Source organism: Diospyros lotus, chromosome 4 (assembly GCF_014633365.1).
Source record: "Diospyros lotus cultivar Yz01 chromosome 4, ASM1463336v1, whole genome shotgun sequence".
In the NCBI taxonomy this organism is placed as follows: domain Eukaryota; kingdom Viridiplantae; phylum Streptophyta; class Magnoliopsida; order Ericales; family Ebenaceae; genus Diospyros; species Diospyros lotus.
Window position 1 is genome coordinate 1,394,668 of NC_068341.1, and position 56,781 is coordinate 1,451,448.

The window sequence follows — 56,781 nt, forward strand, 5'->3', positions numbered from 1 at the left end:
CATCACACATCATATTTGATGTGCCAATCAAGCTAGCTAAAACTTTCAAGTGGATAAAATAATGCAAACTTGCAAAAGCAAACAAATGAAAAAAAGATGAAATAGAGATCATTGCAAAAAAAAAATGCCTTTTCCTACTTAATCAAACTGTTAAGGTCATAATACTTGGGCTACTACAAACATAAGACCGAAAAGCTTCCCCTGTAGGAACATAAACAAACTATTTTCGCAGGAATGTACAAAGCAGACAAACTGCAGAATTTTCTGAAACATAATTGTGGTGCATATTCTTCCAATTTAAGAGACATCTCTGTCAATTACTATCAATACGAATTCTCCAACTGAATAAAACATATTTGGACAACTAGAAGAATACTGAATTTAGCTTAGCTTAGCTCAAATAACTATCCAATCATCATGATACCTAAAGCCCAATAACAAAGTCTATCAGGGGAATTCGTTGGAGACATAAAATGGCTATTGCTGCACAATATAAGTCATAATAGATAGTTCATTCAAAACATTCAGTCAAAAAACTCTTAAGAGGCATGATATGACTCCTTCACGAAAAGGAATGGAAGAAAGGATTACAGATCAATAGTAATTCATGTAGGGCTTTTGATCTTCAAAATACAGAGGACCAAATTTCACTACATTCTTTCTATTCCTAATGTACCCCTTCTAGTGGGATTAAGGCTTGTGATTGTTGTCTATTCTTAATGTAGTTAAAGAACCCAGTCAACAAATACAATATATGCTTTTTGAAATGTTCTTATATAGAATAGATATATTTATTGATTTAAAAACAACTAAAAAGTTGAATTCCTTTTCGTTGCTTGATAGCAAGCAAGTATTCAAAAGGAACAATGAAGCAGAAGAAACAAACTGTCATAAGAGGGCCTCAAAAGGGAGCTTACCAGGGGCAATATAGCCATATGATCCCGCAACTGCAGACATTGACTTGGATTGAGGCATGTCAACAACCTTGGCCAGACCAAAATCACCAACATGGGCTTCAAAGTTCTCATCAAGCAGAATATTATTAGACTTTATATCACGGTGAATGATCTTTGGTTTGCAGTCGTGATGCAAGTAAGCAAGCCCCTCGGCAGCCCCAAGAGCAACCATAAAGCGAATGGGCCACTCCAATTTACAAGAAGCTCCATGGAGCAACTCACCCAAGCTACCCCTTGCCATGTATTCATAAAGAAGCAAATTTGAACCCTGGTGGTAGCAAAAACCATACAGCTTTACAATGTTACGATGTCTTATCTTCCCCAGAGTTAAAATCTCAGCTCGAAAACTGTTCTCAATATTGTTGTTCCCCTCTCTGTTAGAGGCTAGCTTCTTAACAGCAATTGTTTGCCCAGAACGCATGACTGCCTTGTATACTGTTCCGACAGCTCCTCTCCCAACGACATAACTATCATGAAAGTTGTTTGTGGCCTCCACAAGGTCTTGGAATGTGAAATCCTCCTTGGGAGGAAAATAGATATCCGAGACCGAAGAGGATGATAACTCATTATCTTGGTAGGAAGCAACCATGTCAACTGGACGCTTCATGAAATATAAAATAACTGCAATTAGAATAAGTGATACTCCACCAACAGCACCTGCAACAATTGTGATGATTTTACCCCGAGGAGCACTTAAACTTTTTAAAGGAGGAATTGAATTGAAAGATGAATTCCCATTGCAACCACCAAAAGGGCCACCACAAAGCCCTTTGTTTCCAATGAAGCTACTCATTGTCATGTTCTGAAACAATGCTACAGTAGGCAAAGGTCCAGAAAGATCGTTGTAAGATAAGTTACAACTTAATAGGCTTGACAGATTGTCAAATGTAGTTGGTATTTCACCACTCAAATGATTGTTATTTAGCAGGAGATCCTCTAGTAAAATAAGCTTCCCAAGCTGAGGTGGTATTCTTCCAGAAAGATTGTTATGACTCAGGTTCAGTGCAATCTGCAAGCCAGTAAGTGCACCCAGTTCCGATGGTATTTCACCAGAAAGCAAGTTGCCACCCATCTGCAACTCAGTCAAATGAGAGAGATTGCCAATTGCAGCGGGTATATTTCCAGAAAACCTGTTATCAGAAAGCATGAGGCGCTCCAACTGTGAAAGGTTTCCAAGCTCATTCGGTATGGTTTTGGTAAAGCTGTTCCGGCTAAGATCGAGACGTTGAAGCATCTTGCAGTTAAGAATTTCAGGTGGTATCCGTCCAGTGAGCAAATTAGATGAAATATTAAAAGTCACTAATTGGGTCAGGTTTCCTATCTCCCTTGGCAACTCAGCAGTAAAGTAATTGTCTGAGAGATCAAGCCTTTGCAACTTTCTGCAATTTGCAATATCTGGAGGAATCGCACCGCCAAACCTATTCTGGCCCACTTCAACAGCAGAAAGGTTAACCAAGTTGCATAACTCATAAGGAAAGCTCCCTGTCAGACTGTTTCCGTTCAGACGAAGTTGCACCAAGGATTTGCAGGTCATGACACCATCTGGAATATTTCCATAGAGCTTATTAGATTCAAAATTCAGCAAAATCAAGTTAGAGTGGCGGCAAAGGTAAGGAGGTATTCTTCCGGTTAGGTCGTTGTTTGAAAAATCAACCACCCAAAGCTGGCTATGAAGTCCAAGTCCTTGAGGAATGCTGCCAGTCAGAGAATTTTCAAAAAGCTGTAACTGGAGCATTTCAGTCAGGAACTGAAATCCAAAAGGAATAGGGCCAGTGAGGTTATTAATAGACAGGTCAAGCTTTGTCAAGTTCCTCAAGCCACTAAGCTCATTTGGTATAATACCGGTTAGCTGGTTCTGGAAAAGGTAAAGCAAGCGTAGACCCTTTATCTGACTGAACTCAATTGGAATTTCTCCTGTCAAGTAGTTCTCCGAGAAATCAATTTCGGTTGCTAATGAAAGATTACCAATTTCTTTTGGTATTGTTCCATTTAATCCATTTCTGTAGAGGTACAACTTCTTCAGGGATTTGATATTTCCAATCTCAGCAGGAATTGCACCCACAAGATTGTTTTGGTACAGAGCAAGGGTCTCAAGATTTGTACAATTTCCAAAGTCCTTTGGAATGAAACCAGACAACTGATTATTCCAAAGAATCAGATCACTTAAACTCCCAAGCATCCCGATCTCTTTTGGTATACTGCCTTCTAAAAAATTTTGTGCAAGACCAAGATATTGCAATCTCGCACAACCACCTATCTCTGAGGGTAGGCTTCCCGAAATCCCATTCTGCCCCGCTCGAAATATCTGCAGATTCTTAAGATTCCCAATAGAATGGGGTAGTGGACCGGTGATGTTGTTAGTGTATGCCACAAACTGAAACAGAGACGAAAGGTTTCCAAACTCCTCCGGAATAGGACCAGAGAGCTTGTTGTTGCACACATTCAAGTCTCGCAACAAAGACAATTTGCCCAACTCAGGAGGAATTGATCCATCAAACTCATTATTGTTCAAGTAAAGAATTTCCAATACTGAGCAATTTCCAATCTCCTTTGGAATGTTCCCAGATAACCTATTGTAAGACACATCAAGTTTACTAAGACTAACCACACGGAAAATGCTGGGGCTCAGAGTCCCGGAAAGGTTCATTGAACTCAAATTAAGAGACACTACCACTGGATTGTAATTATAATGGTTAACTGTACAATTCACACCCTTCCATTCACATGGCGTCTCGTCGTCGGAGTTCCAGTTCCCTAGAAAATTAAATTGATCTTGGATGCCTTTCTTGAAATCCAAAAGGTAGGTTCCATCAGAATTCAACCCTTCTGAAGCATAAACCAGCAGAGCCATGATAACTAAAATTCCAGTCAACCTGATGGCTACAACTCTTCTAGAGCCAGACATTATAACACTCTCCACTTTACCAAATTAACAGAACAATCTGAGAATTCAATAATTCTGTTCGGACTAAGTCAGATTATCATGTTGAATAACCAAATTCAAGCTGATGTATCTGTAGCAACCATATAGTATTTCATAATGGCAGAAAAGGGTTTGAAAGTACCAAGTGAACCAGAATTTGAATCCCAAATTGGAGCCAATGTTTTGGAAACCACTAAAAAGCAATCTCTGAGGGTGAAATTCCTCCTGAAAATACACAAACAACAATCATATGAATCGACCATCTACTAAAATAAAATAAAAAATCATGGAATACAATAAGAAGATTAAACCCTTAACTTACATCTGAATTTCATCACTCATCAAAGAAGAGGCAACCAACAGAGCAAAGACCGTAAATATTCAAGTGATTCCTTGAGATGATGGCAGAGCAACAACCATGGAATTTCACGAATTGGAGTTGGAGGGCAGAACAAGCTTAAAAATAAAACTGCAAACTCTCTTTCCAAGATTGGTGGGATCTTGCAATCTACTTGGCAAAATTTGTGAAGAAAGGGGAAAAAGATTGAATCTTTTTCCAAGGGACGAGCCTTTTCAACCCCAGAAAAGAATGCAATCAAATGCAATGAATCGGAGATTTTTGGGGGATTATTTTATCTCGCAAAAGTTTTTCTGGGGAAGCAAACACAGACCCACGTCTTGGTTTTGGGTTTGATGGAGAGGGGGGGGCGTTGGTTTACTTTGAGGTTCAGTTTGGTCTCGACTGGCAATGATGGTTAAAGATTTTTAGGCTTTAGGTAATGGAGGGGACGGGTGAGACCTCTTCATTGAAGCTCTAATGGCCGACAAGGCATGCTGGCACCTCCCTCTCCCTCTCTCTCCCCCCGTAATCTTCCATTCTCTCTCTAGTTTCCCCTTTCTAGTGCTTGGAAAAGAAAACTGTGAACTTTTCGGGGGAGAAAAGTTTTGTTTTCCCGAGAAATTTTTTTTGGATTTCTCGGATTGGGACAGTTTCTGGTAGTTGCTGGTAATTCTGCATCAGTGAAGGTGAAGTGTGGCTGGTCCTTCTTACGACGTCGTAGCCTGAAAGATTCACTTCTTCAAGCCTACCATTTAGACAGCTATAAGGGTTGGATCTTTGGACAAGTGCATTAATTATTCAAACCTCTTGTGGCAACCGGTCCGTTTGAGAATTTATTCAATTTTTGACTAAATTCATAGTTTTGTCTCCCTATATCTAAAATTAAAGGTCAAATTTATATTTATATTTATATTTTAATATTTTTTATATAATTATATTTTTATTTTAATTATATCTCTAAATTTAATTTTTGAGTCAATTTAACTCTTATATTTTAATTTTTTTTCATGTGATAATATAAATTTTATGTTATTTCGATTGTATCTCTGAACATATATTTTTAAGTTAATTTAACTTTTATATTTTTATGTGTTAAAAAAATAAAATAAAGTGAAATAATAAAATACACGTTACACCTTATTCACGTCAAAGTACACGGATTAAATTAATTCAAAAATATAAGTCTAGTTGTGTAATTAAAATAATAAAAAATTTAGGTTATCACACACAAAAAAAGTCAAAATACAGAGGTTAAACTAACTCAATAATATAGATTTAAGAGTGTAATAGAAATAACGAAAAAATTGAATTATCACGAAAATAAAATATATGAAACTACATAGGTAAAAATATAAATTTTGCTAGAGTTAAATGATGAGGTACAATAATATATGATCTAAACTATTCACTTGAGGTTGACATTTTGATTGATGCTCTCTGTTAATGTTTTATGCATTTGTATTGATATCCCATATAAGATATTAATACATAACATTATTATAAACATTAAAATTAAGTGTCTAAATAATATTTTTAAATAAATTTAATTTATTTCAACTTGACGAAATTAAAATTCAATTTTAACCACCAATAGTCAACACTCTTTAAGGGAAATTTGGTTGAGATGCCAAAGCAATAATTTCTTCCAAAGTTAGGTTTCAAGAATTATGAGACCCCCCATTGTGGACTATAAGTCATTGCCACAAAATTCCAAATTGGAATGTCTTACAATTCCTAACTTCTTGTGACAAAAGACAATTGTGCAATCCATTCTTTGAGTTCAATTTCAAAACCTTATGCTCCATCTAGAATGGGTTAGTGCATATAGGGAGGTTCATTCAATTTGGACCACATTGAGACCAAACTAATAGAAGATGGGATGAGTAAGGCAGCCCTTAACTCCTTGATTTTTAAGTTTATATTATAAGATCGAGTAATACACTCATCACCTCCCTAGTAAAACTATCCGTGCCCATCTTGACTTTGGTACCACTTGTAATATAAGAGTTATTATTTCAAAGTACAAATTAAATATGACTTATGAATTTAAAAGACTAAATAATATACTCAGTTTCTTTTTAATAGATTTTTAATATGGGATTAATTTGTAATAAAGTTGTCTCTTTTTTATTTTTAGAATCTGAACCTAATTCGACCCGAAATTAGTGTGGGAGCTCATTTATGACTTGCAATGGTAGTAGTCCTATTTGACTTGAATTTCAATTACCATTATAACACCATTTGTCTTTTTCCAAAGTATAGTTAAAGGTGATTTATAGGTTTATAATATAGTTAAAACCTTCTCAATAAGTTATCCATGTGAGATTAAATTGTGATATTTTTAATATTTATTTATTAAAATAAAATAATATAAAAATAATTTATAACTATGAAAATGATATTTGGTTATTTAGTTGTGATATTTTTTTATCACACTCGTCTATTAATGTATTGTATATTTAAATTGATATGATATGAAATCTCATACATTAATGTGTGGGTGTTATCAAAAATATCACAATTAAATATACAAATAACATTTTTTTTTAAACGTAGACAACACAAAGAGTTTTTGATCAACGCAGTCACACAACCTTCGATTAGGATCATCCTATTCTCATAAATTTACAGCTCTCACACCCCAAGTTAGGCGAACAAGCATATAAGTTATGAGTTGAAACTTTGTCTTTTGCCCCACATATATACGTAGATTTTTGACAGTCGCATGAAGACAAACTCGATACCTAAACTTGCAATAACTTAAATTTTCGAACATATGTAATGAACCATCTACACTACTCTCAAAAGTTACCCAAATAACGTCTCCGTACACATAAATTTTGATAATACTACTTAGACACTCAATTTGACACTCAAAAGTAATATTGGTACATTGATAGAAACTATCACTTCAAATTTTAAAATTAAATATTTCTAAAAATAATAATAAAAATAAGAGATTTTAATAGGGTACAGGAGGCATTGAATGCGGGCACATGACCCACCATCTAAAAGGGCATGGAGGGTCAGGCTGAGAGTGATTGCTTCTCAAGCTGTCCAGCCACAGCCATAGCCACAGCCACAGCCAAAGCCACTTGCTTTATATTTATGTCCAAATCAATGAATCAGTGTGTGGATACTACTACTGCTTACAAAAGAAGTCATCCCACTAATGATAACGTTTTAGAAAGCTGAAAATTAATTGAAGACTTGCATTTGGAATTTGAGTTTGAATTTGAATTTGGTTTTGGTTTTGGTGGTGGTGGGATGCCACGTCATCCCCATGACTAGACTTATCATCTCTCTTATTGGTCCAATTTGGCCCCAACTCCACTAGTGGGCTGGCTGTAAACAACACCCCCCCCCCCCCCCCCCCCTTCCATTTGGACAACATTAGGTTAGGCTCTTTCCCACTCAACACCTCCTCGTGCCAAAAAGAATGTTTATTTTTCTCATTTCCCTACCAATATCTCATTTTTTTAATTAAAAAAGATAAGTCATAAAGCCCGAAACATATCTACATGCGTAGAAAAAACGAATTATAACTTTCACCCAAAATCATCTCATCCAGACACCTACAAGAGCATAACTAAGAATTTTAAATATAATATTATTTTTTAAATTTTTATGACAATATTATAAATATTTTTCATCTTTATTTTCTTTTATATTCAAACATGAAATAATAATTCATGGGGTTCGCTCAATTGTCACATTTTGCTCTAACATACCAACAAAACCTAAGCCTAAACAAATTAGAAGGCCGGTTTGATTGGTGACATTGCATCAAATCTCTCAATTAAAATGTGAAAGGTGCATGAATAACAACAAAAGGGAAATCAAAGGGTTGCTTCAATCCATCACACTCAAGACGATAAATCATAGGAAAAGTGGGCCAAAGAGATAAGATTGCTGGATCAAAGCTCCATAACTATAATTGGGCTACTTTTCCAATCTTAGTTAACACATAAAGATGAAAAATTAGTAACCAAATAATAAGGTGTTTGTCTGATTAATCAAGCTTACCTAGATTCAAAAACATTGATGGAACCCATCAAAATCTTTCTCTAATTGGGGCCAGAACTGAGCCTAATTCTTTTCAATCTTATTGATAAGCCTAACTTTTCAACTTTTGATGCTTAAATCGATGGTTACACTTTAACTTAATTAATTGGTTTATGATGAGTACAAGCAAGGGATACCTTAGGCTAGGGCTAGGCTTGTTCACACTCTGTAGCAATAAATAACTGTTTTTAAGTATATAATTACGGTTGTTAGTTAGTGATGTTGATGGGAAATGGGACTTGAGACATTTTTTTTTTAAGTATGGGATATTTCATAATTTTCGAACATAAAATTAGTATTCGAGATTTAAGGAAAGAATAAAATAAAAATAATAAATAGGTTAAAGTCATGAGAGTTCTTTTACATTTAAAAAATGTAGAGTCACATCAAGAATGGCCAAAACATAATTTTTGCTAGATTTTTTTAGCCAAATTCATATTTTTGTTCACGTACTTTCGTAGTTTATTGTGTGTTCACTTAAACTTTTGTTATTTTAATTATATCTCTAGCTTTGTATTTTCGAGTCAAATTAATTAATGCATTTTGATTTTTTTTCTTTTTTTATAATAATTCAAATTTTTCGTTATTTCAATTATACTCTTATACCTATATTTTTTAGTCAATTTAACTCATAAACTTTGATATAAAAAAAAATTAAAATGAGATGAGTCAATTTAAAAATCAAATCGAACCAAAATAATTCAAAATTTTAAATTTAGAAATCGAACCAAATCGGTATACAAATTGAATCGAATTGTCAATTTTGATCAATTTAATTCAATTATTTAGTTTAATCAAAATTCTACACACCCCTAAATATGAATATGACTTTGTTGTTTGAATTTAAACCTTTAAAAGGCTCACTCATAAATTCTTTTATGTTATGGGTACAATAAAAAAAAAAAATGATAATAACCCTTAAGAGACCTTCATCTAACATTAGTTAAGAAGGGGTACCTTTGAAAGATTAAAATAATGAAATTAATAAAAGACTATAAGGTTGATGCCATGGTCAATGCAATACAATAGACCAGACTGCTGTACCTTTGGTCCAACTTGTGATAATCTAAATTTGATCTTACCTGTGAATCAATCATAAAATATTTAAAGATATTATTTAAATAACAACTACAGTCCTATCGGGATGTGAAATGTTTTAAATGATTCTTATTATAGAGATATTTAAAATATTTTATAATCCGAACCATAAAAAATAGTACAACTCAGAATGAAAATAATTAATTTTTTTATATTAATATAATGTATATAACATACAATATCAATAAGAATATTAAATTTAAGTGTTTAAATAAAATATTAGGTATAACTTGAAACCTAAGTGATTTTAGGCAAGAGTATCTAAGGTTAGCAATCCAATAACATCTTGACACGTGTCTAATTATCTTAATTTATTTAAAAATAATTAATTAAAAAATGAATAGTGATGGCATCGGGTAGGACAGTCCAGCTAACCCAAAACATTCAAACTTAGAAACTCATTAATATATGTGCCTCTTTATAATTTTTATATCTGTTGAAGAAGGGACACCTCAAAGGGTGAAGTTACTGAACTACCCTTGGAAAATAACAAATTTAGGATTGTGATGTCATATATTTCTATCCTTAAATTGTATTTAAAAAGATAAATCAATAAATTTAACTTCCGAATTTCAATTCCAAAGGTTCTAAAATAGATTTAGAGAATCGCCATTATCCCAATCCGATCCATGAATCATCCATTAATCCGTAATCATTGAGATTAAGAATCTCAGATAATTCTAAACATCTCATCGTGTCTAAACCTATGAAAAGTGTAAAATCCCCCGTCTCCTCATAAGAAAATTCAATTCATTTTACTCACTACATAACACTTGTTATGATTTCTTATTAATTTAAATATCAGAAACTAAATTAAGATATCTAAATCCGACTCTTTACAAATGCTTTTAACAGAACATACATTAGTGATCGGTCTCTACCATCATTACTCCCTAAATCTCATAGAATATTTTTCATTCCCTATATATAAAAGGTCAATAGCCAAATACCATATCTAGCATGGATCAAGAGCTGATAGGCTCTCTTCTAACCAATAATTGTTCAATAGATTCAATTTTGGACTGTTGGGGATGATGTTTGGAAATTGGGCTGCCATGGCAGTTTCAGTCCCCCTTCACTGGGCCCTATTTGTAATGTCATTTGGGTTAAGATCAAATGAAAATGGACTCTGGCTTTAACTTTGCCAAAGAAGGCCACTACCCATCATGAACTCATATTTGACAACGTGACAGAAGACCATATAGTTCCTGTTGATAAGCCCAAATTTTGGGGCACTTTGGGCACCTACTCTCATTCCTTTTTATTTTAATTACATCACACTCATTCCTTTGGACTGTTGGGGATGATGTTTGGAAATTGGGCTGCTATGGCAGTTTCAGTCCTCTGGCTTTAAGTTTGCCAAAGAAGGCCACTACCCATTATGAACCCATATTTGACAACGTGACAGAAGCCCATATAGTTCCTGTTGATAAGCCCAAATTATGTGGCAATTTTGGGGCACTTTGGGCACCTACTCTCATTCCTTTTTATTTTAATTACATCACACTCATTCCTTTTTATTATACAACTTTATATTGTATAATTGACCTTCACAAGTAATGGAAGGTGAGATATGGACCGGATCTACTAAGTATTCATACCATGGTTACATCTTGATTGTGGACTCCTTAGAAGAGTAGTTGAAGACTTAGTCTGCAACCAACAACTAATTCTTAGGATGATTTGGGCTTACATCAATGCTGTGCAGATAACTTAAAAATATATACACCAATTAGTCATACCTAATTTTTTTTTTTTTCAATTTATGTATATGATGTGTGCGACAATTCTAAATTTGCATAAATGTTATATGAAGTATACTAAAAAATTATTTGAAAAGGATATTTGGTTATATCACTAATTAAAAGTCAAGAGCCATTCATTAAAAGTAAAAAATATCAATTATAAGACAAAATCAATGCAATTATAGATCTAAACCCAATAAATAAATAACCTTTCATCATGATCCCTTGGCATTGAGCAGCATCTGCTAGAAAAAAAAAAAAAAAAAAAAAGATTTGATCCCTACTGAAGATGGGTTGTCATGCAAGTAATGAAAGAGACTACTCAATTATTCAAGACATGATGGCTACTTCCTTCACAGTGCTAATTAATTTAATCTGTCATAAGCAGGCCTACAAACCCAACAAAGAGATCTGGCCAAGACTGGGGATTGACAGATACCCTTTTTCTTGCTCTCTTGACATACCAAAAGGGTAAAATAGTCATTAAATTTTATACTAAAATATAAAAAGATTATTGAAGTTTAATTTAGTCACTAACTTCAATTTAATATACAATTTTATTACTATCTTCAATTATTATTGAAAAAGAATAACGAAATGCTAATATTTTTGTATTTTAATAAAAAATTTAACGATCTTTTCATATTTTAGTATAAAGTTTAATGATCATTTGTGTTGTTTAGCTATCTACGTTATTAGCCACGTCAATATCCCGTTAGTCTCTTTTAACAGTAATTAACCGTAATTATGAAATTATATATATTAAATTAAAATTTAGTGACCTTTTAATTATAAATTGAAGTTGAATTACATTTTTACCTTATTCTAAAATTTAGTAACTATTTATATTATTTAGCCGACTATGCAAGCCAAAGATAAGAAAATTAATGACAACCCTTCTCATTAGTTTTCCTTCTATCCAAACACAATAGCCTCCCCCTCTTTGGCTTGATACCACAGCATAGAAGAGCAAAGTCATACTTAACAGCAGAATATCCAGGGAATTAGGTAAAGCAAGAGCTTTGCACAAATTGGTTACAGTTAGATAACCTAACATTGATTAAGTAACAAGATGAGGCCCCCAATTTAAATAAGATGGAAATGGGGGCGTTGCTCATTTGGTAAATCTAATTAATCTGATAGAAGATAAATCTATCAATAATTCTCTTTGTTTGTTGGGAAAGGGATAGAGAAAAAGGTAGGAAACTCAATGCTATTGAGTTGGTCGCCTAAGGCATCCAGTAGAGTTGGATAAAAAGGGAAAAAGTGCCACAACTTAATAATTAGAGTGAATTGAGGGTGGAAGGGACTAGTTATTTGAAGTAGTGAGCATTGAGAAAGTTTTTTTTTTTTTTTTTTTTTTGGGGGGGGGGGGGGGGGGGGGGAACGCCTCCGAACAGCCTAAATCTTTATTTTGTAGACTTTGATCTTTCAGGGAAGGCAACAAGGTGGTCGTAATTGGAGCCAGGTGGACTTCCCGGTGAGAATATTTGTTGGTGCAAAAATCTATGCCATCAGCGACAATTAAGACCAAAAAGGAACCAAGAAAATGGTAGGTAAGATGGGAATGAACATTGTGAAGAACTGATCTGATCTGATCTACAGTGGTCTTTTGCTAAGAGAATCAGAATTTCATCGTGACTCAATCTACAAGAGCATTGTCAAGAAAAATGTAAATTTATTGTGAATAATATTCTCAGCTAGTTGAGCAAAAGATCCTCTGTTTGTCAAAAGGAAGAGGAGATGTGCTGGAAAGATGCATTGTTGCACAAACTGTAAAGAGCTGTTCTAATGCTTGTGGGGCTACTACTGCTGCTGCTACTGCTACTGCTACAAGTTCATGTCCAAAGGGAAAGTGAAAGGTTTTAATATTCAGAAACCACTCCAATACAAGGAGGACCTAACATTTAACAGTGGTAGTTGGAAGACAGCATGGGAGCCTATAAATATGCTGCACCCAACAAGAGGAAGATTAACATGAAAATAGACAAAGATTCCTCTCAATTCTAAGATAACTAATACAATAGTTTGATGATTTGATGTGTTCTCACATATTCCATCTCACATAGTGCCATATGATGATGCATCCAACTACATAGGCTGTGGCTAAAGGTCTCAAAGTGCTCTTCTTCTTTTCCATTATTGTATTCTTAGACAAGATCCCATCGACCATGCGGTGCAGATCAAGAACTTTGTCAAGTCCTCATTTATTAACTCTCTGCAGACCCTGCACTATCGACAACAATCTTTAATCTGCAATTTGTTTAGAAGTTCATCGACAGATTGACTGTTTGATCAAGTTTGTATTGATTGTGTCAGGACCTGACAGGGATTGCTAATTGTAGAAGCCGGCCATTGACTAGAATAGCAGTTTTTGACAGGCACCGAAAGAATGAAAATACTATTGGAGAGCGAGAAATCATATAGCATATAATGAGATAGAAGACTTGATTCGTCGGTGTTTAGCAGTGTTTGAATGAATGTTTAGTTAGAAAGCTTAGGTCATCTAAGTTGAGGGAGATGTGGCCTCCCATACCTCATAACTGGACATAAACACAGGATCAATTGCACATGGAGGATTCCCCAGCTTTATTTTCCTCCACATGAATGAATGGTTCATCCCAACCACCCACATGCCAGAGGGACCATTTTGTTCTAATGCTCAGTACGTGACGCCTGCTATGGATAAAACCATTCTATTTCAAATCCCAACAAAAGTCGAGCAATCACATTGGTGGGTACTGGGACACAAAAGGCATCCAAGAAAGCATTTCTATAACATAGCCAAACTGGTTGTGAATTATAGCATTTCTGCAAGTATTGCCCACTGCCAATTTGCACAAGAACCTGCTGTGAAGCTCAATCTCAATGATGGATCAATACATCTGGATTACACTCATCACCACTGTGACCATTATATAATACAGAAGGCCAGGTTCTCAAAGCTCCCATCTCCATTGGTAGAGCTTTATGGTGACGAGAGAAGCAGGCGGAGATATATGGAGAATATCTTATAGGTCATTGTACAAAAACCATAACACGCAGATAGACCCTGGCAGGACTCGACTCAGTCCAGCTAAACAAATTTCCCAACTACATTCTGCTTTGAGTGAAGCCAAAACAATGCCCGAAAAGCCAACCAGTTCGACTGCAACTCGAGAATTTGTCCAAAAATTTACAAGATATGAAACTTGTGAAGTGGGCAAAGCAGGATTCACGGCTTGCTTGCTTCGAAGAAAAGAACCAGCAGCAGAAAACATTACAATTACAATAAGAAAATACATAGAACTAGTTCAGTAGATTGCAACACTAAGGGGGAAAGAATTCAAATTACAGAACTCGGTCATTGTATTTGAAGGCTCTGCTAACAGGAAATGTCATACAAAATATTCAATCAGAAGCTACCGTCCACTACCTGCCGCCATCACAGCTAAGTTAGCTCAAATGGTAAAGCTGAAACTCAAAGCCATCTCATCTCTGCCATCAAAATCAGCACTCAATGAGTCCCAACTTTCCAAAGATTCACCGTCTGCTTCATTCCAAGCAGCCCAAGGAGAGGCACAATGAATGGCCAAACGAAACCAAGATCGAATCTTTCCGGGTTTTTGGCATTTGAGCAGCCTATATTTTTGCTAAAATTCATCATCTTCTTCATTCCAGGGAATAAAACAAGAAGTATAACCAATGGCCAAAACCAACACCAAAACCAAATCATTCTGGGCTTTTCTAATTCTAATGCATAGCCAAGCACACTAAGTCAAAATTCCCCTACTGGATTTTGAACAAACAAAACAAATTTGGTTCACTAATCATCTAGACCATTACATCAGCCCTAAACTTCCATCTAACTAGATAAAATCCAAAAAAAGAAAAAAGAAGAAGAAATTATAAAAAAGATAAACAGAAGTACTCACCACTATCCTACCCTATATTCACAGGCTTCATTCACCGGCAGCCCAGCCAGCTGCTTCTGCCGCCGCATCTCAACAACCTTCCGGTGCGAATTCGAATGCAGTAAGTTTGAAAACGTCGGGCTGCTGGCCGGGCGGTACTCCGGCACCAGCCGACCCGACTTGAACCGCACCCCGCAAGCATTGCACAGCGTCTTCGGCCCCAGTGGACCCGTCCGCCATTGCGGCGTCTTCTCGGCAAGGCAATGATAACATCTCCGCCCCAACGCCGCTGTTCTCGGCAATGGCGATTCTTGCTTGGCGTTTTCTTGGCCACAAGACCAAGACTGCTGGCCGGAAAAGCAGGGAAACCCGCCGCGCCGTCTCCGGCGCCTGTTGCTTCGGGCTTTCATGGGGTAGATGACGGGAACGGCAATGCGGCCGCCGCCGCAGCAGCTGGTAATGGCGGCGGCGGCCGCGGTGGTGCTGTTGCTGTTGCTGTTGCTGGCACTGTTCTCGAGCACCGACACCGGGCTCTGGTGGTTGAGGACGGCGCCGGGGAGGATGTCCAGGCACGTTTCGACGGAGGGGAAGGCGTCTTTGTTGGACAGCCATGGCAGTTCTTCCTCTGCAAAGTCCTGAGTACAAATGACACCACTCAGTACCGACTCAACTCTTCTGGCTAGCTGAGTCAACTCAGTTAGGCGCCGTTCTTTTATTATCCGGGCAAGGGCAAAGCGCGCAATTGTGTGAAAGTGCAGGGGCAAATGCGTCCTTTCATACGTGCAATTGCATGTGCCACTCGCTCACAACTGGCTCCCAATGTAATATGTAATAATGTTTCAAATTTATCATATGTGGCATAATAACGAGTTTATTATGCCTCCCGTCAATTTATAAGATTTTTATAAATAATTTAAAAAATATAACATTTCAATTTAAATAGATTTTCGAATCACAGTATTTTTTTTTAAAAAAAATGCAATAAAAAGAGAGTAACTACTGAAATCCCAAATGTGCCCTTAGACATGGGGTGACGTTTGCTTCCTGCATTTAGGGTTTCTATGGACAAAACTGTCCTTTGGCTAACGCATTTTACGTCCCACTCTCCCACCGTCTCACGCGCATTTGAAAATGCCCCCCGACTTCCTAAATAACATCGAAACTGCCACCGCCCGCCGCCTCCTCAACCCGGCGGGCTCACCGGAAAACAAGCCAAGCCAAGCCAGAGTCGACGCAACCCGGTCGAGTCGAGCCAAGACACAGCCCCGCCCCCAAAAACCGACCGAGTCGAGTCGGGAGAGAACTCGGACCGAGTTTTGAGGGGGCAAGAAAAAGACGAAAGGAGAGGAACTTACAGGCAAAGCAAGGAGGCTTTGATGATGTTGATGTTGGGTGTGTGGGTCGGAAGAGTAGTCCTCCAGGGAAGGAGGAGGAGGGGGTCCGAGGGCAGTTCTGTCATTTTCGTCACCAGCGTCCAACGTGAAGTTCAGTAAGTCGTCGACGGTGAAACGCGCTCCTCGGTCCAAGGCAGCCTCCATTTCCTGGCCGGAAACAACCAGACGCCGTGCGCAAGAACAAGCAGAGGAAGCAGAACAACAAAGGGAGAGGCTGAAACGGGTACGGCCACGCAGAGAAGAATGCAAGAGAAGAAGGGTTTCCCGAGAGAGAGAGAGAGAGAGAGAGAGAGAGAGAGAAAAGGGGGGCAGCCTTTCCTTTTCCTTTATTTTTTTCTCTTTGATTGGCTCATATTATTATTATTATTCCTTGGATTTCAACTCATTATATCTATCTATCTATCTATCGAAGATGAGAGAGAGAGAGAGAGAGAGGGGGGGGGGGGGGGGGGGGGAACGAACGAGGGGTCGCCCATTTTTTTTTTTATTTTCGGCCGTTACGATTTTCCTAACTTTCCTTTTTTAAACGTATCTTTCATCCTCTGTTTCGCCGGCCCACGCACTCTCTCCTGCACCCCTATCCTCATCCGTTACAGCTCGGATAAATATCGCCCAGGTGGGTCCCCCCGTCCACCTAATCATCATTATGATGCCGCCTCCCAAATTTCAATTTCAATAACCCGTAATGGAATTGATAATTTGGGAAGAGGGTACGACTGTAAATAGAAATAAGAGAGTGGGGGGTATTGTGGTCAGATTAGGCGGGAGCAGGCGCCCAGGCCAGACTGCTAGCTACCACAGCTCGACGACGACGACGACCCCAACGACGCTTGATTACGCTTCGAGGCTCACACGTCACCAGGCCAATAGCAGGCGGACACGTCTACCTGTAATTTATTTGGCAGCATTTTTAATATGTTTTTTTATTTTTTAATTGAATGTTGCGAGCTTTGACCCTACCGACACCGCACGTGGCGGCGATGATCGCGCGTGATCCCACAGCCATCGGGGCGGGAGCAGGAGATAATTTTTGAAATCGGACGTGGGGCCCACTCCTCCTTTCCCATGCATGTTGAGTGGGACCCACCCACGTTTCGGGTCTTAAGTAGGTCGGATGGCATGGCGTGACGGGAAAGGTATTCATTCCATCTCACCCACCTTCCCCGCCACGTGATACTCACGTGGTTTGCATGGCTTACTAGTTCCTACTCTGAACTCTCCTCCTCTCTTGTTCGTGTTTACTTTTTCCGTTCTTAGTGATACTACTAATTGTCTATATTTATATCTTCAAGGATAAAACTATAATTATATGAAATTAAGGTTAAGTCATAACATTATAAAAAAAAAAATATTTTTTTGTTATATTTTTATTTAAACCCATATACTTCATATCAAATTTTAATATATCTCTCAAAATTTTTTTAAGTATGCTTCTATCTCTTTTTTGACTAATTATTTTATTTTATTAACTCTTCTCACAGGAACGTCTCTTGATCTTCTTTTCACTTGATTAAACCATCTTAATCTAATCTCTCTCATCTTCTCCTTGATTGACACTATTCTTACTATATTATGACCAAATAAATACAATAATAATCCATTCATTTTGGCCTTATGTTAATTGGTATGGCCTTCGGTTTAAATTCTTTGCCGATTTCGATTTGGGTCCAGACGGATTGAACACCCCGACATATAGAGATAACGGCCATTCAAATGTACATAATAGACTGATAGGATAACCTTTATTTAACTATATGGGTGGTTCTAACTGTATGAAACTTCAATTCCTCCTGTGCATTTGCCAACATATTAGGTAAAAGAATTAAGTAAATAGAAGGGCCCCTGATTGGTAGCAACTTTTGCAATGTAATATACAACAACTACTATTTCAACAGAATTGAGAAATGAGCCACCAAACAGTACAGCATTACAAAAGAATCAGGCTAAGAGTCTAATTCAAGTCCCAAAATGTAAATGGTCAAACAGCTAAGGGGCCCTCAATCAGATTAAGGATTAGGAGCTCCAATTCTTCGATGTTTTCTCTTTGCAGCTGTTCCCTTCTTCCTACTCTCTCTTCTTTCTCTTCTCCTAGTGACTGGGGAAACTCATTTCAGTTCATTTGACTATGCATTGGTGGGATCGAAATGTCCCATTCGAAAGTAATTCGATGAATAGATTTTCAAGTCTCCTAGCTCCTGGACCAGGGCTAAGGATGTTGGCATCTCCCCAGATGTCACAGGTATCATTTTTTGACTCCCCCAAACACCAGCCACCGGGCAATGGCTTGCCAGGACTGCGGTTCAAGATTTCCTTGTCAATGTGGTCAAGAACTGGATCCTTGGAAGGAAAAGGCGAGGCAAAGGCTGCTCCACTTCTCATCAAATCATGCAAATCCTCAGATTTGATTGCCCGGGGCTCCTGGTTGTTGTCAAAGGAAGCATAGCACAAACCATGGTTTATGGTTGTTCTACTGAACTGCCGAGAATTGCATAGAACAGTAGGGAAGTAAACAGATGCGGCTGAAGGTGTGTTTGACAAGTACATCAGTAGGGTCCTTGGAAGATTGTCAGTGCCCAAGATACAGAACTCAATCACCTTGCGACTCAAAATAGCAGACGAAGAGCCTGCACCAACAAGAGAATATCATTCACTTATCCCCCACATTCATCGCTGTCCTACAATACCACAACCTGTTAATGAAGTAGCACGTTTCACCAAGGTTTTCTGATTCAGAAAATTGCAGCAACACTACACTTCAAAAGTCACAATAATACCTCCAATTAGAATAGCATATCAAAATCAGGCTTCATATCCATAGTTAGTATGGTTTCCTCATTTAGGTTACTCAGTTATTTAGACGCCTTCGCCATTTGTTTTGCCTTCTTTGGGGAGGGGGAGGTTGTTTTCTTGTTCAGTAGCAACCAACAATGTAAGAATCAATGTATAATAAGACTTCCACAAGCAAGTAGACAAACGAAAATAAAAAAAAGGATTATCATAAACTTGGAGCCCACATTTTGGAAAATGACCATCTCCACATAGCTCCATATTACCCACAACATACTAACTTCAACTTGACGTATCCCATTGCATTCCCGACAACTTGCTAAGAACATTTTAATGGCATCTGAATTACTCCTTGACTGCTTAATCCCAAATTCATCTAATTTCAAGGGAAATTAGAAAAAAGCAAGACCTCTATGGAATATGACAGTTCATTGCAGGAGAGATGCTTTGGAATTAGCTTGAAAAGATACAAGCCACTACAAATAGTTTCTCCAAGTAAAGACCTTGGGGCCTCCAACCAAGTCAACTTGCATTCAATCTCCATCTGTATCTAACCACATGCACATGCACACACAACACATACACCTGTAATCATACAAAAATGTACGTATGATCATTCATGATCTAGACAATTCATATCATGCAGATCATTTTCTTTTCTTTTGCGAGTGAAACATTAGGCATATATTTTTATGATTTACTGAAAGGTAAAAAGTATATTAATGAATCCTTCCTTCACGTCCACCCCCTCTCCTTGATATCCCCATTACAGAAGCCAGCAGGAAAAGGACATCGGGCAAGAATTCAAGCTCTCACTCATTTATGATTATTCATCTTTTATTTCATCTATCAGTATGACCAAGACATTATTTTTATGCCATCCATCTCCTACCTTATCTTCTACCTTTCTCCTTTCATTTCTCTCCTACCATTTCATCAAGCAATTCCTTAAAATTAAAACAGCAAAGTGTATTTTCCCTTTGCATTGTCAAAGAAACAGTTGTGTCAGTATTCTTATATCAGTTAACTTCCTGAATGCAGGAGGAATTAAGCTTCTCCATTACTGGGAAAAAAAAAAACTTGTTGAGGATAACAAATATTCTATTCAACCTGAAAGCCAAAATGTTTGCTACAGCAAATAATATCAAGTTTGTTTGGTTATGTCTTTATCTTATTCTTCACTAAGGTTTATACTAGCACAGAAACCAAGCATTGCAGGTAACTTCTATTTTGAGAACCGCAGGTTCTGCAACTTTCATTTTCATTCTGTAGTCCTTTTTAGACTATTTCCCAAGTTGGTCCAAGTTGGTCACAAGTTGTTTTGGGCTTCAATCCAGCCATTTATTACCCAAAATATTGACTAATTAGTAGGGTTTCGAGTCTATGTATGGCCTCTAACATCATGAATTTAGGCTTGTGTAGTTGTTGGTTTTTGCCATTGTATGGCCCCATGTGAGATATAGTAAAGGCTTCTCTGTGTCATTAGGTGGTGTGGTCCAGCATCTATATATAAATGGGTCTTGACTGTTTCTAAGGGTTGTAGGGTGAATGAATTTTTATGCCTTGATTATATATTGGCCCATCTTGCCATGCTAAGGTTGTTTAGATGGGGCAATGGAAAGGGTGGCAATATCATATTTATAAAACACAACCACACTTGAAATTTTGTATTAAGAATAATCTTTTAAATTATGAGGATACATTTATAAATCTACCCCTTTACTCTTCATCTCCTTCTCTAACACAAAAGCCCTTTACTCTCCATCTATTAAATCAGGAAAGAAATATATTATTAATGTTATCAAATGTCATGTTAAATCTCCATTTTTTAAAATAAAAATAAGCTCTGAATACAAAAAAAAATAAATTGAAAACAGAAAACAGAAGAGTAAAAGCTCTGTCAAAGAGGCCATTAACAACCTACAGTGATGTGGAAAACTGCAAATATCACAAACTCAATGCAATAGGCAAACACTACAGCGTCCTCCTTATAAGCCAAGAAAAATAGGAAACCAAGAAAGGACCTTTCATTGAAACTTTATAACTCTTTAAACCACAGAAGCATGCCTGTTCTTCCCACTCCCACATCCATATTCTACATCAAGAATAATGCTGCTACTTCCCAAGAGAGAAAAGATTCCTGAATACAAGGCATCAACCATATTTTGTTTTATTTCCAAGCTTTCATTAGGGTCCATTTAATAATCTAGAGACAATTCAAAGTAGCCTTTGTAAGTTAATATGACCCTAACACTAGATAAATTTATCTACAACAACTCCATGAGAAGCGAGTCAGCTCTGCTTCAGAAATTACAAGTCCCACCATCTGTCAATTCATATTTGCAATCATAATTGAATATCAATTGCCCCAATTTCGCTTTCATGAACTATATATTCCCCGAGTAACCTAAAAATTAATTGCAAAAGCATTTCCACTTCCAAAACAAATGGATTCAACCCAACAACGGATAAAATATATGGCATCAGCTGTACCAACATTTTCCATTGCTTAGCTCTATGGAAAATCATATTCACCTTCAAACCCCAGACAGTGTACCCCTCCCTAGTTCCTTTGGGTTCCTTCCCTTTAGTCAAACAAATGCTCCATGACCTATGCAAGCATCAATTTCCATTGCGCATGGTCACTTTATGCTTATTGTGAAGACCACCTCCAAATTTCTTTATTAAAAGCACATATCTTACCCGAAAGTGTTCTGTTTCCAGCCAGTCAACCATCTTAGCACTCATTTGGGTACAGCAGTTTTGAACATTATGTTGCTTAGACACCCTAATTTCAAATTTCAACACTACCAAGCATTACTAGATAATAGCCATTTTAAAGATTTTACATACATTTTCTATAAGTTACAGAAAGTCTATAAGTACCAAAAGTTGCGAAGTCACTACTTCTACCTTGCTCTAATTCTGTGCATGACATCCAAAAGGATATAATAGCATGTGCAAATACTCCACAAGACATCTTCAAAATATGCACCCACCACCCAGTGAGTTTGTCTCCCTCGCGTAATAATTGAAAATTCATTTTTATAACCTTAGATGTTCTCATGGTGCACAGTGCTGCATCAAAAAGGCACTTGATTACCTTAGAAAACAAGAAAGAAATGAACTTCTATCCAAAATCCACTAAGTTTCCTGAAAGAAAAACGTTAAAATAATCTAGTAAAAAAAAGTTCTGTTTTTATCCACCAAAAAAACACATGTTCTCTTCAGTGCACCAGAAATTACAATCAATAGCCTAAAGAAATAGCTACAACTGAAAGCAACATTTCATGCCAGTGATGCAAAAACAATGTGCATTCGTGAGTGTTAACAATCTTCAAAAACAAAAGGCTTGGTGTCATCTAGTAACCTCACTTGCCAAAGCCTCTGTGGAAATATAGTCAAAGAAATGTTTCCATTAACAGTTCGATATCCAAAAAACTTATTCTAAATGCATTTCTGTTCTATAATTGAGCAAGAGCCTTTTAACGCAGCTGTTTTTCGGGCTAGCCTAGGGATACTCAGCAAACACTATGATATACAAGCGATATGTTTTTCTAATAATTCTAACTAAATAATGGAAGACTCACCCATGAACAACCGGAAAGCATCCGGCAACTCGCGCTTTTGAGAAGCATAGAACATCCAAATTTTCTCCGAAATATACAACCCCGGGTCAACAATTATGCGTTTCAAGCTCCGAGATCTACAACAAATAAAGATAGAACATTGTCAAAAACTAGTAAACAGCGCCTATAGAGTAGGAGTAGCCTTACATAAGCTTTTCTGTGCATTGCGTAGACAAAAATAATTGATAAAGGAAATGAGAAGTCCATGTGCATACTCTTTCCAGCCAATGTAACTTGTGTGGTTCACAAAATTGAGATCTTTCGGCAGGTAGGACAGAATGTGAAGAAGATCTGTCAACCCAAAAAACAAAAAACGAACAATCCACATCACAAAATCAGCGCAAAAACTCAAGAATCCGGATGAAAAATTACAGAAGTACCTACCGTCTTGTGTAACGAGAGGGTAATCGGCCACCGAGAGATTGATGAACCAGTCCCAATTCGCAGAAAGGCGGAGCAGAATGGAAGCACCGTGAAGCGTAGAGGAAAGAGGCGACGAGCCTTTCGGGTAGGCGAAATCGGCCTTTCCAATGACATTGACGTTCTGGGCTGCTCTGAAAACGGCGATCGAGCGGACGGTGACGGCGAGGAACTGGCGGTCAGATTGGGGGGCGGAGAGGTCGAGGTGGAGGAGGTAGTGGTTTCGGGGATGGTAGACGGCGAGCAAGAGGCGGAGGATCCGGTGCGGGTCGGATCCGGAGATGAGGTAGGCGATGGAGGGAGGCGGCGGCGGGGGGGGATCGACGGAGTTGGGGATGAAGAGGCGGTGGCGGCGGGCGGAGCTGGGCTGGGATTGTCGGTCCGGGAAGAGGTACGGGTCGAGTGGGGGAGGGGGCCGGGTGTGTGGGGTGGAGGAGAGAGAAAAGACGAAGAGGAGAGAGAAGAGGGAGGCGGCGATTATGCAGTAGAGCGTAGTGACTCTGTTGTCCCCGGCGACGGCGGCGGTGGAGGGAGGTGGCGGTTGGGCTGGACTTTGCATTCTTTCCCTTTTTGGCTCTTATAGATTGATGATGGTTTGCTTTATTGTCTCTTCGTTATATACCATTGTATTTGTTGCCTTTGGATTCACAATAGGCTCTCTCTCTCGCTCGCTCCTATGCATTTGCTTGCTCCTCACTCACTCTCTATACTACAGACATATATATATATATATATATATTTATGGTTTCACATTCGTAATTTCCAAATCTAGTGTTAGTTTCAACCAACCATGCAATATTTCATTGACCAAATACATATTTTGTCTCCCATTTGTTTATTTAGATATTTTTTTTATTATTCAATTACACCTATAAATCATATAATTTTGAATCAATTATATATATCGTCATAATTGATCTAATAAGTGCAATGCATATGCTCTAAAATACTCAAATTACTTTTTAGACTCATAGAAATCGACCATCATTTGTACCATAACTTCCTTCTTCAGTGGCTTACGACGAGATAGGTACATACCATTGGAAATGGAGATGGCAAACGAATGTGTTAATAGTAAACAAAGGTGAATGCAAAGGCGAATGTGGTAGATGCAGGTTATCGTCAATCAGGAAAGACAAAAGGCAAAAAGACGACTTCGCCAACAACTCCACCTCTATTTTCTATCTTCCCCAACTCACGTTGACTTGTACCTATCGCCTTTGTACGTTGTCTCTTGGCAACTTGTATTTTTTTCATTGTCAACCACTAAAAAAAAAAGTTAATGCAGATATGGGAGTTGATTTGCATACACGTGAAAGGTAATTTGGGTAGCACAAATGCATTACACGTGCTAAATCAATTGTGATGAGATATGCAATTGACTTAAAATTACATAACTTAAGGATATAATTTAAATAACAAAAAATTAAAGTATTTAAATAAAAAATATATATAAGTATAAGGCTAGAATATGTATTTGGCCATATATTATTTTATGCCAAGCTAGATATAAGGCCGAGCAATATTTTAATTAAATTAAAATAATTAAATTACGTTGATCCACGACTCAAGCTGTAGCAATTCAGTTATTTTACATATAATTTTTTTTATTATTATTAATTATACATATAAATATATTAATAATGAAAACAAGTATTGTAATGTTGAGGCCCTTATGGCATAAGTCAAGCATTATATTGGGATTCGTATTAATAAATCGTGAATTTTATACTCATTCTATACAGTAAAATAAAAACTCACACTTATTATTTATCTTTATTTGTTGAAATTGTGGATACAAGCTATGTTACATAGAAACGGAAACGAGAAATATTTTTTATAGGAAACGAAACGTGGAAACGAACAATTTTTTTAAAAAATAGACATAAATAGATTCTAAAACGAGAATAAAAAACGTTTCAAAATAGAAAAACAATTTTTATGGATTATTTTCATGCAACATGGGATGCAAATGAGTGAAACCCGTGGAAGGGCGGTCATCCAAGTATTCTGATGTCGAGATATTGGGAAATTCTATTTGTAACCATACGTTTTGCTTTTCACAACCCATTTTTAATATTCCTAAAATACCCTGAAATGAAAACTCATATTTGCCCTTCATTTAAATCTTTGACACTCAACCACCCATCATTACTCTTCACGCGCGTTCACTCACTTTCTCAATCACGATCACCATAGCCACTTTACTTACCCATTGAACATCGCACAACCACTATCATTCAATACTTAGCATTACGTAACCACTATTATTTAATACTAAATATTGCTCAGGCTAATTTTCCTCGCCATAACCAATTACCAGTACTATCAGCAGTTACTACTAGCGATGGAAGATTATTATCCATTATTATTTACGTAAAGTTTGACGAAGAAGATAACGAGTATTCCTATTCCTGTTTTGTCAAAAAATAACACAATTTACAACATCTATCACTAGTTCAATAACAAAATTTACATATACATAGAAGATGGATGAATTAAAAAAATAAGATTAATTAAAAAATAAAAAAATACGCCTTGAAACCCACCCGAACTTCGGGGTTCGGGAATGCCCCGAACCTCTGGATTCGGGGGCTAGGGGATACCTCGAACCCCGGTGTTCAGGAAATCCCGAATTTCAGGATTCGGTAAGCACCTCGAATTCATAGATTCGGGAAAAAAATTTTCTCCTGAATCTATAAATTCAAAAAAAAATCATTTTTTCCAAAATTATGAATTCGGGAGAATGAAATTCTCCCGAATTGCATTACATAACATATTATATAATTAATATAATATTATATATGTTATATAATAATATATAATATGCATACTATCCATTCTCCCGAACTTCAGGGTTCGGGAGAATGTAAATGTGTATAATATATTATATATTATAATACTATTATATATTATAACTATATACATATATATATAATGATTTTATATAAATAATTTCAAACGTATATAAATTATTCTAAATGATCGTGCCCCAAATATTTGGATTAATATTATATTTTTTTTGAATTAATGTTGCTTTAATTTTAATTTTTTTTGAGTTAAATACAAATCATAATAAAATTATATTTATATTAAATTTATGACATTTTATTATAAATTAAATAAAGTTAATTTAAATAAAATCTAATAACAAATACTAAAATAAAATATTATTACAATGGGATAAATTTATTAAATAAAGTTAATAAAATATTATTACAATGAAGTTCGGGAAGCCCCAACCCCCCGAACAGCGGGGTTCGGGGAGCCCCAGCCCCCCGAAACTCGTTGTTCGGGAGTTGGGGGTTCCCTCGAACACTGAGATTCGGGGGTGCGGGTTCTCTCAAACGCCTAGGTTCGAGCGGTAACCAAGCATCGGCCGGCTTATAGGAACTCCGATGAGTCCTAACACTATCGCATCTATATGAAATCAAACTAGAAGGCAAAATTTTTATCTGGTTACGCGATTTGGGGGATTCCAACAGGCTATACGAGACAAGCAAAGTGGGCGAGGCAAGCAAAGTTGGCAACGCTGTCACAGAAGAAGAAGAAGAAGAAGAATATGATTTGATACACGTAGGCGTAGTTTTTAAGGGTTGAGTGTGTGGAGGGTATATTTGACATGTAAATTGTTGTAAAAAATAATAAGTGTGACTATAAATAATAAAATTTAATATTTTAATTAGACTAATTACGAATAACAAATTCTATGGTTGCAAATAGAATTTCCCCGAGATATTTTATGTTTGACCTTTTTGTAAAATTGACGGTTCGACCCCTTCTACCCCACCGCACCGCCTTGGGGCTCCGACATTAGTCGGCAACAAGTGAAGATAATATGTATTGATCACGAGAGAGAGAGTGGCCATGGCGGAGAACGAGAAGGTCCAAGAACATCAGCCGGAGTGGGCCCACGTGGCGTGGGCCCACCTATCGGCCGTGAGGCAGCGATCGCCGCTTGTCCAATGCATCACCAACTTCGTCTCCATGGATCTGATGGCCAACACCCTCCTCGCTGCCGGCGCCTCGCCGGCCATGGTCCACTCCCTCCAAGAGATCCCCGACTTCACCCCCCGCACCGACGCCCTCTGCATCAACATCGGCACCCTGACGGCCGATTGGATGCCGGCCATGAAGGCCGCGGCGAGGACCGCCGTGGAGTCCGGCAGGCCGTGGGTGCTCGACCCGGTCGCCGCCGGGGCGTCCACGTTCCGGCTGGAGGCTTGCCGAGAGTTGGTTGGGATGAGGCCCACTGTTATTAGAGGCAATGGGTCTGAGATTATAGCTCTCTCTACAGCTTCTGTTGGATCCAGTAAGGTAACACACACACGCTTCATAAATTTTATCTATGGTGCTTGAATGGAATGATGGATTTGGCTTTAGGAGTTGAGAATTATTGGCTTCTTACAGGTGTGTGTTTGTTCAAATGTTTATAGAACGGATAGCTCTGTGATTCTTATTCTTTCAGATGGCTTTCTAGGACTATCCAGATTACATATGAGTTTGAATCTTTGCTGGTTGGTGATACTTTAGATTTGATGATTTTGTGCTATTGAAGGTTTATATTTGGATATATGATTATAGCTGCCAGTGTAAATTTGATTATTTTCTATTGTTGAAACCATGTTAGAATAAAAAGAAGGATGAAATTTGGTTAAGGTGTTTTTCCCCCCTCTCTTGGTTGATTTCTTCATTAAAGCTGAATCGTTTAGTCTTCCTTTTATGGTGTGTGTTGCTCTAGATGTTTCATTGATGTAATGGATAAGTTGTTCTTTCTTTGTGCATTAGTTGGAGAATTTTATGAATGTTTATTTTGACTTCTATAGGAGATGTCGCCAACACTGAATTAATGTTCTTTGTGACTGAAAGGATTACGCCGATAAGCAGCTTGCAGCAAAGAATAGCTAGAACCAGGGGCTTTGTTAGCGTCCTGCAAGGACCTGTAGGTCAAGTCAAATTTTGTCCTTGGACTGACCAAAAATTGAATATCTTTGAGAGGGGAGGGAGGGAAAACCAAACAGGAAGAAGATGGCCTTGTCCTCCTCTTGATTCCTGTGTTGAAGTCGGACATCAATTTTGAGGACGTATGCCCTAGGATCCCTTATTGCTTTCTCAGTTGAGGAAATTCCTTCTTTTAAGTGGGTATTCAGGCAATTTGCAGGGGCTTTATCCTTGACACTGTTGGGACGTTCTTAGCTATTCTTGGAAAGATCTTGGGCCCTGCTGAGCCTTTGATTTGGTGGCTCACTCATATTTCAAAAGAGGTCTCCAACGCGCTTTCTGCCAGTAGCTTCCAGGGTCAGGCCCATTTGGCTTCAGGGCCACCAGATCTTTGGGATGTGCCACATGGTAGCATTTGTAGGTGGGGGGAAGTTATTTACGAGAACGTTGATCTATAACTTAATTGATGCATAAATGGGATTGAAATGCTCTGAAACTATTGTAAAAGATATGGATTAGGAGGAACAGAAAGGAAAGCGATTTTCATTTGAATCATCCTGGCATGGGCTTCTCTTGAATCTTTTTGTGGCAAAACACTTGGAAATCACATGCCAAGGATTCATCTTCAACTATGCTCAGCGCATTCATGGAGTCTTTTTTGGAATCTTTAGATTTTGTGAGTTGTGATAATGTATTTTGAAACCAACCCAAACTTTAACAGTACCTTTTCTTCTTTCACTTTTATTTCTACAGATGAGATGTTTTTTTGTTTTGTAGGGTGTAGATAGTTCTCATGAATCAATCGATGCTCTGCAAGCAGCAAAGTCTTTGGCTCAAGCAAGTAGCTGTATTGTTGCTGTCTCTGGAGCTGTTGACTTAATTACAGACGGACAGCGAGTTGTTGGAGCTCAAAATGGTGTTCCCATGATGCAGAAGATTACAGCAACAGGATGCTCTGTCACTGCCCTGATTGCTGCCTTTGTTGCAATTGACCCATTGCATGCTTTTGAAGCCACAGCTTCTGCATTATCCATTTTTAGTATTGCTGGTGAGGTTGGAATGGACATGGCTAAGGGTCCAGCTTCGCTACGGATGCATTTGATTGATTCACTTTATGGTCTTGATGAAGCTGCCATAGTTCATGGTGTTAACATCATCAGCTTGTTGTGACACATTTGGAGTAATGTAAATGGTATGTAACCAAAACCAGCAAACGTATCAGTTACTTGAAGTTTTGTTTGAGCAGCAAGAGGGTGATTGAATCATTAATTTGCATGCTAAGCATCATGTCTTTTATGATAGGAAATATTCGATTGCTAAGGGGCCATTTTGACAAACCTTTCTCTTTTTAGTTTCAGTTTTCTTTTTTTCTTTTTTTTTTTTTGTTGTTTTCAGTTCACAAAATGAAAACTTAACACATTGTTTAACAATTTTGTTTTGTTTTCCGTTTTGCATTTGATCTTATTCTTTTTACTTGTTGAGGGTGACTCATAAGGGTTGCGAATGAGCCCACTGGATGGAAGGGGTCACTGGTGAGTTTGCTGGATGGGAGGAGTCCTGGTGGCTTCACTGTCATGGGGAAGGACTGAGTCACAGGGCCTGTCATGGGGAGGAGAGAGATTTAAGGGTTGGGGAAGGGAAAAAACAAAGAGAGGAAGAAAACTACTGTGATCAAAAGAAAACAGGCAATCAAACATTGTTTTTTTTTTTTTTACTAAGGGTGTGTTTGATAGTATGAAAATTCCATGGAAAATGTCCCATCCAAGGAATTGGATTCCATCTTTGTTATTTGACACACTACATTTTTCATGGAATTAAATTTCATGGTATGACCATTAAAGCATCATTTGGCCTCTTTTCCATGGAAAATTCCATCTAGGGGAGGTGGTTTTTGTTTTCCATGCAAGTTGGAAAAGAAACTTTTCCAACTAAATGCTATCAAATACACTCTTAAGGTTTTGAAGATGGAAACTAAAAACTGAAAGTGGAACTCCAACCAAACGGGCCCTAACTTATTCTCTAGAAAAATTTAATGACCTCACTTCTTGTTATCTAGAAAATAACTGCTTTCTACAATTTTTTAGCGTAACATGTGATTTGGAATCCTAAAAATTTCTTCCTAACTTGCAATTCAGAGTAATATTTGATTTGCTGATTGTCGACGTTTAATTTCAGCCAATCGTGATTCGTTTGGGCCGCAGTGAGTGAATCTAAGATGCAAGGGGAAGAACAAGGTGGGGGAAGAGAACAAAAAGGTTTTCACGTGGTTGGCCAGAACGATGCCTACTCCACTACCGTATCGTACCCTGATTATTATTCCAGAGTGGTGGTATCTGATTATTCTTTTCGACCCCCTAATGATATTTCTGATCCCCCTTTATAATGAGGGGCCTATACAATATGCATAAGATATAAAAATAAAAAGATGACATAATGGGGGCAAACAGTCATTATCTTCTGCATAAAACCGGGAGTGGAGTCCTCATTACGAGGAGCATGATTTGCCTTTGGATAAAGTGAGTGGTCCCCGTCTCAGGCTTTTTAGTAGCCTTGTTACCTATGCGAGCTGAAGGATTTAGGCCAGCGAGCTGAGCGGTTGGGCTAGCGGACTGGGGGCTTTATCGGAAGTTCGTTGAATAGATCTCAAGGAGCTCGCCAGAGGTCTTGCCTAGGGCAGGTTAGGAGCTTGCACGGGTCCGTGATATGAGCTCGGTATTTCAGCGGTATGCGAGCTTTCTTTGATGAGATCGCTTGGACCTTCTGGGCTTCAGGCGATTGGGTTGGCCCACTGGACTGAGTCTAGCCCATAAGGGGTGATGCGGGAAATACGTATAACACTGATATTTACTTATGTTATCCACTTGGAATTTGTGGGAGAAGCATACAAAATATTGTTTCTGAAGTATGAAATCTGCTTTATTGTTCTCTTTTTATTGAATGCTTGTCTGTGTCTTTCTTTCTTTTTATTCATTTATTTTTATTTTCATGTCAATTCAGATTAATATTTTTTTGGTTATATTTTTAGTTCCAAATTTTATAGGTCATGGCAGAACCTAATTTACTTTCATATTTATCTGTAGCTCTAGCACTAGACTCAACCTAGGAGTTTGATTGAATCATATTGCCAAATATTCACTGAGCACTTGAAATTAGTTTTTGGACACTAATCTAAATCTAGACGAGAACATAAAAAATCCCTTCATTCATACCACATTGACAAAGAGAAATTACAGACCAAGAGCACATTCACTTTCACAGGCACACGAATCTTCAATCTCCAGAACAATCTCAGTAATCCAAATGGACAGTGATCCTCAACAATGTCTCTGCACCATCTGTGACATGCTGACCAGGCGGTATGAGTGCTCGCAACTCTGCAAAGCCGCAAGCATTTTTAAACTTGCCAGTCCCTCCAGTTATCGAGAGGCATGACATTGCGCTTCCTATCTTGTAAACACCGAAGAAGTTGAGGCTATCTCCATATTCCCCACCTTCCATCATAGCAGTGAATGCCATCATTTGGGTGGTTCCATCAGCAGAGCTTGCAACATAAACCCCTTGGGCTTTCCCCAGTGACTGCGATCCCAACTCCGGAGCAGAGGTTATAATGTCATCGATGACGGTAATTGTTCCGAATCCTAGTCCCAATCCATCAGGTCCTAACTGGGTTGACACGGTATTACCATTGTTGTTCTGATTTCCAGCAAAATTTGTACCTGCTAAGCCAGTTCCCAAGGGAATGCCATTGAGGTTGAGAGTCGGGACTGCACCATTGGCATTAGGGATGACCACCCCATCTTGCGGAGGAAGGAACCCGAGTGGCCTAGCGAAGGGCACTTGCCCGCTGTAGATGTTGCCTAGCAAGCCGGTGACCGGCCTTGCTGTTGGGTTGCTGCCCCCAAGAATGTCATGCATGTACAGCTCAAGAACCAGCGCTTCACCCGCTGTTGTAGGCTCAGTTGCAGAGACGGGGATCACCACACAGGCAACTGCTATTAGCAGTGCAACGAAGAAGTATAGTGTTGATTGCTTGAACATTTTGCAAACGAATGTATATGAGAGATTGCAGTGGAGTTCTATTTGTAATGAAATATGGAACTTCTTGTGTGAGATGGAGATGCGCTGTAGGCTTGGTGTCTATATAATAGGTAATAGATGGGAACTATAAGCTTGAGGAGTTGTTGTGAGGCTTAATGAGTGGTGAAGTTGTTGGTGCTGTTTCACCATTTTTGTCACTTTGTTTTGGTTTCCAATTAAGTTAGTGTTTTGGGTATAACAGAACCACATATATGTACAAATTTCTCCATCGTTTATGGATTTGATGAAGCTTTTCCACTTGTATCGTGCACAAAAAAATTTGACCCTTCACTTGGACTATTGGAAAAATTGACCATGAGTTTTGGGTATATAGTTTGACAAATCGAGAATTTGTATTCTTTAATTGAAATTCAAAAAACCCTTGCACTTACTAATTTTTTATAGTTGTGAAAGTTTGGACGCATTGTTATACGATTGTATTTTTTTATTTGAAACTGTACGTATTTTGTAATTTTGTAATTTTTAGTATTTCATGTTGTATTGGGCCACATCCCTTGAAAATTGGACACAACCCAATGGGCCCAAGACAGTTTATTTAACACCTCTAACTTCAGTTGCTCTGCAACACAAGCTGCATAACCTCGATTGTTTCCTCTTTAGAGCCAACTAGTTCAAGCAAGAAAAACAGTTCTAATTTTACGGAAAAGTAGAAAGAATCATTTCCTTCATATCTTGATCAATAAATTTGAATTTGAATAATAATTATTCATCAGTTACTTTGGTTGGAGGCTTGGAACTAATGGATTTGCTGCTAAAAGATGAAGAAAAGAACAAAAACAATACAAAGAAGAACAATTATGAACCTATCTATTTATGCTACAATCTGTTTTGAGAATTCAACTCAGGGTTCAGCTTATCTGCCTTCTTGGTGCACTGGCTCTTCATGGTCCACGACTTTGGTTCGTCTTACGGCCGGGTAGATCAATTTCCATACTGCATTTGGACAAAATAGAGTGAGCAAGTGAATCTGTTAAGAGTTTAGAATTTAGGATAAATCTGAAGTGAATTGACTTACAATATATGGTGGCTGCAAACCACTCGTTAACAATTTTTACCCATGTACTAGCCCATCCAACATCGATAATCCACCTGTTGTGACAGAATGAATGGAGCATGTCAAGTGAAGGATAACTGATTACGATGGAAGGATGGGAACAAGTACTGGTTAGTGGTTCCTACTTCCTGGTTGAGCTGTTGAGGTTCCAACTGATGAACAACATGGCAAAGTACATGGCTCCCAAGGAGAAGATCAAGTGGAAGAATCCATACTTGTAAGGGATGTCATCCTCATGTTCGGCTTCATCTTTGCGAAACTGGACATTATTTCAAAAGTAGTCATTATTTCTCAGCCAAAAGAGAGACCTCAGATCTTTTCCCATGTAACCAAGTACTAGACTACACCGAAAGAGAACACTTAGAACTTTGTTATAAGCAGTCATCAGTTAGCTTTGTCTTGTTTGGGTGGTCTTCTTTACCTGAAATGTTTGTGAATCGATCCCTGTCGAAAAGGTTGCCATGACAATTGCAAATATAGCAATGAGGAAGCCCTGGAAGCAGCACAAGGGAAATGAAAATGAGAAGACAGAATCAGTAGAGTTGACTATGTCACTTTGCGCTTTTCTTTCGGCAAAAGACAGCTATTGCAGAGAAGAATGATTTGCCAGCAAAAATTCGACAAAAAACCAAAAGTTGATACTAGAAAGTCCTTTAACTCTTACGAGTACAGTGGTCCAATCGCCGTGTCCATTCTGTGTCTTCTGTGGGCTGCATTTCTCAGTGGCAGGCTCACTGGAACAAAGGTGATGAGTTACATCCATCAAATTAAACCATAGAACATAGTCATAAGCGAGCTACACTGTAGAATTATGCATTACTGTGGTCAAACAATACAATTTTCTATAAGGTTTAGGAAAACCGAAAAATCTGTTCATCATTCTTGCAGTCTCCCTAAATTTCACATCAAATCAACTGTAACACCAAGTGGAAGAAATGTGCATTTCTGTAAAATGATTGATTAATTGCTATCAACATGTATCTATGCTTCCTATACATTTTAAGGTTGAGATTTGCTATAAACTAATCTATGTATGAGATAACTAACCTCCTTATGGCAGACCAACAAAGGAAAACAGCATAAGAAGCCATGATTCCAGAAGATAAAATGCCTCTGTTTACCTGCTCTAAGCATCGAATGAACGAGTCAGGTGAAGCGCATGCCAACAACGACTTAACCAAAGAGAAAAATAAAATGGGCAGTCGTATACTGTAGTAGAAGACTGGTAACAGTGTTATTCACATGAAAGTTTAAATGTTTTGAGTAGTGAAAGGAGGTAAAAGTGTTTTCCTCATACAGAAGGTCTTGAAAAACTTACCTTTGAGTGCAAGGATATGACCATCATCACTACTAGCAGAACTGCAGTCCATGTGATGAAAAATATGTTGAGTGTGCAAGAAGGTCTAGGAGCATAGAGCGAATACATCACCCCGATTCCACATACAGAAGCAATGTAAAATACTGTTGATGCAAATAACCCAAGGAAGCAACTGTAGAAAAGAAAAAGAAACACAGAAATCTCAGGGTTAGAGATTTGTGCAGGTCAGTAAAGGCTCCGAAAACACAATGGGGAAGAGCAGGTATCTTGTTCACTGAATTACTCAGAAAGTGTCTTGTTCAGAATTCGTCGGTTTTCCTTTCAAACCATACTCCACTTAATGCACATTAACTTCAAAACGCAAAACAGTTCCACCAGATGGATACAAGGGGAGGCTTATACCTCTTGTTCCTTCTTTCATCAGGCATCCAATAATTGTTCCACCATGTAATAAACTCAATGATACTTATCAGTTGAAGAATAAGAAAAATCCTGTCCAGGATTAAGTAATATATATATCAATTACAACGTACAAGTAAATAGTAATGCCACTCAATGTACTTTAACAAGTGTTTTTAGTCCCAAACAATGCATTGAAGATGACTGTAGGTTAAACAATATATCAGTGCTCTGTAAGGTGAAAGCATTTGAGTAGAATTATTTTAGAGATTACCCTGCACCAATGCGAGCTAGCTCACCTGCAAGAAGAAAGAAAAACGATTCTTGTTGAAAAACGCAGACAAAGGGGGTATAAGAGCTCTAAAATGAAAGCTGGAACCAGAAGAGAGAACAAATTCCAACTGTACAGAGACCATCTTGCACAGAGCTTTCATTTCAAATCAAATTATGCACTAGCTTAGCTCTCTCTTGCTCTCTCGCTCGCTCTCTCCATGAACTGTCACCTATAAAGATAAGGAGATTAAATCTAGGGAAGCTTTCTTAGGATTTCAGAGTCATGGATTAGACTTACCATATAGTTGAATGAAATCTGAGGGGAAAAGAAATGGAATTGTCAGAGAGGCAATCAACAGGATACACTTCAATGACCACAACCTTGAATGCCATCTGTTACGAGCTTCATACAGCTTGCTTGTGTTACTTGTTGTAAGAAACATTACAAAGAAAAATATCTGAAATTACTGTCAAGGATTCCTCATGTACAGTTCAAGTTCAAGGATCAACCGATGGACTCTTATGCCTATGATCTCACTTTGCACTTGTGATGAACCATGGTTGCAACCTTGTAAGTTGTAAAAGTCAAAAATACCATACAGTTTGGCTCATGAAAGATTTGCATTTGCTGAAATAAAAAGGAGAAGAGATGATTTCGGAGATCTTGGAGTTCGATGTTTAATTTCCTTCTTTCCTTTTTCAATGATTTCTATATGATTCCTCAGAAAAGGATACAAAGCAACCTAAACTCACACGAAGGACTCCCATGGTATGAGCACAATCATATCCCCCAATGCCGCAAGCTTTTAAATCTGCAGGAAACTCAGAAAGGAAGACATTGATAAGATTAGAACATCATGGGATTTAACCATTAAGAAGGACTGAGTTTTTCTAGACATCCAGAACAATATAGGCTCATCAGAACCATAAACAAAACTTAATAACGCAAACAAGACAAATCCTTCAACCAGCTGTTCAATGCCTTGCTTCCCTGGGGTTTTTATTTAAGGGATAAGGAACTAACTGTAAGAAGCAAAGATTTTAAATGGGGAACATTGATTCTTACAATTTGGAGAAGAAGCATTTAACTTACAATGCAGTTCTGAGGAAAGCTTTTGTCCATAGTCGCGAACGCACCAGGCAATAAGGTTGGATAACAAGAAGATAATGCCATACAGATATCGGGCCCGCAAGGACTTCTTCCTCTGTGCCGATAATCCTTGTAATGGACCAACCTCAGAGTTGCTTGATTTGGTTTCTACCGCCTTGAGTTCAACTGCTTCAGCTGGCTCAGCCATTCTACAATCTTGAGGAGCTAAACAACTGTCAATGATGCTTTTTCATATAGTACCAATGTGATCATGAAGAGGAATTCTCCAAACAAGAAATGTACATCTTAAAGATATTCTAGATCAAGCATTGGAGAGTGATTCAGAGCTAAGAAACTTATTTTCAATGGAGGTATTGTTGTAGAGAAAACAGGGAGCCTTCAATGGATTTCCAAAATTTCTGCACCTACCCACCAACCAAAATACAAGTTCATCCACAAAAGAAGCTAAGATTTCGAAGTTACATCAAGCACAAGCAAGAAGCAGCCAGCAGTTAGCTGCATCTCTCCTCCCCCATAGGAGGATGGTTGATCTTCTGTATGAACAGAGAAAAGAAAACCAAAGAAAGAATGAAGAGACTTTTCAGCACAGGTTAAGACTTAATAAGAACCCTTGCTTTACTTGGCAATTAATCCATCAGAAGAATGAAGTTTACTAAGAACAGTAAACATGATAATTAAAGAAAATTAGAGCAGATAATGAGTGAAGGGGAAGCGAACTGAGCGTGGAGCGGCTTGTGAGCTCATTATCCCTCGAACTCTACATTAATTTATCATTTCTACTTTAATAATATGTCATGGTGCTCATGTGCACCAAGCCCCCAAAGGCTCCAGCGAGAATGATTTTCATTTATTTATGATACATAAAGTGAAGTTGTTGATTTTCATGAATTCCCCCACCCACCACCCCACAATAAATACATAAATCAACTGGTGAACGTGATAATGGTATTTGGGATTCATCACTATAATTCTATCTTGATGCAAATATCCATAAAAAAGGGTAAGACTAGTTCTCTTGGTATAAGTTTTAATACTTGAGTTAGTATAATAAATAAGTAATAAATATATATGAACACTATGAATTCTATGGTTTAATTGCGGTTTCCTGCCTTTATACAAGTGAAGTGGGCTAAAGACTTGGAGTTATTATTTCTAAGATTTCAAGCCTTGATTATCTTTTATTGGAGGTAAATCCATAGGACTAAATAGAGATAACGTCGGGGTCCAAATTTTTCAGAGATGAAGTGAATTGGGATATCTAAGTTATCTTTGATACTTCCATTCATGGTTATTTCAAGTTGGAGGATAATTCATCGAACCAGATAGAATTAGAGCTAGCAGAGAATCCTTCTAATTAAATAGATTTAAAAAACTCATCAGATCAAATGGAGGTAGTTGTCTTTAAGGCTTCTGAGTTCGAATATTTGCATATAGGGGTTGGGTTCTTCAAGAGTTAGATTTTGTGACCTTATCTATTAAATCTGAATTGATAAAAAAACAGAAATTATTTAAATGGAAGGACATGTGTCATCTTTCTATTAGTTGTAAATAAAAATACATGACAAGATGAGATTCGTGATTTCTAGAGAGAACTCAATGAATTGGGTATTCCCCCATCAGAAAGCTTGTATTACAGATTGAGGCTCTCACACGCCACCTCCTTTTTATTACACTGAAAGGAACATCGCGCTGCAATTCAAACATTCAACAAGCAACTGGACAAAAGATTTGTTGAAACCTTTTGGTACCCAATGAGAAGACGAATACAAGTATTATATATATATATATATTTGATCAATGAAATGTTTGAATGTTACAGTAAATTTGTATTGCCCACGAGTTAGAATACATTAAGATTTAAGAAAGCTCAAAAGTCAAAAAGTGGTTCCAAGTTAACACACAGCTGTGCAGCCTGCCCATGCACTCCAGATGGGAAAGAAAGATACTGATTGAGAGATGGGTTTGTGTGATAATGAAGATTGGGGGAGAAGAAGACAAACAGAGGATGACAAATGGGGCAGTGCAGTGCTCGAGACTAATTACATTTCTTGCTAAGGATATATATATATATATATATATATATGCACAACCCATTTTGACTACTTCTCAATGTCAGTTCAAGCAACTATCTTTGTTCTTCTTGTAAGGGTTGGAACTTGGAACGGCATTGATAATGGTCGGACTCAATCACCTTGAATTTGTCCATAAAACCCTATAAGTAAAAAAATTACTCTCTACAAATTAATTATTCATCAATTATCATGTAACTGTTATTCTAGATTAATTATTTAACTCACATCGAGAAAATTACACTCGTAAATGATGATAAATCAAAATATCTTGAGCGCTTCATTTCAACGTTTTCAAAACACAAAAAAGTCAAAAAAAAAATTCAGGCTATTTTTATAATTTTAAAAATATTGTGGGCCCATTTCATAATATTAAAAAAAATCATAAATGCGTTTTCATCCACAAAAATGTTAGAATGAAAAAATTTGGTAAGACCCTTATATTTTTTTTATTTACTTATTTCCTTAAATTTCTATTTTTTACTTTTTTAAAAAATTTTATTTTCCTATTTTCATTTCTTATCATATTCGTTTTTCATTTTTTATTTCTATTTTCATGCAACTTAGCTCATAAATAAAGAAAATTAAGGAGAAAAAATATTCTAGATTTAAAAGGTAAAATAAAATTTTAATTTATATATATATATATAATTTTGATCTTTTAGGAAACATTGGTTGGGTTGCAATGTTAATATGACAATTCAAATATAATTATTATCTAAGATTCACCTATTTAATTCTTTCATCGCAATAACTTAATAGAATATCTCCCATTAATATATTTGAGTTGGCACGTGACATTGTTTAATATAAATTCTATATATATATATATATATATAATCCTATAAATAAAGGATGTATTAATCAATGGTCGACGTCTTGAGTTATCTTCATATTTGTGAGCCATGGCGAATCACATTATGTTGAAGCTCCTCGCCGTGTTCTGCATCCACGGAACGATTCACGCCGGGAGCAACAACGTCGACCTTCCGCCGATCAACGAGAGATACTGGATTCATATTCTCCATCAAGCATCGCCGGCCGATGAGCTGACACTGCACTGCAAATCGGATGACAACGATCTGGGCTGGCAACACCTGACGGAAGGTCAGGAGTTCCAATGGAGCTTCAAGATGAGCGTTTGGAACAACACCGTCTTCTACTGCAGCTTCTACCTGAGAGACTTAACGCAGTTCTTCGATGCTTTTAGGAACTCGTTGAGGATGTTCTGCGGCCACCATTGCTACTGGTCGGTGAGAGAGAATGGCTTCTTCTTGAGCGGCGATAACTACACTTATCACAAGAGGCATGACTGGGAGCATGGTCATGGCCGCCTCTCAGTCTCTGCTCATCAACTCACTGTTTGATCCATCAATTACAACTTCAACTTCACCCGCTCAAAACGTTATAGTACATCATAATTCTCCGACTCTAGCCTGAAATAGCTTTGTTTAAACAGATTGATAAAAGGGCATTTTGGAAAAATCAAAATTTCACATAGCTTCAATTTGTGTGAATACCAAATTTGGTATTTATTGGGTGATACTTCAAATAATGTTAAAATTGTATTATAATTCAGAGAGGTCATAAGTTTAATCTTGGTAACACAATTAAAGAGGACATTAATGAAATAGAGAAGAACTTTAAGGGAAACAAATTAAGGTTTTTATCTTATTTGTTAAGGGAGCTTCAATGGAGTGACCAAAAGCAGGGGTAACCCTACCCTAAGTAGCATATGTCTCATCTTATTGCTTCCCCCCTCCACAAACTGAAGTACACTGCTCACTACTCGCTTAAAGGAAATTCTATTTATGACGAGGATTTTACTCTTCGTAGTTTTTTTCTGTCAAAATTTTTCATCATTTTTCAAAAATCCTATTTTACCCTTCTGTCACCCCACCATATCATCTTCCTTCCTTTTTTTACTCTGCACAGTCACTCCATCTCTCTTTCTCTCTCATTATATCTATTTCTTTCTCTCTCACACCCATCTTTCCATCTCTCTCTCCCAATAAACACACACACAAATATGTATATATATATATATACACAAACACACACAAAGATAATTTATTATAATAAAATAAAATTAAAAAATATAAATAAATAAATTATTTTTAAATATTTGTATTTTAAATAATTATAAATTAACTAATTATAAATTTTAAATTATCGTGAGTTAAATTTTTGATACTCAAAAAAATTTAAAATTAATTAATTTATCTTATTAAATTACTTAAAGATACATATACTTAAAATTAGTTATTCAATCAACTAATTTAATAAGATATATATATTTAAAAATTAATTGAATTTATTTAAAGATATATGTATCTTTTTAAAAATAATTTATTAAATAAATTCAACTAATTTATTTTTAAAAAGAATTAACTAATTTAATTTATTTAAAGATAGATGTATCTTTTTAAAAGAATTAACTAATTTATTTTTAAATAAATTCAAATATGTATCTTTTTAAAAATAATTTATTTATTTATATTTTTTATTTTTTTTATTTTATTATAATAAAAAATTAATTAAAAAAAAAAAACTTCCCCAAAAGCCAACTTTTGGGAAACACTGGTTCCCGAAAGCTGGCTATTTAAAAATTAAAATTAGTTATTTTATTTGATTAAATTACTTAAAAATACATATACTTAAAATTAGTTATTTAATCAACTAATTTAATAAGATATATATCTTTAAAAATTAATTGAATTTATTTAAAAATATATGTATCTTTTTAAAATTAATTTATTAAATAAATTCAACTAATTTATTTTTAAAAAAATTAACTAATTTAATTTATTTAAAGATGGATGTATCTTTTTAAAAGAATTAACTAATTTATTTTTAAATAAATTCAAATATGTATCTTTTTAAAAATAATTTATTTATTTATTTTATTTATTTTTTATTTTCTTTTATTATAATAAAAAAATTAATTAAAAAAAAAAACTTCTCCAAAAACCAACTTTTAGGAAACACTAGGTTCCCTGAAAGCCGCTTTCAGGGAACATTTTGATAGTAAAAAAAAAATTAAAATTAGTTATTTTATTTGATTAAATTATTTAAAAATACATATACTTAAAATTAGTTATTCAATCAACTAATTTAATAAGATATATATCTTTAAAAATTAATTAAATCTATTTAAAGATATATATGTATCTTTTTAAAAAGAATTTATTTTTTTATTTTTTATTTTATTTTATTATAATAAAAAATTAATTAAAAAAAAAAAAAACTTCCCCAAAAGTTAGCTTTCAAGAAACCCAACGTGCCCCGACTCCCAACTTTCGAGAAACGCTCCCCCGACCTTCAGGCTTCAGCTTTCGAGGAACTCAACGTTCCCCGACCCTTACCTTTCGAGAAATGCTGGGTTCCCTAAAAGGTGAAGGTCAGGGAATGCTGAGTTCCCCAAGCCAGCTTTCGGGGAAGTTTTTTTTTATTTTAATTACTTTTTTATTATAATAAAATAAAAAATAAAAATAAATAAATTCTTTTTAAAAAGATACATATATCTTATTAGTTGGATTTATTTAATAAATTATTTTTAAAAAGATACATATATCTTATTAGTTGGATTTATTTAATAAATTATTTTTAAAAAGATACATATATCTTTAAATAAATTCAATTAATTTTTAAAGATATATATCTAATTAAATTAGTTGATTGAATAATTAATTTTAAAGTATATGTATTTTTAAGTAATTTAATCAAATAAAATAATTAATTTTAAATTTTTTTTTACTATCAAAATGTTCCCCGAAAGCCAACTTTCGGGGAACCAGTGTTTCTCGAAAACTGGCTTTTGGGGAAGTTTTTTTTTTTATTTAAATTAAATTTTTTTATTATAATAAAAAAATATAAAATATAAATAAATTTTTTTTAAAAAGATACATATATCTTATTAGTTAAATTTATTTAATAAATAAATTAGTTAATTCTTTTTAAAAATAAATTAGTTAAATTTATTTAATAAATTATTTTTAAAAAGATACATATATCTTTAAATAAATTTAACTAATTTTTAAATATATATATCTTATTAAATTAGTTGATTGAATAACTAATTTTATGTATGTGTATCTTTAAATAATTCAATAAGATAAATTAACTAATTTTAAATTTTTTTGAGTATAAAAAATTTAACTCACGATAAATTAAAATTTAAAATTAATTGAAAAATTTATAATTAGTTAATTTATAATTATTTAAAATATAGATATTTAAAATAATTTATTTATTTATATTTTTTTAATTTAATTTTATTATAATAAATTATCTCTTTGTGTGTTTGTATATGTATATACATATTTGTGTGTGTGTTCATTGAGAGAGAGATGGAGAAATGGATGTAAAAGAGAAAGAGAGATAGAGTGATTGTGCAGAGTAAAAAGGAAAAGAAGATGATATAGTGGGATGATAAAAGAGTAAAATAGAATTTTTAAAAAATAATAAAAAATTTTGACAAGAAGAGACTGTGAAGAATAAAACCCTCGTGATGAATAGAATTTCCCTCGCCTAAATGTGTTGCCAATTATGGAAGAAAACAAAGTCCCTTTTGTCATTCAACAAATGTAAGTTGGAACCGCTAAAACCAAGCTTCCTTTCTATCCTACATTTTCTTCTCCTCCAACTCCAGCAAAAGAGTCTCTCTCTCAATATGATTACATTTATCATTTCCCTCCACGAATGACGAATGCTAGCTAAAATGGCAGAGCCACCACTGAGCTTAGTATATGTTGAATTAATTAATAATCCATGGGAGGCATTGCTGGGGATTCCTTCTCATCCTTGGGGAGCTCGACCACAATTGCTTCGGTGGTGGTCATCAGTGCCGACACACTGCATGATATGCAAATTTGACGATGATGCTCAGCCATTTAGCGTCTCATATGGCAGCAAAACAAAACCCAGGAAGAACAGAAACCGGAACTGAAATCAAAACAGTTGATTTTTCAGCCTACGTACCTTGCTGCATCAACCAAAGCTGTCCTTATCACTTTTAAGGGGTCGATGATGCCAGACTTGACCATGTCCACGTATTCACCTGGTCGGGCAAGGGCAGAGCAAAACGGGTGTTAATCACATATTAGTATCAGCTGAAAGTGACGTTTGCGGTGATATGGTTAAACATGAGAACAGAGAGGCATCTGTCTATGACCTTTGGCTGCATCGTATCCAAGATCGGGGTTATCTTGCTCCAATAGTTTGCCGACAACAACAGCACCCTCGACTCCAGCATTAGAAGCTATTGCATGCACAGGCGTCTGCAGTTGGAAGGTTCATTCAATTATTGGTTAGCGGCCAAATGAGCCCAATAGACCTAGTACAGGGGCAATAAAGTTCATAAATTTCATATTTTTTGCTCAACAAAACAGGCAAGGAGGGGATGATATAAGTGTAGACACTTGCTATAACACGACCTTAACAACTGTCATTCTTGTCAGGCCGTGAGGAGTTACAAAGCTGCTCGCTTATGGTGTTTGGGTATGAAAGTACTATTGCTAGTGGGTTCATCTCCATAACACCACAAAAAGAGATAGTTTGCAAATCAAATTCACGACCTCTGCACCTTTTTCTTTAGGCCACCACACTTAATCTGAGGCCACTAAACTTTTGTCTTTCTTTGTTTCTATAGAATTGCTTCAAAAGCAGGCTCATTAATTTTGAATGCACAAAACAAGTCCTCTCAAAAAGGCTTTCTCAGAAATGCAGACGATATCCAAAAGCAAAGATGTGGTCCCTACAGCTTTGCTGAGTTTGTAGTCCCTACAGTTCATTCATTGCTGGAAATCAAAGTTTTCATACCTTGAGTGCATTCTGAATAATCTGAACACCAATCTTCTGATCAAAATTGGCTGTTGAAAGCTTATCCAACTCTTTCGATGCGTAAAGAAGAGCAACTCCACCCCCTGTGATGAAACATCCTTTTCTGAAACTTTTCATTTTGACTGAACTAGAATATGCAGAAAATGATTTGTAAAGCCAAAATCACCTGGCACAATCCCTTCTTCTACTGCTGCCTTTGTGGCATTCAAAGCATCAGTTACTCTGTCCTTCTTCTCACCTACTTCAGCTTCACTGGCCCCTCCAATCTGAGATGATACAGATTTCATCATTGTTTTTGCACAGGTTAATAATACCAATCAATTTAGAAACTTAGCTAGCCAGAGAAATTTGAGTCTGCAGCATTTTATTTGAATATATGACAAAAAAATGTTTAAAAGTAATGAGCAGACCTTCAATACGGCAACACCACCAGAAAGCTTAGCTAATCTCTCTTGCAACTTCTCCTTGTCATAATCAGAAGTACTCAATTCAATTGCTGACCTAATCTGCAATTAGGATTATAGGCAGCATGATTAATCTATAACCAGAAGAAACTTCAGCAGACTTTTGGCTGTTTGTTTTCAATTAACCAAACAGTCAATCACATGCACAAAGTTTGAACCAAGAATTCAAGTGAGGATATCAGTTCCCAAAGAAGGAAGCAAACACCTACCTGTTCACATCTTTCCTCTAAAGCCTTCTTATCACTAGCACCATCAAGAATTACAGTGTCATCCTTGGATATTGTGACCTGAAACAAGAATTGATTAATCCGCAAAAAAGCTTACATAACACAAGATGGTGATGTCAAACCTACAATGGCATAGCTCCTGAACAAAATTGATACCTTAATTCGAAGACTGGACCTATAACATAAATCTATGCTAAAGAAGATGGATCCTCCTCCCGAGAAGCACATTCTGAAAACCTATGAGCGTAACTTAAAAGTGGTGGTAGAGCTTTACCTTCTTGCATGAGCCAAGCATATCTATGTTTACATTCTCCAAATTCAAACCAAGCTCTTCAGTTATAACCTACATTACGTAAGATAGATGCATTAAACCATGGATCTGCAACACAAGGATGTACAGAGGAGGACATGAACATCACAATGAACCTACATCTCCCCCAGTGAGAGTGGCAAGATCCTGCAGGTTAGCCTTCCGGTTCTCCCCAAACCCAGGGGCTTTTATGGCACAAACCTATAGAGATGCAAAATACACATAATAAGATTTTTAAAGATACACAAAACACCACACAAAAAAAAAAAGGTCTAGCAACTTTCAAAAAGACAGCACAAAACCTTTATCCCAGCACGAAGTTTATTTAGAATGAGAGTTGCCAGTGCATCACTTTCCACATCTTCTGCAACAATCAACAGGGGCCTTTGTCTCTGAAAAGAGAATAAATTATCTTATTAACAAATTGCTCCTATGTCATCTTCCTTGAGGCATTGATTGATCAAAGAGCTGTTTACCTTCAAAGCCAATTCTAGTACTTTCACAACAGCATTGATACTTGAGATTTTCTTCTCATGGATTAGAATTAGAGGGTCTTCTAATTCCTACCAGAAGAAACATTAAAAGTTAGCCTGAAGCAACAATCAGCAAGCTGGTAAAACCACATCAGACAATTTTGATTGAAGTTTGTACACCTATGAGAAGAACTGATATGTTGGTAATATATTCATATAATGAAACAACAGAACTCACACATTTCTGGTTCTTCTGATTGGTGATGAAATATGGGGATATGTAACCCCTATCCAATTTCATCCCCTCAACAACTTCCAATTCGTTATACAGTGTCTTGCCATCCTACAAAAGCCTTTGTAGTTAGGGACCAACGTCTTCAGGACTTGAAGCAAATTTTAAGCACTATCTATAACTGGACCAATAGCATACTATAACATGAGCTAGTGGTAAGGTATCAAGATAAAACAGTTATTAACGGAAACATACCGCAATGGTGATGACACCTTCCTTGCCAACTTTCTCCATAGCCTTTGCTATCAGCTCACCAATTTCTCTTTCGCCATTTGCAGATATTGTACCAACCTATTAATAATACATTTATACCAGTGACCTTGCATGTTAGAAGAGAAATCATTTTTCCAAACAACTTTTTAGTGCTTCTGCTGCTTGTTAGCAAGTCCTTTGTAGTCAGATAGACTTTAAAATTTTAATGACAAACCTGAGCTATTTCCTCAGACGTGCTAATCATTCGAGCCCTGCTTTTCAGGTTTGTTACCACGGCATCGATAGCCATGTTGATACCTCGTCTTAGGTCCATTGCATTCATTCCAGCAGCAACTGATTTGCAGCCTTCAGTAAATATTGCTCGGGTAAGGACAGTAGCACATGTGGTACCTGAAAAAAAAATGGGATTCAGTTAATTAAGGTTAGAACCCCACAACTTGATGGTCAAAGCTCCTTCATGCAATAACCAACACACTCGTTGAATATGCTACAGGTCTAACTGAAAGCTTTCATTGATCAGAATAATCAAGTTCTTTCATGATTCCACCAATGCATTCAAGGGAAAGAAAAACAAAAACAGATAAAAGAAAAAGAAACCTTACCATCACCAGCTACATCATTTGTTGCATTTGCAACCTGTTTTACAAGGCTTGCTCCAATATTCTTGACCTTGTCCTTAAACTCAATGCTCTTTGCCACTGTCACACCATCCTTTGTCACTTTTGGGGCACCATAACTTTGTTCAATCACCACATTGCGACCCTTCAAGAAGAAACACGCAAACCATACTTGGGAAAAATGAATTTAAGAGAAGCTACTACCAAGCCTAGCTACAGTTTTCCCTTGGCAAAGGAGTAATGTAACAAGAACAAACAAAAACATCAGTGAAACAGAGCCACCACCTGATCCCTCTAGTTTAACATACCACAAATGAATCAAAAAAATCCAATCAAACCCTCTTCAACCAGCTATATATCTCAGCTTGTTACACAAAGTATAGAAAACAAGATCAATTACTGTAGATGTGCAAACCAACCATATGTCAAATCTAATATTTGCAAGATATGTATAGGAAATTATAGATCGCTATTTCAAGATTCCATCTTTACATCAATTATCTTCAAGTCTTATGGTGCCATTCCCAAAAGTTCTGATCATTCTTGAGAGATCACATTCCAAAACGAGTGTACTTAGCATTCTAAATCAATGTGGACCAAATGCTAACACAACAAATCATAGTGATTAAAGCTAGACTGAACAGGCCTATTTGGTTTGGGAGAAAAAAATAGTCTTTGTGGAAAAACAAAAGAAACAAAAACAAGAAGGTGAAGATTTAAACAATTGATGCTTCCTTTTCTTAAAATCCCATATCTTAGTTAGTTTTTTGTGTTCGTAATTAGTTTGTAATTATGAAATTTGAACATTTAATCAATTATTATTTGTTGTCATTTTAATATTTTTGAATATTAATAATTGCCAATAATACATTCATATAACCTGAGCAGTAGTATCATTATATTACATAAAACTTCTGAACAACAGTTTGGTTTGCGAACCACCTGTCAAACAACTGAACTAATACCTTAGTCGGTTTAAAATTGAACCATCACATACAATTACCCAAAGATTTGATACTAGCTTGTTGGTATCAATAAAATCTAACGAAAGTAGACCTCTAGAATAAGCCAAGTCGGGGCAAAAGCATAATCTTCACAGAGATAGTGGCTAGAGTATAGATAGATGCAAAAAGAATAAAACAACAAAAATGAAAATAACTGAAAAATCTTGAAGATTACCTTCGGGCCCATAGTTACTTTAACAGCATCAGCGAGCTCTTCAACACCTCTCAGCATCAAAGCCCGAGCCTCCACTCCAAATCGGATATCTTTGGCCGCATAGTTTCTGCTCCAGCTCAATCTACCACCAATCTGCATTCCACCAATAACCCAATACCCAAATGCATTATGCATATACACATAGATTTTACAAGAAAGAGCAAAACAAAAAAAGACAATTACAATCTGGGGAAAACAGAAATGACTCCAAAAATCCAGAGGCCATAACAATTACCTGATGGGTGCTATTTCTGGCGACCCTGCAAATCAAGAAAACCAATACTCTTAGAAAATGGAAGTTCACGCATCGAAGTGATTAAAAAGATTAACGCTCAAAGACAATTACCGGGCCTTGGAGGCAAGGTTTGCAGCGAAGCGGTACATCGTCTAGTTGCTAGGAAGACGTGAGTGTTTGTTGGAGCAATCCAGAGAGAGAAGTGTGCCGAAATGAAAGATCAGAGAGGAGAAAGAGCTGTGAATATAAAGTCGGGGAGAGAAGACTCTAGAAGAAGAAGCTGCTGGTTCTAGGGTTTTAGGGCTTCCAAGAAATTTCAAGGGTTTAAGGTTTTGGACAGCCTTTTCATTTCCACAATCAAGTGATTTGGGTTTTAGTGCCTTCAATTTCAATTTAAGGATCTAGGGTTTCTCTAACCCTAATCCTAAATTTTATATCCATAAATAAATTTTATAAATTAACGATAGATATAAATTTATAATAATTTTATATAATAAATAATAAAATATTATTAATTATAATTTTATATTCTTCAATTTATGAGACTATTTAACATTTCATTTTCTTAAAATTCTCTCAAAATTTTTTGAAAAATTTAACAAATTTTTTTTAAAAAAAATATGTATGTATATACCTTCATATTTTTTTCATTTTTTTTTCTATTTTAACATGGCCGTCGTCAAGATTGTTGAAAAAACAATAACGCCCGCTAAGATTGGTTGCAATTGTTTACTTGTGACAATTCGACCTACTAATGACTCTTAGAGTATATTTGATTGGTCATATTTTTTATAAAAAGTGATCATTTTTCATGTAAATTCTAATTTTAGTAGTATTTGATTAGCTATATTTTTCAGGTAATATAAAATCTCATTTTTGATCATGTAATAGTCAATTCTCACTTTTACTTGAAAACAAATACTTAGAGGTGGCTTGGCAAAGAAATTATAGGGAATTGGAAATCATCTCTCTTCTGCAAATCATTGAAGACTCGCGAAGCTGAAGAGAAACTAGAAGGAGAAGAAGAGCGGCCGACGGCTGACAGTCGACAAAGCTAAGGAGAAACGTGGTCGGCGATCACAAGAAACAAGAGGCAGCGACGAACTAAGCGAGAGAGACAGTGAGCGATCGAGGAGTGAATGGCAATAGCAATAGTGGCGATGGCAGCCATGGCCATTAATGGCAACGATGGACTAAGCGAGAAAGAGAGATAGAGAGCTACAGTGAACGGTCAAAGAGTGAACAACGATGGCATTGGCAGTTCCTTCATCCTCAAGCTGGGTGTATGTGTATTTTTGTATATATATTTGATTTTTTGAATATTTTGTGTAGTATATTTGATTTATTTTTAGCCAATTCCTTAGAATTCAATAGCAATCAAATATGTGAAGACATTTGTCTTAGATTGTTTTTGTACTTAGTTTTTTCTTGTATAAATCTGTTAGCATTTTTTACTTGATGAAATGAGTATTCCTTTTGTTGTTTATAATTGACTGGAAGTTGGTTATTTTTCAATCAGGTAGGGTAGTCGGTTGTAACTGTCTTGCTCGCCTCTATGATTTATAAATAGGGGTTGGGAGGGCTCGGAAATGGGTGTGAGAACTTTGGGTTATCTTGTGAGAGTTGAGTGGATGTGCTAGGCTGAAGAAAGGTTATTTTGTATTTCTCTTGGGATTTTCTTCTCTGTTTAGTCTAGGGTTTTAGACTGAGGAAAAAAAAGGATTTCCTAGTACATGTAATTGCTGTAAGGATATCAAAATAGTGGAGTTTTCATGGGTCTAAGGCAGTTTGAATGTAGGTCTCATTTATGAGACTGAACTAGGATAAAATCTTATGTTTTATTGTTGTTTTCTATTTCTATTCTTGTATTTTCTATTGAGTAATTGTGTGTCTGTTTTTGGGGGCATAATCAGTGAGTTCTTGAGGGATAGTTTATTGTGTGTGTGGCGGTCTTAAGGTCAACAAAATACCGAAAGTTGAAAAAATATTACAATTTCTAGGTAAAAAATTAACCCAATCAAATACCTTCAATTAATATTTTTTTAAAATTTAATTCTAAACAATTCAATTGTCTAGAAAATATTTTCTTTTTATGCAAATTCTATACTTGCAATTAAACGCATCATTAATTATCTGAATACATAGAATTCTATTCTTTAAATAAAAAACTTAAAATTAATTAAACATTTTTATAACTTTTAATTTTATTTTGATGTTTTATGAAAAATAAATAAGATAACGAAATATGGTCAAAAGTCAAACGAGATATCGAAGAAAATGTTAAGACAAATTTTACTAATTTTGCAATAAACCATTTCTTTCTACCTTGAAGAGTTCTTGTGTTTGCATTGAAAAAAGTTTTTTTTAGCCTTAGAAAATTATCGATAGAAGCGAGAAAAATTGATGTAAAATCTTTTTGGATAGTTAAAGTTTACGTTAACGTTAGTCGAATTTTATGGATTATGTTAACTTCTAGTTAAAAAATAAGTGATGTTGTGCCGTGTTAGTTAGATTAAGAGGTTACATGTAATAGATAAGTGATCACTTAGACAACCCAACTTTGTTAACTAGATGCACTGAGACAACCCAATTGGTGAACACCGACACGACTAACACAACATATAAGACACATGACTCGATAGACCGACTCAAAAGGCAACTAAACCAAACCAAACCCATCTATAGAGCACTAAACAACGGAACACAAGACAAGAACCTAGACAGTCTTGATCCGAAGCCCCAAATGGCAAAATCAGAGCAAGAAACGAATCAAAGAACCAATTTCTGGGGCTTCATCTGAGATCACCATCTTCACCATCTGTTATTCATGCCACTGAATGATTCACTTGAACCGATTAAGGCATGATTCTAAGCACTTGAGGAGGTTGGGGAAGCAAAGAAAAGCAGCTCTTCATCTCGTTCAAACTTGGCCATGTCATGCTCCTCCAGGTTAACCCAAGCCTCTATGCCGTCGCCTGATTTGGTGCTCATCAGAATAGCCAGATTCTTGAACGCCTGAGACCCCAAGCCCGCCCACGCCGGCTTTCCCCACCCGAAATCCGCCTCGTAGACCGGAAACTTGCTGGTGCTGGTGAAGTAGAAGGGGAACAGCTCTCGCCGTGCTAACCTCCCGGCGAACTCATAGATCAAGTTCAAGTAATCGCCACCGTCTTCGAACTGTTTCACATAGTCATTGTTCATCGATCTTATCGAGTCCCTCATCTTGCTGATGAGACCACTGCCTCCTTCCTCGCCGCGCAGTATTGCAACCGCCGTTCGGCTCAGATTGCCAAAGTAAGTCTCCGGCAATGGGGGGCTGGTCCTCCACCGGAGGTTCACTGACTGGTGCACGATGTAAGACTTATTCGAATCGGGTTCTTGTGTGGCTGCCACAAATCTGCTCCAAATGAAGGCCGAAACAGCCTCCACTCTGCTTGGCCATGGCTGGTTCTCGAGGCCTTTCGTGCCGCCATATTTCTCTTTGAGAGCAGCCATGGCTGGGGCGGCGAAAACAAACCTTTTCGCCACAGGTTTCTCTTTTATGATCCCAACTCCTCTGTTGTCACTGGGGATGTTCATGGGTGGGAAAAGCTTGGCGCATTCAAACTGGGGAGAAACTAAATCTTTCTCTCCATTGTTGGCTGCAGCCCAGCTGTTGATGAACATCACAAATGAGAAACCATCCCCGATTGTGTGTGATGTGCATATGCCAATGGCCATGCCGCCGCATTCGAAGCTGTTGACTTGGACGCCGAGGGGAACATCGCCTGAAAAGTGAAGCCGAGAGAGAAGACATTGAAATGGTAATGAATCGGATAGCATTGAATGCAGACACAGCTGGACGTATATAAGTTTTATGACAATCTAACATAGGAAATAGATATATATATATATATATATGGAAAGATATTAAAATAAATATTCTCAAATATTCTCGCACTTAACCTGTACTGGTTGGGTCGAATGGGGCTAGTTTGTTGAGTTCGAGTAAGTTAGGGTTCTGAAGAACATCTGAGAGCTGGCATTTAACTCGAGTTTCTAGGTACTCAGCCCCCTCATCGTTGCAGTCAACAAAGAGATTGCTTTTAATGCGCCCAGCAAGAGGATAGAATCGACTTAAGGTTTCAGAGAGGGACTTTTTTAGGTTGTCACATCGTTCTTGATGATTGTTGGTTTTGATATGACCAGGGTTAAAAGGATAGAAAAGAAATCGAGTCATGTAAATTTGAGGGGAAAGCTGGTCAAGAAAAGAGAGTTTCAGATGTCGAAGATGGTCAGGGGTTGGGGAAGATGGCTTGATGACTTCTCTTTTGGTTACCGTAACCTCCATATCTCCCCTGTGGATCTTCTGCAATTTGTGGTGTGCAATGGATTGTCATTGGATTCTTAAATAGAACTTAAACCATTAAACCCAAAAAAGAAAAGCTTTTAATATGTTCATTTATCAATTAATGAGATTAATGTATGGTTGAACTAGCATTTATTTTTATTTACCAGAAGTGGTGAACAATTGATGAAAAAGGCAATAAGTAAATGATGTTGTTGGAAATTGAGATTCAAAATATCACACGCTATACTTTTGTAATTACGAGTTTATTATCCCTCAAAAAGTATTTTAATAATCAAATTAGTACTCAATATTAAGAGAATGGGCAATAAGACCAGGTAACGAGGAGGTCTATCAATGAGCGTGGGTACCTCCATAATTTTAGAGTGAGACTTTTGATGGTACTCGATTCATGTTTTTTGGATTATTAAGAAGATTTTATTAGATGAAAATGACTTCTCCAACGAACAAAAAGATCTTAACGTGTGGCATCTTACAAAGGGGATCATGTTTCATATTTGGCAATTGGCCTATTGCAAAAGGAGAGGTAGATAAAGAATCATTCATCAATAATTAATGAATGAATCATGTAAAAGCTTAATTGAGATTCGATGTTGAGATAAATCTCTCGATTTAACTTTTGAGACTTAAGTCAATAAGGTGTGAAAATAAATAACATGCAGTATGTCAAATTTGTTCGACGAATTTACTTATGAAGTCTAAATCTTTTTATAAGTAAAGTGAGACAAGATATTTAATATTAATTCTGAAATTCTTGAGACAAGATATTTAATACTAATTCTGAAATTCTTAAGTTCAGTAGTTATAGATTAATAGTGAATTTTCTCCGATGAATCAAGATAATAACAAATATTTTCAATCAATTTCGAATTCTCCACAAGTTAAATTCATTGATTTATTTCTTAAATCTAGATTTGGTAAATAATCATGTATGACTAAGAGTGTGTTTAATTGACATGAAAACAAATATTTTTCAATCAAATTTCAACTTTGGGTGCTTTGATTGGTAACTTTTTCATGGAATTTGTTTTTCACCCAAGTACAAAAGTGTCATGTTTTCCACGAAAACAAAAAAAAAAAAAATCAATTCTTAGGGGGGAGTGGTTGGTTTTGATTTTCTAGAAAAGTTGAAAAATATTTTTTTTTCACTTTGTGCAATCAAATACATTCTAATTTATTACTAGAAAATAAAAACACTCAATGGTTCACAATTTGTTATTTTTTAAAAGTAATTTAATAATTTTATTCTTTTAAATAATTCTTCATCAAAATTATTATCGAGATAGCATAATCATTAACCATGAAAAAGACGAGAAAGAAAATTACTTTATAAAACTTTATTATCAACATCATTAGAAGTGAACAAAATTTTGATTAAATTAAAATAATCAAATTAAACTAATCAAAATATGTCATTTGTTTAAATTTCGATCAAATCAATTTGATTTGATTTTTAAATTTAAATATTTTGATTCAAATCAATTTTTTTATTTAAAAAATAAAATAATAAAAAAGATCCAAAAGTCAATACTATGTCAATTTTTATCAAATTAAATAATAGAGAAAGGCAAATCCAAGAGAACCTCTAAAAAGATGCTATTTAACAAAACAAAAACTTGTTCCAACTTTTTTAATTTGAGCAATTATTAGATCAATTCAGTACAAAACCCACCAAATACTTGCTGACCCGGTCACCCCTAAGCATCATATGGTGGTAGCCCATCACATATAATATATAGGGGTATCTTCCATTTAGAAAGACCACACAGAATCAGCTGAAAAGAGCAAATTGGGGTCTGGTGAGCTGATCAAGAACATGGGCGAAGTGAAGCTCCATGGATTTTGGGCAAGCCCTTACAGCTGCAGAGTGATATGGGCCCTGCAACTGAAGGGCGTCAAGTACGAGTATGTAGAAGAAGACCTCTCCAATAAGAGCGAATTGCTTCTGCAGTACAACCCTATTTACAAGAAGGTTCCTGTGCTTGTTCACGACGGCAAACCCGTCGCCGAATCCCTGGTAGTCCTCGAATACATCGAAGACACCTGGCCGGACAACCCTTTGCTGCCACAAGACGCTTGTGCGAGAGCCATGGCCAGGTTTTGGATCAAATTTGGGGAAGACAAGGTAATCGTTGTTTCTGGTTCTTTTTCTCTTGCTACGGATTGATTGTGTACATGAATTAACCGGATCCAATAACCGATCTGAACCAAACCACCCCACCCCACCCCACCCACAAGCACCAAACAGACAAACCCAACCAGTCAAATAATCAATTTAATTAATTAGAACTTAATTACACATCTTTTGACAGGTAATTGGTGATTACATATCTAGTTTGATGAGATGTTTGATGGGTCGTGTTTGGTAGACTTCAAACTTGTTGTGCCCAGAAAGTCAAGGCATGCACCCTTGATACCTTAGCTCATGCCGTCGGTTTGACTGTTCAATTGAGGATTGATTAATGCCCAAATGGACAAGACTTTTGATATGGAATCATGGGATGTTTCACGCTAAATATATATGTCCACCATCTTCCCAGATAGTTCTCTAATTAGATTATGGCGAAACATGCTCACAGTTTTAGATTATGGCCAAACTTATATTTTGGTCTTTGTATTTTTTTATATAATTATTTATATTTTTTATTATTTTAATAATATCTTTATATATTTTTTAGTCAGTTTTTTTTTTTTTTTGTATTTTAATTTTTTTCATGATAATCCGAAATTTTCATTTGATTCGATTCACCCATGAATTTACATGTTCGAGTTAATGTAACTCCCTATATTTGACGAATCTGACGTCGTTTGAAAACTCATTGATTAAGTCTAAATATTATTGGTCCAATCTCGATCTTCTTTGCCCTTATCAGTTACCTGCATGCAGGGCCTCATCTTCTATGACTTATTTCGGTCTACGGAAGAGACGAAAGAGCAAGCAGGGAGAGAAGTGGCTCAAGTTCTGAGGACTTTAGAAGAGCAAGCGCTTGGAGATGGCAAGTTCTTTGGAGGGGACAGTCTGGGATTCGTGGACATATCATATGGATGGCTTGCTTACTGGTTTGAGGTGATGGAAGACGTTATAGGCATCAAAGTGCTAGAGCCAAGCACCTTCCCTGGCTTGTGGGCTTGGACCCAGAATTTCAAAGATGTTCCTGTGATTAAAGACAACCTTCCTGATCGCCAGCAATTATCCAGCCATTTCAAGCGCTTAAGGGTCATGTTTGCAGCAGAATCCCAGTAATTCATTGATTAGGAGTTAATCACACATCTTTTGGGCATCTTGTGATCAGTGGTGATTATATATCTAGATTGTTAAAGAGTTTTGAGTTTGATGTCTCCAAAAATCTGGATACGATGCGATGGTTGTGCCTTTTATTCCTTGAATTTCTTAAAAACCAATGAGCCATTTTGCATGGCCTTATGGACCTCTATGATACATAGCAACGTTTTGAGGGTATCATTTTGACATTTTCAAAATATTTCTTATATTGAAACGTCGAGAAATACCTAAAAAAATGTTAGATATAAGCCCTTAAGATTAGTTTTTAATGACACAAAGAGACTGGATCTTGTAATTCTTTAATTATTAATAAAAGATAATTTTATATTTTAATTTAAATTTTAATATGGTTTAAATTAAAACATATATTCATTAATATAATAAGGAATTTATAGCATCCTTAAAAGTTAAGAATATAAATGACGATTCATTCACAATTTATTATGATATAAACATGTTTATAGTTATAGAGTTTCTAATGTAGGTAGCAATAACTCTTAAAGACTAACACATTGTTTTTTCCCTTGTTTAGTATGAAATGCTGAAAATAAAAGTTGGTGAGTCTCTTGCCATTCTATATGAGATATAGAAGGAAGATGAGTTCGTGCTCATTACATGAACGAATTCATTGAATGAGACTATTAACATCGGATCACATGAGTCCTTACTCACGAGTCAATGATTTAATGTTAGCTATATACGTGCAATTAGTTTTTACATCTGAGATGATATAATTGTTTATGCATT

At 36.4% G+C, this 56,781-nt stretch overlaps 10 protein-coding genes across 16 annotated transcripts in view; 3 read left to right on the top strand and 7 right to left on the bottom strand.

Moving 5' to 3' along the window:
* The window catches only part of LOC127800351 (probable leucine-rich repeat receptor-like protein kinase At2g33170), a 7,794-nt gene extending 2,943 nt beyond the window's left edge, over positions 1-4,851 (bottom strand). The window contains exons 1-2 of one of the 2 annotated variants that reach the window (XM_052334922.1): positions 4,202-4,851; positions 918-4,104 (exon numbers count right to left, since the gene is read on the bottom strand). In XM_052334922.1, the coding sequence (XP_052190882.1) occupies positions 918-3,861 (2,944 nt within the window). In that variant the 5' untranslated portion in view covers positions 3,862-4,104; positions 4,202-4,851. The remainder of the gene's footprint in view (positions 1-917; positions 4,105-4,201) is intronic. The other variant, XM_052334921.1, reaches the window with a different exon arrangement.
* A 9,324-nt stretch (positions 4,852-14,175) lies between these two features.
* On the bottom strand, positions 14,176-16,769 carry LOC127800611 (GATA transcription factor 1). 2 transcript variants are annotated; one of them, XM_052335323.1, is made up of 3 exons: positions 16,376-16,769; positions 15,042-15,655; positions 14,176-14,748 (listed from the first exon to the last, which is right to left on the bottom strand). In XM_052335323.1, exons 1-2 carry the CDS (start codon positions 16,556-16,558, stop codon positions 15,044-15,046), a joined length of 795 nt encoding a protein of 264 aa, XP_052191283.1. In that variant the 5' UTR covers positions 16,559-16,769; the 3' UTR covers positions 14,176-14,748; positions 15,042-15,043. The 2 variants fall into 2 exon arrangements, with proteins under 2 accessions (XP_052191283.1, XP_052191282.1); XM_052335322.1 differs by having other exon boundaries at positions 14,407-15,655; positions 16,376-16,768.
* Positions 16,770-18,223: 1,454 nt separating this feature from the next.
* LOC127800546 (beta-glucuronosyltransferase GlcAT14A) lies at positions 18,224-23,943 on the bottom strand. 3 transcript variants are annotated; one of them, XM_052335220.1, is made up of 6 exons: positions 23,215-23,943; positions 23,046-23,121; positions 22,792-22,907; positions 22,115-22,279; positions 21,226-21,341; positions 18,892-19,038 (listed from the first exon to the last, which is right to left on the bottom strand). In XM_052335220.1, exons 1-5 carry the CDS (start codon positions 23,807-23,809, stop codon positions 21,250-21,252), a joined length of 1,044 nt encoding a protein of 347 aa, XP_052191180.1. In that variant the 5' UTR covers positions 23,810-23,943; the 3' UTR covers positions 18,892-19,038; positions 21,226-21,249. The 3 variants fall into 3 exon arrangements, with proteins under 3 accessions (XP_052191178.1, XP_052191179.1, XP_052191180.1); XM_052335218.1 differs by lacking the exon at positions 21,226-21,341 and having other exon boundaries at positions 18,224-19,038; XM_052335219.1 differs by lacking the exons at positions 21,226-21,341; positions 22,115-22,279 and having other exon boundaries at positions 18,224-19,038.
* Positions 23,944-27,049: 3,106 nt separating this feature from the next.
* Positions 27,050-31,596, top strand: LOC127800537 (hydroxyethylthiazole kinase). Of its 3 annotated transcripts, none has more exons than XM_052335199.1 (3): positions 27,050-27,567; positions 28,969-29,383; positions 31,450-31,596. In XM_052335199.1, exons 1-2 carry the CDS (start codon positions 27,118-27,120, stop codon positions 29,359-29,361), a joined length of 843 nt encoding a protein of 280 aa, XP_052191159.1. In that variant the 5' UTR covers positions 27,050-27,117; the 3' UTR covers positions 29,362-29,383; positions 31,450-31,596. The 3 variants fall into 3 exon arrangements, with proteins under 3 accessions (XP_052191159.1, XP_052191158.1, XP_052191157.1); XM_052335198.1 differs by lacking the exon at positions 31,450-31,596 and adding an exon at positions 30,367-31,124 and having other exon boundaries at positions 27,051-27,567; XM_052335197.1 differs by lacking the exon at positions 31,450-31,596 and having other exon boundaries at positions 27,052-27,567; positions 28,969-29,528.
* On the bottom strand, positions 31,480-32,229 carry LOC127800538 (dirigent protein 18). The gene has a single exon (XM_052335200.1). It carries the CDS (start codon positions 32,227-32,229, stop codon positions 31,480-31,482), a length of 750 nt encoding a protein of 249 aa, XP_052191160.1.
* Positions 32,230-32,957: 728 nt separating this feature from the next.
* On the bottom strand, positions 32,958-36,890 carry LOC127798940 (uncharacterized). The gene is made up of 13 exons (XM_052332598.1): positions 36,727-36,890; positions 36,427-36,639; positions 36,069-36,145; positions 35,632-35,791; positions 35,335-35,359; positions 35,064-35,153; positions 34,662-34,833; positions 34,391-34,464; positions 34,008-34,077; positions 33,765-33,836; positions 33,469-33,602; positions 33,305-33,378; positions 32,958-33,222 (listed from the first exon to the last, which is right to left on the bottom strand). The coding sequence occupies exons 2-13, from the start codon at positions 36,629-36,631 to the stop codon at positions 33,143-33,145; spliced, it is 1,233 nt and encodes a 410-aa protein (XP_052188558.1). The 5' UTR covers positions 36,632-36,639; positions 36,727-36,890; the 3' UTR covers positions 32,958-33,142.
* Positions 36,891-39,431: 2,541 nt separating this feature from the next.
* Positions 39,432-39,895, top strand: LOC127798699 (S-protein homolog 19-like). The gene has a single exon (XM_052332246.1). The coding sequence runs from the start codon at positions 39,434-39,436 to the stop codon at positions 39,878-39,880; it is 447 nt and encodes a 148-aa protein (XP_052188206.1). The 5' UTR covers positions 39,432-39,433; the 3' UTR covers positions 39,881-39,895.
* A 3,108-nt stretch (positions 39,896-43,003) lies between these two features.
* LOC127800811 (chaperonin CPN60-2, mitochondrial-like) lies at positions 43,004-48,768 on the bottom strand. The gene is made up of 18 exons (XM_052335640.1): positions 48,515-48,768; positions 48,404-48,428; positions 48,130-48,261; positions 46,936-47,095; positions 46,548-46,723; positions 46,316-46,411; positions 46,067-46,171; positions 45,832-45,918; positions 45,658-45,747; positions 45,476-45,556; positions 45,320-45,388; positions 45,028-45,105; positions 44,765-44,860; positions 44,521-44,620; positions 44,334-44,437; positions 43,687-43,792; positions 43,494-43,572; positions 43,004-43,367 (listed from the first exon to the last, which is right to left on the bottom strand). Exons 1-18 carry the CDS (start codon positions 48,550-48,552, stop codon positions 43,274-43,276), a joined length of 1,716 nt encoding a protein of 571 aa, XP_052191600.1. The 5' UTR covers positions 48,553-48,768; the 3' UTR covers positions 43,004-43,273.
* Positions 48,769-50,985: 2,217 nt separating this feature from the next.
* Positions 50,986-52,733, bottom strand: LOC127799119 (stemmadenine O-acetyltransferase-like). The gene is made up of 2 exons (XM_052332863.1): positions 52,349-52,733; positions 50,986-52,251 (listed from the first exon to the last, which is right to left on the bottom strand). Exons 1-2 carry the CDS (start codon positions 52,731-52,733, stop codon positions 51,272-51,274), a joined length of 1,365 nt encoding a protein of 454 aa, XP_052188823.1. The 3' UTR covers positions 50,986-51,271.
* Positions 52,734-54,463: 1,730 nt separating this feature from the next.
* LOC127798916 (glutathione transferase GST 23-like) lies at positions 54,464-56,373 on the top strand. Its single transcript, XM_052332561.1, has 2 exons — positions 54,464-54,876; positions 55,639-56,373. Exons 1-2 carry the CDS (start codon positions 54,568-54,570, stop codon positions 55,993-55,995), a joined length of 666 nt encoding a protein of 221 aa, XP_052188521.1. The 5' UTR covers positions 54,464-54,567; the 3' UTR covers positions 55,996-56,373.
* Positions 56,374-56,781: the final 408 nt, after the last annotated feature.

Coding starts and splice junctions, on each gene's coding strand:
- LOC127800537 (XM_052335199.1), top strand. CDS start 27,118: ATGGCGGAGAACGAGAAGGTCCAAGAACATCAGCCGGAGTGGGCCCAC. Junction 27,568..28,968: donor CTTCTGTTGGATCCAGTAAG/GTAACACACACA, acceptor TTTGTTTTGTAG/GGTGTAGATAGTTCTCATGA.
- LOC127798699 (XM_052332246.1), top strand. CDS start 39,434: ATGTTGAAGCTCCTCGCCGTGTTCTGCATCCACGGAACGATTCACGCC.
- LOC127798916 (XM_052332561.1), top strand. CDS start 54,568: ATGGGCGAAGTGAAGCTCCATGGATTTTGGGCAAGCCCTTACAGCTGC. Junction 54,877..55,638: donor TCAAATTTGGGGAAGACAAG/GTAATCGTTGTT, acceptor ACCTGCATGCAG/GGCCTCATCTTCTATGACTT.
- LOC127798940 (XM_052332598.1), bottom strand. CDS start 36,631: ATGGCTGAGCCAGCTGAAGCAGTTGAACTCAAGGCGGTAGAAACCAAA. Junction 35,154..35,334: donor CTAGCTCGCATTGGTGCAGG/GTAATCTCTAAA, acceptor AATCCTGGACAG/GATTTTTCTTATTCTTCAAC. Junction 34,465..34,661: donor TCATATCCTTGCACTCAAAG/GTAAGTTTTTCA, acceptor TGCTTAGAGCAG/GTAAACAGAGGCATTTTATC.
- LOC127800546 (XM_052335218.1), bottom strand. CDS start 23,809: ATGCAAAGTCCAGCCCAACCGCCACCTCCCTCCACCGCCGCCGTCGCC. Junction 22,908..23,045: donor AGTTACATTGGCTGGAAAGA/GTATGCACATGG, acceptor TATTTGTTGTAG/ATCTCGGAGCTTGAAACGCA. Junction 22,280..22,791: donor TGCTTTCCGGTTGTTCATGG/GTGAGTCTTCCA, acceptor TTTTTGATGCAG/CACTGTGCACCATGAGAACA.
- LOC127800538 (XM_052335200.1), bottom strand. CDS start 32,229: ATGTTCAAGCAATCAACACTATACTTCTTCGTTGCACTGCTAATAGCA.
- LOC127800811 (XM_052335640.1), bottom strand. CDS start 48,552: ATGTACCGCTTCGCTGCAAACCTTGCCTCCAAGGCCCG. Junction 45,557..45,657: donor AACTTCGTGCTGGGATAAAG/GTTTTGTGCTGT, acceptor GCATCTCTATAG/GTTTGTGCCATAAAAGCCCC. Junction 44,861..45,027: donor TAGAGGAAAGATGTGAACAG/GTAGGTGTTTGC, acceptor TCCTAATTGCAG/ATTAGGTCAGCAATTGAATT.
- LOC127799119 (XM_052332863.1), bottom strand. CDS start 52,733: ATGGAGGTTACGGTAACCAAAAGAGAAGTCATCAAGCCATCTTCCCCA. Junction 52,252..52,348: donor ATTCGACCCAACCAGTACAG/GTTAAGTGCGAG, acceptor TCATAAAACTTA/TATACGTCCAGCTGTGTCTG.
- LOC127800611 (XM_052335323.1), bottom strand. CDS start 16,558: ATGGAGGCTGCCTTGGACCGAGGAGCGCGTTTCACCGTCGACGACTTA. Junction 15,656..16,375: donor AAAGCCTCCTTGCTTTGCCT/GTAAGTTCCTCT, acceptor ATTTGTACTCAG/GACTTTGCAGAGGAAGAACT.